Consider the following 72089-nt stretch of genomic DNA (forward strand, 5'->3'; position numbering starts at 1 on the left):
GGTTGCCCTGACAGGTACTAATTTCTCTGATTGAATAACCCTCTGGATTAAATACTTTTTCGTACCTCTACAATTCTTAATATTAATGTCCTTTGATTAAGGGACAGCTAATTCGTGTATCCTCTGGGAAAGGCGCTATATAAATCAAGTTATTATTTTCAATATTATCATTATTATTGTTATTATTGTTATTATTATTATTATTATTATTATTATCATCACTATTCTTATTGATTATATTATCAATTCCTCCAACAATCATCTTTATATTTTGTGCATATTTGCTATCATCTTATGTATCTCACCTTTGTATCTTTCAGGAATCTTACTTGTAATGACTACAGTGGTATGCTGGGCGCCATACACTATCCTCCACTCCTGCTTCATACCAATCGACTCCAACCATTGGATGGGCGTGGTGACGATGTGGCTGAGCTATGCCAACTCCCTGCTCGACCCTCTGATCTACACGTTCATGAACAGACAAGTCCGGGCAAGATACAGGGCCCTGTTTAGCTGGTGTCCAGGAATCAGTTGCAGATCTGTGCGAACTTAATTAAAGGAAATACAAAGTTTGGGGAAATTTGAAAAATTGGCTGGAAAGTGATTCTCTACAATTTAAAAAAAAATATTTAGATGCCCCTGTGGATTTATTATAAGCACTGGAAAATTTAGCCCCTAAAACACTTCTGCTTTTGGGAAAATTGAATATAAACATTTACCGGTGCTCCAGGTAAATTTTGATAAATTTCAAATAGCGCCTACGGCCATACAATGTTAGATAGCTGCGAGCATGAAAATCTCAGAATATGTAGTTGTGATATATAATTTCCGAACGGAAGTAGCCAATTGGTCGACTTAAGTCAAGATTGTTTTATAGCAACATTAATATTTTGACCTTGGGAGGGAGCTATACAACATAAACAGTTTATTATTTACAATTTCATCAATTTAGACTCGATTTCACCGCGACAATGATCACTGAATATTGTCGGATCGCATGCTTCCAATATGTTCATTTGAACCAAATTCATGACCCAATACCAAAACTTTGAATTTTCTGTAAGGTCACGAAGTGATTTTGTGGCTCCTCTCCAAGCAGGATATCCTTATACATCTCTCTTGATAAGGTATTTGTTTTCATCGTGTGTTTCCTTGGTGAGGTAGACAACACCAATACAGAAAGCCTGACTACCGTCACTTTCAAATAAAGAGCGAATGTTCATCGATATTTTATAAAGACCGGAGCTGTTCTTTTATATCGCATATATCACATGGGCATTATGATATATGATTTTTATACACGCTTCTACAGGGCTTTGTATATGATAGTTTACTTATTTGACTTGACTTGTGCGCTGTTGTATGATATTTAATTTGATGTATATGTATTACATGTATATAATAATTATGTATGGTTTTTTGATGGCGCCCCATGGCCCTGTGCTTTCGGAGAATTTCGCTTCCTTCCTCAATTGTAAATATATATTTCATGATAATTTTTATCTTCATTTTGATTTTTTGAAGGAAATAAATGTATATTGAATCGAGTTAACATATTGACTTAATTGCCTAATAAAAAAAATAACAAAGTGTTGTTTTGATTTCTTACTTTCACTTTCACAAGTATCTCTAATTTTCTTTCACTTCCTGAAAATATAGAATAATGACAGTGCATGTGTTGCAGTTTCGACTGTGGTTAGTTATAATTTATAACGTATACAGTAGGCTTGCGGATGCACCATGTAAGAGAGAGGGAGGATTGAGGAGTCCTGAAAAGGACTCTCGGTAATCTTTCTTGAGGGTGTGTAGTCCTGAAAAGGACTCCTCAACCCTCCCTCTCTCTCACATGGTGCACCCGCAAGCCTACTGTATATCTACATCACCATGCAAGCCGATACTTTCATGCAGCATCTAAATTTATAACGTGTTGTCAAGCTGATTAAGAACCGGAGAAGATTCGAACGATTGAATTAATGAATAAGTGCAGTAATTCTGATAAAAAGATATGTCAATGATATATATCATCATATTGGTTTGCATATTTTGTCTATTGTTATAGGTTTTAAAGTCATTTAAATCGAGGAGTTCATGTAAGCGATATATTTCCACAATTATTATGTATGTTCACATCAATATCTTTAGTACTAGTCAATTTATAGCATTGACCATCATTATGACTATATAACTTTTTGATTGAATTTTATTTCTGCTTTCAAGAGCGAAATACAAAATATTTCATCATTACAGAAAATAGATATAAACAGACTTTGAGACATTCAAGGTGACCAATCTATTTATGCGTTGTTAATCATTTTGAGTTTGTCTAAATAGAAATATGACATACGTGTAGGACATGTGTGAGTGATGCTCTTTACATGACATTTTCAAATGAGGAAGATAGGGGGATATAAATCGTGTATCATTTCCTGGTCATGAGCAGATCAAGGAAGTTTCTAAGTACGTGATATATATTAAAAAATGTAAACAAAAAATCTCATAAAGTCAGTTGTGTCAGGCTACCAATTCATTTTGGGCGTTTTAGATTCAACGAGGCGCTGTACCTTTTCTTCTTTTGCTCGAATCGTAAGACCGAACTACTTGTTGACATCACAATGGTTGCTAATCTTTCAAATGACCATCATGCAACAACCGCATTACCCTCACCGACGTCGTATGGTCGTCATCGTGATCTCGTGATCAACCATGATCCGACATCGGTCGTGGCCGTTGTCGAGGGCGTCACCCTGATCGTCATCTTCCTCGGGGCGTTGGTCGCCAATGTGATCGCAATGACGGCGATCCTTCGAGACAAGTTGCTGCGGAAGAACCTCCATAACTGGTTGATCCTCAACCTCATCGTAAACGACCTCGGTATAACGATTACAAGTATGTCTTTCTCCATCGTATCCGTCTTCGACCACGGTCAGTTTCTGGTCAACAATGATGTCATCTGCTTGGTAAGAATGTACTCTTTTTTTGGAGGGGAAGATGACAGAGTTTATTATTAAAACTCTATCAACAGTAACACACCTTTGAGATAAGAGTTACTCACCCCAGATTAAGAGGGGCATCAATGCAAAAATCCTTTATTTTAAGATATGACCTACAATAATCAACGTCTGTTCATAGTATTTGTCTCATTTTTTTTTGAGGGAATTAATTCTATAAACCATCAGTCTATAGTTATTCAGTCCTCTGAAAATGTTGAATTATCAAGTAATCTATCTTATCTTATCTGTTTGGCTGCCAAGTAGTGATTTGTGGATTATGATTACATAGACGTTTTGCCTGTACAGTGAATGACTTTTATATATATTTGGGAAATATGATCTAAAAAATACATTCTGTTTATATGCCAGTATAAGATAGGGTTGGCAAATTATTGTATAAAACACATGCATGTTCTATCCATGTTTTAACAGATAAATGGAACGGGGGCTGTAGGCTTCTCTCTCGGTAACTTCGCTACGATCCTGGCCATCTCTGTAGACCGCTACCTGACCGTTGTCTGGTCCACCCGCTTTCCTCCCACCAAGTCTAGGACCATCGTCTTTATCGTCCTCTGTTATGTGATTTCGTTTATCAACGTCTTGCCACCTTTCTTCAAGTTCCTCTCCGACTTCAAGTATCACCCGGACACACACCACTGTTCACCCGTCTGGGAGGCCTGTCTCTACTACATCATCTGCTTCGTCATTGTCTTCTGTATCACCGTACCCGTCATGGTCTTATGCTACACCGGTGTTGTCTTGACCTTGAGGCGACAGGAACTGCAGCTTCGGTCGTTCTCCAAGGACAACCGGACAGCTTCTCCTGAAGTTGTGACTACTAAACCCGGGGGAAGGATGCAAATATCAGCTGACGTCACCAGTGACAGGTACACCCAGGCGGCATCTTCAACAGACGCAGTGACCAAGTCCGCAGAGAGCTGCCAGACCGAGGACTATTTTCCATCGGTAGACGCAGACACAGAGGAACCTTCCAACGACGGCGCACTTGAGATGCAGGACCAAAAGGACCATGCAGACGAGAGGGCTCGGCGGAAGAGAAAAATTAAGAAGAGAAATGTTCGCGTGATGCAAGGCAATCTCAGTATGGACAAGAGGGTTGCCCTGACAGGTACGAATTTCTCTGTTTGAATAACCCTCTGGATACCATGGGATAGTTGTTCGTACCTCTAAAATTCTTAGTTTGTCCTTTGATTAAAGGACATCTAAACTTTGTATCCTCTGGGAAAGGCGCTATATAAATGAAGTTATTAAAATTATTTGTAATATAGTTATCATTATCATTGTTATTATTATTATCGTTATTAATTTTATTATTTATTCCTCTAACAATCATGATTATAATAAATATTGTGTGTTTATATACCTCACATAAGAAATCCATCCAATTGATTGGTCGTAAATGGAGACGTACGTGATTTTAGCCATTCCCGTAAAGAAACGAAGAATGCCAATACCGGTTAATAGTTCAAGAGCGAGATCCCTCAAAATTCCGGTTACCATGAAAATAGTACAATTTTAGTTTACGTGTTAAAATGTTCTTTGCACGCGCGCGGACACCATACAGTGCTTGTCTGCGATTCCCAAATGATTGAAACTTTCGGCCTTGAGCATATAAAACAGCTAGGCCTCTCAAAGCATTCGATATCTCTATAATATTTGCTTTCATTCTTATGAATCTCACCTTTGAATCTTTCAGGAATCTTACTGGTCATGACTACAGTGGTATGCTGGGCGCCATACTTTATCGTCCACTCCTGCTTCATACCCATCGACTCCAATCATTGGATGGGCGTGGTGACGATGTGGCTGAGCTATGCCAACTCCCTGCTCGACCCTCTGATCTACTCGTTCATGAACCGACGAGTCCGGGCCAGGTACCGAACCCTGTTTAGCTGGTGCCCAGGGATCAATTGGAAGTCTTTTCGAAATCGACTCGTTAAAGCTCTTCGCATCGTTACTGTTTTCATGGAGATAACATCGACACATGACGTCATTGTTTTTAAACATACAGTAAAAAAGCGGTTGACTTTAATACAGAATACCGCTGATTTCTGGATTCCATTTATCATGAATATGATCATCGATCTTAAACAGTCACTCTCAGCTTTGAGGTCTACGACGCGGTTCGTGTAACCAGCGGGTTCTCGATACTCTTGTAAATGTACAAATTTCATTATTTTTTTTTACGAATACATGGACTCAAAGAGAGACGAAGCCGGCAATAAGCGGGGGTGGAATTCCATTATACTAATCTGCTAAATGAAAAAATCGACCTATTAATTGCCATTCGCCTTTTCGGGAGGTATTTCATGTAAGGCCCATCAGGAGAAATACTGATGGTATGTACCAAGAGTCATTAATTATTTTGTTTAAATAATATTTCTTCCGGGAAAAAACTGATTATCTTACAATGGTTTTCCCCCTCCTTCTCTCTCTTAAAGTTCATATTTAACAGGTAGACTAATTGATGGAAAGGCAGCAAGTTAACAATGTCCGCGATTATTAATGATGTGTTTTAAAGTAGGCATACTTTAATCTGTATTAGTTTCAGAAACTGAAAACAGTGTAAGCGAAACATATTTTGAGGCCTCTATCTCCCAGCTGTATTGTATTAGGTTTAAACATAGTTATTGATCAGCCTACTTCATTTCAACAGGAAAGTGACATCCTTGATTTCAAGTAGCTCCAATTAGTTGTGCGTGATATAATGGTCTCTGAGCTGTTAATGCGAAACCAAAACAAGTGTAATGCGAAACAAGTTTTGATGGCTCCGACCTCCAAAGTTTTATGAGATTTACAGAAAGTTCATTGAATACAATAAGTCAAAGTTTTTCCACTTATCGACAGATTCTGATTGATATAATATTTGCTAACATAAACGGTGTTGTATCCCTGGGCAACAATGATAATGCCGTCCCTCATGTCGCTACATTATAGTTGTACTTGTGTACACGAATGTATTCTAATCGCAAGAATGAACGTAGAGGTCGTTGTTCAGATAAATCCTGGCATTACGGCGTTTTCTTTTCGATGAATAAATCAAAAGTCTGTGACAGTTATGAATAGAAAAGTTTTCGATTTGAATTTATATTTATTCAAACTAGTTTTCAAATACGAAATTTTGCCGGACTTTCTTCTTGGCACGTTGGGAATCAATGCATTTAATTCTATGCGCCAAAAATCGGTTTCGATCAAGTTTTTTGGCCCTCTTTAAAAAAGAATGAATAAAATCCATTTTAGGTGATTACACAACCTAAAGGCTTCAAAGCAGTAGGCCGTTTATGTCTGTGTCTGCTTGTCTGTCTGCCTGTCTGTGTGTATGTGTGTTTGTAGAGGAGGGGTGCAGGTTATATAGTAGGCCTAAATGGCACCCCTACTTTTAGATTTGTGCTCCGGTCAATATCAATAATCGTCCCATTTTTCACGAAGTGACGGATAAAATTAAAAGAAAGTTATTTTCGAATAAATCGCTTTCAAACTTTCAAACCAAAATCTCAACCTCTTTAATGTATAAAGGGCAAATACATGTTATATCCTGGGATAGAACATATCTCAATGTTTAGTTCTATGTTTAATTATTTCCATAATTTCTTATATTTTGGGGGGAAATGAGCTGTAAACATAACCGTCACTTTGTGAAAACACGAAATGCAAGAACGCGCTGCGATTTTGTTTTCACGATGTGACGGCTCGTAGCCGCGCGCGTAAAACATACAGGGTTTTCCTCTTGTGGATGGAATTCCCGAAATGGACACTAAATACGGCAAAACGTTATGTTTAATTGATGGACAGATAAAATAACTCGAACTGCGAGATAGAGTACATTTTCCTCTTTCTGTAGCTGCTTTTTTATTCCTCTGATTGAACTTTTAACACAACCGTCATTTCGTGAAAACACAAATTACATAGAACGCTTTGATTTTGTTTTCACGAAGTGACGGCTCGTGGCCGCGCGCGTATAAAACATATGGGATTTTTATTGTGTGAAGCAATTTCATGATAATTAACAATGGCAGTAGTATAGTATAATACACGTATACGTAGGCCCAGTAGTAGAGGTATCATTCTGATCCTTATTATCCTGATTATCTATTTCAATACGTCTAGAGGATAAACTCATGACAATTAACCATTTATCATAAATCATTGTCTTTAAGCTTACCATTATATGCACCTGGCTCGAATTTTGCTTGGGTATTTGGTACTGAATGATTTAAATGGTAAAAATGAACTTGTGTCCTATCCATTCTAGTCTTATTCATTTGCATTATGTTTTATTCATTCAAGTTCTAGTGTTTCTGACTGTTTTCAAGACAATATCTTTTTTGTCGCTCATAGTTCTATGTAGCTTGATATCTCATGGTAATGTTGAGGGAAAAGCAATCCAAGCAACGATTTCTGAATTGTAGCGAACAACATAGGAACAACATATATTTGACATTCATAGGGCCCTGTCTTAGTAAACATTTGATAATAATGTACATAATCATGATGAATATACATTTAAATTCTCCTTCTTCTTCTTCTTCTTCTTCTTCTCTCTTTCTTCTTACATACCCTCCATTTTCTTTTATTCTTATATGCTCTAATCTGAAGTAGGTATCTTGTTTAAAAAACTATTTCTTGTTATGGTATAACAGTAGGGGTACAACAGTAAAGTAAGTATACTGAAACAATGTATATATTCGTGTAACATGTCAATAAGGGTATTTTGCATGGTTTTCACATTCTCTTCTCTTTACTGGGTTTCATTAACAACTCTTATGGAAAGTGGAATGAATGAATTAATGCGGCGACTAGTTCTTGCTTTAACAGATCTCAATCTTCGTCCGCTTCTCAGGTGTATGTACTAACTGGTCATTAAGGGGTGGGTTAGATCAGACATAATGGTTAGGGCCTTAGATACTACTCTTTCCTTACAGACTTCATCTAGGTCAACAGTATGGTTCATTATTTTGCTGGCTTGTTTTACAACCCTTCTCAGCTTTTGTTTGTCACTTTGCCTTGCACTATTAAACCAGATAATGGAATAACATGTAATAGTACTCTGAATTATCGACTGGTAAAAGAGAAACAGAATTCTATATATCGTTCACATGAAAGTACTTTAACTGTCTAAGAAAATACATACGCTGGTTGCATTTTGGTAAGGTGCGCTTCGACTTGTCTTCCCAAGACAGCTTATTGTCGATTTCTGTGCCTAGGTATCTATAACTTTCAACATTCTCCTCGGGAGGGCGATCCTCTCTTGTTGGCACCCACTTGGCAAGGTCCTGGGGTCGGATGATAGACGAAGGTCTATCGGCAAAGTAGAGCAAGAATTCTCGATCGTATTGTATATGAGTTGCAGGTAGTCCATTTTGGAAGTGGATTTCACAGACGAGACATGAACAAAACACAGTCAAACATAACCAGGTGAGGGTCACATTTCCAAAATACATCCTGGTTCGATACACAGTCCAATGTCATATTAGAAAAACATTAATTCTAGACAAAAACAAAACAAAAAAAACACAGCAAGAAGTCATGTCAATATCGGTCGCTACGGTGCAGCGCCCTCGACTCTTAATCCTTGTCTGAATTCAGTTTCCCCCTCTCGCGCGAAGCGTGAAAGCTTTGACGTTTCCTTAGAATATTAGAGAAAGCAGACTATTCATTCTACTGTTCTCGACTCTTAATCTTAATTATCTGAATTCAGTTTTCCCCTCCCGCGCAAAGCGCGGAAGCTTTGACGTTTCCTTTAAATTATTATAGATAGAAGACGATTCCTTGTACCGTTTTCGACTCTTAATCCTTGTCTGAATTTAATTTCCCCCTCTCGCGCGAAGCGCGGAAGGTTTGACGTTTCCTTAAATTATGGGAGAAAGCAGACGATTCGTTGTACTGTTTCGACTCTTAATCCTTATCTGAATTCAGTTTTCCCCCTCACGCGCAAAGCGCGGAAGCTTAGACGTTTCCTTAAATCATTATAGATAGAAGACGATTCGTTGAACCGTTCTCGACTCTTAATCCTTGTGTAAATGAAGTTGCCCCCTCCCGCGCGAAGCGCGGAAGCTTTGGCGTTTCATCAAAATATTAGAGAAAGGAAGCCGATTCGTTGTACCGTTGTTTACTCTAAATTCTTGTTTGAATTTAGTTTTCCCGAAAATTTTAAACCTCTGATTTCTTTAGCTGATATTATAGGAAAGTGAAACGTCGAGAAAATACACGTATTGTAGTTGTAGTCACTCTCGAAGTCGTCACAGCGGATAAAAAGTCACAGTTCGTAGGGGGAAAAAACTTGTCGGCCGACCGACATTATAGTTTATACATCTCACCGACTTCAAACTTCTGCGTTGATATAGTCATGGACCTATTACGAATGGACATTCATCGTTTTCTTAACGAATTCATTGTGATTGTCTCCGTCAATGTCGTCTCAATAACATTCCGTACATGTTTCTTCACTTTGATCTCATGATGGTCACCGCAAATAAGCCGGGACAGAATCAAGATAGTGATTTTAAACATGTTAATCTACATGTGCAGAAGATAATAAATCGCTTAGATCATGGGAACTCGATGTGCAGTTCTGGTTAATAATTGGAAATTTTGTTCCGTGTACTGTGTTCTATTTTTGAAAAACATGTTGATATTACCAGATAGGTTTTGTTTGGATTGTTTGTTATTGAAAATCCCGTTTTCCCCCATTTCCTCATAATATTCCAGAATTACAACGCACAGGGCTTATAAAGATCATGGCCTTCTAATTGCTTTTTAAGGCCATTGGTGTGTGCAAAAGTGTGCAAATCAGTAATAATAAATTTCATATCACCAAAATCGTCTGCTTTTCAACTTTGCTGCTCCCCATTGGGGATGTTTTTATTGAAGACATACTCTTACAGAGCGCACCATCCAAACAAAACCCAAGAGAGTGAAACTGCTCCTTTGTCAATGCCCAAAAAATGCTTACGCAGTCGTTATTGTTAAAACAGCTGAATGTTCTCATTAAAGGGAAAGTCCACCCCCAAAATAAGTTTGTTTCGATAGAGGCAGAATAATAAGAAAATCAGGTGAGTGAAAGTTTGAGAAAATTCTGAATGAAAATAAGAAAGTTATGAATTATTGAAGTTGTGATCAATCAAATACAAATTGGCAACTCTGTGACTTATTATACGAGCTCTCCTTCATTTGCTCTGTGCATAATATTCCATAAAATCATGTTTTCTTCGTTATTGAAGACGGAATATATATTTGTTCCTTGCAGGGGGAGTATAGAAACATATTTGCAATTATTATATTTAGGGTGCATGTATGGTTGAAATTTTTCTTGAGGGAAAATGAAAATTTTAGATTTTTTTAGTACTGAGCAAATGGAAGTTGAGCTCGCATGATACGTCATAGAGTTGCCAATTTGTGTTTGATTGATCACAACTTAAAAAATCCTAACTTCCTTATTTTTAATCGGAATTTGCTCAAACTTTCACTGACTTGTTTCTCTCATTTTTCTACTCCTATTAACACTAACTTAATTTCAGGGTGGACTTTCCCTTTAAGATGCACATAATCAGAAGGCAGTGGCTATCATTGGATCAGAGAAAGAATCACGTTGAATGTCCATCCGTAATAGGTCCATGCAACGTTGTCGATTTGTATCCGTGGTTAGGGGGGGGGGGGGGGGGGGGATGATCGGTGCCAAAATATTTTCGGCAATTGATCAAAACAACAAAGAGGTAGAAGCGTGTGGCAGGTTGCACCCCTCCCTTCCAAGTTATTAACTTTTTCAAGTCACCCTCAATAAAGCACATTTCAGAGAAAATGGGACTCATGTGGGTCCCACACGGGCTTGCTACCTGGGTTATTATTCTCTCAAGCGCGTAGCGAGGATTTTATTATAGGGGGCGGTAGTGAGCACGCGAATCACTTACAGAACGCGCGAAGCGCGCTCCCAAGGGGGATGGGTGCAGGGAGGGGGTGTCCCGCCCGAAGCGCGGAAGCTCTGACGTTTCATTAAATTATTAACGAAAGAAGACGATTCGTTGTACCGTTCTTGACTCTTATTCCTTGTCTAAATTCAGTTTCTTTTGACGTTTCATTAAATTATTAGAGAAAGAAGCCAATTCGTTGTACCGTTCTCGACTCTTAATCCTTGTTTGAATCAAGTTCCCCTTCCTCCGCGCGTAGCGAGAAAGCTCTGACGTTTCATTAATTTATTAAAGAAAGAAGACGATTCGTTGTACCATTTTCGACTCTTAATCCTCGTCTGAATTCAGTTCCCCCCCCCCCTTCTCGCGCGAAGCGCGGAAGCTTTGACATTTTATTAATTTATTAGAGAAAGAAGACAATTCGTTGTACCGTTCTCGACTCTTAATCCTTGTTTGAATCAAGTTCCCCTAATTCCTCCGCGCTACACGTGTAAGCTCTGACGTTTCATTAAATTATTAAAGGAAGAAGACGATTCGTTGTACCATTTTCGACTCTTAATTCTTGTCTGAATTCAGTTTTCCCCCTCCTTCCCGCGCGAAGCGCGGAAGCTTTGACGTTTCATTAAATTATTAGAGAAAGAAGACGATTCGTTGTACCGTTCTCGACTCTTAATCCTTGTCTAAATTCTGAATCCAGTCCCCCCCCCCCCTCTCTTCCGCGCGAAGCGCGGAAGCTTTGAGGTTTCATTACATTATCTATATAGAGAGAGAAGACGATTCGTTGTACCGTTCTCGACTCTTAATCCTTTTTCTTCCTACATCCTCTTCCTTTCTTCTTTCTCTCTCTCTCTCTCTCTTTTTTTTTGGCCGGCGGTTTATTTTTTTTTTTGGGGGGGGGGGAGCGACCGCCCCAACCGCCCCCCTGGCTTCACGCCTGTATCCTCTCTGTCTCTCATTATCTCTCTCTCCCACTCTCTACTTCTTTTTTTTGCACTTTTGCGCTTTGCGCTTAATATTTAGCTCTTTGCTTTTTAACGCTGCGGCTTTGCATTTGGCGCACTGCATTTTTATGTTGCTGTTGATTGAATAAATTGAATACATTCATCAATTCCTGATGAAGCCGTATGAGCGAGAATTCAATTTAATCTTGTCTCATATACAGTTGTCTCATTTACGTATGTATTATGAAAATGATATAGCAAATTAAAATGCGTATATTGATGGTCATCTTGCAAGTAATAACCATTAACTACTCTCGTCGGGCTCTCATTAATTTTTCTCTTCATTTTTTAATTTTTTTTTTTATTGGGGGGGGGGGGATGATTGTACAGGCCATCCCCCCACCTGAAATATGGGGGGGGGGGGGATATATCCCCCCATCCCCCCCTCCCCCCGGGATCGACACCCATGGGTCCATGTTATAGAACACGAGGATCGAGCAAGAATACCGACACAGCTGACCCGACACAGCAACATTATTTACATGTATGCGAGTCTTTCTTTCTCCCTTGACGAAACGACTCCACCCCCCAAAAAACCCTCTCTCTTTTACTCCCCCTCTTTCCGATCCCCCGTTTCTTTGGTTTCCCCTTTTTCCCCCTTTATTTCTTCTTCTCCCTCCTTTTTTTTTTTTTCTTTCTTTCTTCTCTTTTCTTTCCTTTCTTTCCTTTCTTTTCCTGTTCTTTTTTCTTTTCCTCCCCTTCTCTCTCTTTTTCCGCTCCCCCTTCTCTCTTTTTTCCCGACGGGGCAATTTTACCGACAATATCATATATACAATATACAGGTGGGGGTGTCGCACCCCATACCCCCCCCCCCTCCTTTGGAGACGCCCCTGCTTACCTCCCCCTTTTTATTCGCCGGCTGGCTTTTCCACCGCTAAATATTTCCTCACGAATTGGTTAAAAAAACACCCCCCCCCCCCCCCCCGAGAAATTCCTGGATACGCCCTTGCTTAACATCATTATTAGTATTAGTATTACACCTTTTAACAAACTCACGGCGACGCCTATAGTCCGCAAGCTCTAATGATAACTGGATACTTTCATCAGTATTCGCATGTTTAGTTTTGTTGATGCATCCTTTGATCCACCGTATGTCTTATTAACCTCTTTGTCTCCGAGTCATGCCCTCGATCGTGAGGTCACGATTACGGGGATGACAGGGAAGCTTTGATTACTGAAAGGTCATGGATTTATTGAGAGAGAGCATCGAACTTTACGAGACACACCTCCAACACACCGGTATCTGCACAGCGTAGTCTGCGAGACCGTGATTGACGACAAAGGTGAGACCAAAAAAGAATTAGCGATTTTGTGAGTCTAGACCGGCCGGATGTTAAACATCTGCTATTTGAAATATTAATTGTTATGTATTCTAGTCGTTCGACTCAGCTCAAAGCATACTGTTCCATGTTTGTGCTGTCTTTGAGCTACATAGACTTCTGAGAGTTTTTCTTCTCCAATTTGAGCCTTGGGATGGAGACTGCGAGGTAAACAAATATTGCCCTGGCGGGGCGGGACCGGTTTAAATGAACATGGACCCTATTAATACCTCGAGTGTTTTAGAGTATTAGTAAACTTCAATTATTGTTTGCGATGTCGATGTGTGAACCGCGCGGTAATAGTGCCGAGTCTAGAGCTCAATAAGAGGACCCCGCGATGTAGGCCTAGATCTAGTACTAGTCTACGCCTAATCTAGTCTAACCGTCTCCTTTTTATACTTACAAACATGTAGTCTTAGCGTTCCTTTTCTGCAATTATTAATTTCTTCACGATGTAATACAAATTCTGCATCAACGAAATGGCCACTGTATCCCGCTTGATAGTTTTAAAAACGAAATACATCCAGCCGATAACGATTTTTGCCAGGAAGAACCCTCTGCTAGCCAACACGATAACGTACGCCGGGCTGGGAGGACTGGCGGAGTTCACGCAACAGGCTATCAACAGGAAATCCGGAGAACCTTTTGAGACTCGAAGAATCTTCAATTTTCTTGTTATTGGTGTGTGCTTTAATGGACCTGCGGGCCACTTTTGGTACAGATGGCTGGACCGATTCATACGGCCGACTGCCAAGATGGCAGTGGCCAAGAAATTATGCATGGATCAGATACTTTGTGGATCGGCTTTCGTTGCTGCCTTTTATACAGGTAAGTCGACCTAAAAAATATCGAAAATCTTCGTCCTATTGTACTTTATAAAAGCAAAAACAAACAACCAGAACCATGTCATAACAAAAGAAAAAAAAAATATTCAATTGAGTACAAAAATACCCCTAACAAAAAATCTAAATGAATTTTGCTCATTTTCGAAGAATGTCAAAATTGAAAACGGTTTTTATTTCTTCCAATATAAATGTTTCAACGTTATTGTCTTTTGTTTTCATTTTCTATTTTTCTCTCTACAAATCAATAGGACCCTATAGCCTAAGTAAAATCCTTGACATTTGAGAAAAACCGAGCGAGGAACAGGCACGTAGCCACGGGGGGGGGGGGGGGGGGGGGGGGGGTGGAGGCACGTGCCCCCCAAAAAATTTCAAGATCGGTTGAACTTTTTTAGACCCCCCTTTTTTTTTTACCTCGATCGATTAGATGTGCCCCCGGCCCCCCCCCCCCCCCCCCCCCCCACAACATCAAACTCTGGCGGCTACGGGCCTGGCGAGGAAGGGTCTCTCGAAGCAAGGGTTATTAGCCTAATAATAACTCATTGATGGTGATAATAATTATGGTTGCAGTGCCCTCTGAACGGTATTGATGAGGCTACCCTGGCCCCGGGTCACAAAGACACACACACACTGTCCATATACATCATTACATGTAATTATTTATTATCATGAATATCTGAGGTTAACACCCTACTTTAGATCAGTCTGTATTAACAAAAATATTTCACAGTTTACGGGATATTTGATAATAAAGACTTGCGTAGTAGCTATGCCCTTGGTGAATTATCGGTATCAATAATACATTTTCGAAATGTAACCAAATTTATGCATACATGCCTTTGTAAAGCACCTCGATACGAATTATTTCATTCGCCTGTTACGAATAAATGCATCTCACTAGTCAGAATTCAAATTGCATACAACAAAATGTGTTGTTAGGTAGGGCAAGCCATATTGTGTTTGTCCTACCACGGCCTAGGGGTCTTAAACACCTTGATGTGACTATATAGCCCTATATAGTAGAGGAAGGAAAAGAACTGCACCCCTTTTATTTTCAATATATGTTAATAGTCTACCTGAATGTACTCCTGAAGGTATCATAGATATGTATGCTGACGATACGACACTTACCGTCAGTGCAAATGATGCAACTGTTGTGGAAGAAAAATTAACTGTTGCGTTAAACAGAGTCATGGCATGGATTAAGGAAAATCGTCTTGTTCTTAACACTGAAAAAACTTGTGTCATGTTAATAGGCTCTCCTGCTAATCTCAAGAAAATTGAATCTTTCACCATTTCATTAAACGGCAATTTGATCAAAAGAGTTCAATTCACCAAATGCCTAGGACTTTTGATAGATGAAGAATTGAAATGGTCTAAACAAATCGAAAACGTAAGTAAACTTACCCAGAAAAACATTAGCATGATAAAGAGAGCAAAGAGTTTTTTGCCTCAAAAATCCTTAAAGTTACTTTATAACAGTCTAGTGTTGCCACGATTAGATTACTGCTCTGTTGTATGGTCGAACCGATTTCATTCTCATACAACTAAGCTGCAAAAAATTCAAAAGAGGGCCGCAAGAATAATATTGAACAAGACATATGACACACCGTCGGCTGATTTGTTCACAAGTCTTAAATGGATGACACTAGACAAGCGGTTTGAGTTAAGTCGCGTTATGATGATATATAAATGCGTTCATAACTTAGCACCCTCTTACCTTCAGGTAGGCTTAATCAATCCTAATGATGTACATGAGCATCATACAAGGCAAATAGACAGGGGATGTTTACGTGTGCCTAGATTTCACACTGATTGTTATAAGTGTAGCCCAATTGTTTCTTCCATATTTGAATGGAATAAGCTAGATAATTCGTTGAGAACGGCTTCCTCTGTCAATTCATTTAAGAGATTGTTTAAACAAAGTTGTAATTTGTGAATGGCTCAGCCGTACATACACTACGTGCATGTTCTGTAATATTTACATGTCTTATTCACATAATTGCGACTTAATTAATATTTTCCTATTGACATTACTGCTTACTAGGTTAATGATATATGTTAATTTTGCAAACGAGTATTATTTTTGTAACTGTTCTGTATAAATGTTATAAACGATGTAAATATGTTCATTCAGGGCCCCATGGAAGACCACTACTTGCTGGTGAATGGGCTACCCTGTCAAAAGATCAGAAATAAATAAATAAATAAATAAATAAAAAATAAAATTACGCAATATTAGAGGTGGAATTTTATAAAGGCGCGTATATAATCGCAAGTTTTGAATGGAGAGAAACATGTACATAAAATTCATGCGCGTTCTTTCATATTCCTGGATATGGCTAGATCCTTTGAATGAAAAGCGAAAACAAATTATTCAAGACGTCAACATAAAGAAAGAAAGAAAGGAATAACTAATTAAATTTCACATTTTACATGAACAGCATGTTTTGTTTGTTATTGTTGCTGTTGGTGCAATTTCAAATACGAGAATGATCCAAGAGGCACTTAATGGATTCGTTCTATAACTTAAAACATAAGAACAATGACAAAATAAAGCTGGAACATTTTATTTCGCTATGAACAGAAAAAGATCATGTTCGCGATTTGTTATTGCAGAGACAGAGACCAACAGTGATCCTGTTTAAAATAATGTTCCAGGCAGTCAGTCCAAACAAGTATAGTTCATCAACACGCTAGTTCATCGCAATTTCCGCATGTTTCCGCAATGTACTTATTGTGACTTTAGAATCAAAACATCAATTCATAAAAAAAGAATGTTAAGTCCGGACCTATAATATCATGAACCCTGGATCGACCATATTCGGTTCGTAAATATCAGGGTTCGTTCAGGCTTGACTGGTTCGTTCGACGTGAAAACTAGAAGAAGAAGATTTTGGGTACAATTCTCCTGCAAATGATCACAACTGAGAATATAAAATACATGTACCCGCTGATTTTCAAACATAATTATGTAAGGCCTTAATTAATAATTTAGGCAAGTGAATATAATTATTATCCTAAAATACAAGGTCAGATTTCCTCGTATATAATTATTTATGATTCTACGTCGGACACGGGGCTATTTGTCATTATTCCATCTTCATTTTCTCAGTCATCTTTCTTTATGTTATTTTAATCTCTCTCGTTAATCATTCTTATTCTGTTCCTCTGACTATTAATACAGGACCCAATATGGCCTGAGTATATTTAGGACATTGAATATGCATGTACATGTTTCATTCTGAAAAAAGGGCTCGATTTTTTGGCGTAATTTTATAGATTTATGAATATTCTATTTCAGATTAATTTTTTTTTTAGAGTTTATTATGAGTCGCTCTCCTTTATCTTCACTCCCTCCCCCCTCTCTCTCTCTCTCTCTCTCTCTCTCTCTTCTCCCCCCTCTGACCTAACCCCTGCCTGTCTGTCTGTCTCTGTCTCTGTCTGTCTCTGTCTCTCTGTCTCTCTGTCTCTCTCTGTCTCTGTCTCTCTCGTCATCCATTCTCGTTTTGTTTCTCTTTATAATACAGGAATGGGTATGCACGAGTGCCGCGAGGAAGAGCACCGAATCATCCTGAACAAATTGTTTTCGGATCAGGAGCTAGCTATTCTCTCATTATTCTGTCTTCTTTTCTTTTCCTCTCTCTCTTCACAGCTTATACATCATTTTAATCACTTGTTATTCACTCTCTTCCATTCATACATCAGGGATGGGTATGCAAAAGAGTCGGGATGATAATGTTCAGGGATATAAATATATTATCGTGTCATAACGTTAGATGTTTGCGTATCATATGAACATTCTACCTGAGATCAGGGCCTTTCCTGTTATTCGGTCTTCATTTTCTCTCACTCTTTTCACTTTTTAATATTTTTTGAGAACTTCGTTTAACTATTCTAATTTTGTCCACCTTCCCATGCATACAGGGATGAGTATCTTAGAGGGTCAAGAGGATATCTTCGAGGAGCTTCGAGCCAAGTTTCTACCTACCTTCAAAGCTAGCTGCTGCTTCTGGAGCGTGGCACAGGTATTTGATACTTCACACGAGACCGACAGCAGACCGACAACAGGCCAAAAGCACGCTGATTGAAGACCGACAGCAGATCTACAACATACCGACAGCAGACCGACGACAAGACGACAGCACACCAATGACAGATCTACAGCATACCGACAGCAGAACGACAATAGACCGAAGACAAGTTGACAACACACCAACGACAGATCTACAACATACCGACAGCAGACAGACGACAAGTCGACAGACACCAACGACAGATCAACAACATACCGACAGCAGACCGACAGCAGACCGACGATAAATTGACAGCACACCAACGACAGATCAACAACAAACCGACAGCAGACAGACGACAAGACGACAGCACACCAACGACAGATCAACAACATACCGACAGCAGACTGACAATAGACCGACGACAAGTTGACAATACACCAACGACAGATCTACAATATACCGACAGCAGACAGACGACAAGTTGACAACACACCAACGACAGATCTACAACATACCGACAGCAGACAGACGACAAGTTGACAATACACCAACGACAGATCTACAATATACCGACAGCAGACAGACGACAAGTTGACAACACACCAACGACAGATCTACAACATACCGACAGCAGACAGACGACAAGTTGACAGCACATCAGCGACAGATCAACAACATACCGACAGCACACCAATGACAGATCTATAAACATACTGACAGCAGACAGACAGCAGACCGACAACATACCTACTACAGACAGACAACAGACCAACAGCAGACCAACAGCAGACCAACATCAGACCAACAGCAGACCAACAGCAGACCAACAGCAGACCAACAGCAGACCAACAGCAGGCCAAGAATGATAATAATAATAATATTGGCATTTATATAGCGCTCTTACAGACATACATGTGTATCACAGCGCTTTACAACATATTATTATTACCCCGGTCATCGGATTCAGGCTTACCCGCACACAAGGTATGCACATTCTCCACTCCCTGGGGAGCATTCCAGCCAGTCGCCATTTTACAAGCGCCACTTGCTAATCAAACCACATTAGCTTTCGCATCCTACCGGGTACCCATTTTAACACCTGGGTGGAGAGTGGCAAATGTAGATCAATGTCTTGCCAAAGGACATTAGTGCCGCGGCGGGACTTGAACCGCGGACCTTGTGATCCACAGTCCGGTGACTTATCCACTCGACCACGACACCAAAAGCAGACCGACGACATATCGAAAGCAGACTGACAACAACACCACCTACCAACCCTCCCCCTTTTATCAATATATGGATATGCCACTTATAATAAATGGTTTATTCAAATACTTTTGACCATCCTTCCACCCCTCCCCCGTTTATCAACATGATTATGGACACGCTCCTTGAATAAATGGTCCTCATTTATGATTTGACAAATGCTTTATTGAGCCTGTTTCAGAGGCCATGGTTAGTTTCTTTTCGCTCCTGATGTTTGCTCCCCTTGATAATGAGAGCCTAAACGATCATTTTGGCTTAAATCAAACAGTCTTGAGTCTACATCGACTTGTATACTTTGTCCTCCCACCTCCCTGATCCACTCAATCTCGAACTGCATAAAACTAGAACATAACCGCGCCTTTGTTGTTTACCAAAAATGAACAACGTAAGTTTGACATTCGTGTTTTTTGTCCCTTTAATAATATACAAACATCTTTATTTTGTATTTCTCATGATTTTAGAATATTCGAAATACATGTGCTTTAACATTTTGATTTAGATTTTGAATGTGATTCTTATTTTGATATTTGTTGTCTTACTGGGGAGTGCAATATTATTCCTATAAATAAGCAAATAATTATTTTTTTAAATAACAATTTTTCTCTCATCTAACCTAAGCAAATAAATAATCTGTAGTGTATTTTATTACAAAAATGACGTTTGCCAAAAGGGACAAGTCATGAATTACAAAAATTAAATGTCTACTAAATTTCTTGCACTAACTTTAAAATTCACCACCGATAATTCATCGAGTCGATGAAGTCTTCGTCTCCATAGAGATAAAGCACTCATTCGAGTGTCATGATCATTTTGCAGAATAATTGCTAAGAGACCCGAGTACGTGTACAGTTTAACAGGGGCCAATGCGGGGTTTTGTAAAAGAGGGGTACAACATTTCTAACGTTGCTGACAACCAAATACCCCCCCCCCCAAAAAAAAAAAAAAAAAACAAAAAAAAAACAACAACAAACAAAAAAAAAAAAAAACAAAAAACAAAAACAAAAACACAACAACAGTCGCCTCAAAAGGAGGAGGAGCACATTTTGGGACTTGTGTATTTAAGATATATCACTTGGGGCTCAAGTGATTTTCGAGTTTTAGTGTAAATCTTGTGTGATGTCATAAACTGCTACCTAAGCAATAATATTCCGCGTTTCAGTGAGCTTTGCCCGGGCAGAGTTCATTTGTTTATGTGCTGAAGCGACAAGCATCAATGCTTTTCGATAACACTTTTCATAATCACTGACTAAAATCCGGGAAACATACATGTAGGTATTTTCATAATGCAACTCCCTGAGGGAGTGGGTATTAATGAACACATCAACTTTCTGTCGACAGTTTGCAGCATTCCTTTTGTTTACATTACTGCAAAAAACTAGTATACTTAATAGTTCAATGAAATTTATGTGAACGAACATGACGCACGTACACGAATTCCCTGGCCCATAACTTCTGTTTCAGTATAATGGCATGTGTCCCTTAATTTTGTGTGTGTTACAACTTTGCAACTTACTTGCTATTTTTACCCAGAATATTGCAGTTTTCATAACCAGAGGCGGCCCTCCCGGAGGGCAGGGGGGGGGGGGGCACAGTGCCCCTCCACTTTTTCAGATACCCCCAAAATGCCCCTTTTTACATAGGAAAAGTGCCCCTTTTATTTTGTAAGAAGTGCCCCTTTTACATAGGAAAGGTGCCCCTTTTACTTTGACAAGTGCCCCTATTACTTAGTAAAAGTGCCCCTTTCCCCTTTTCACCTCTGACGAGTGCCCTTTTTGTTTTTGACACGTGCCCCTTTTCCTTCGACATGTTCCCCTTTTCCTTTGCAATAAATGTTCATTTTCCATTCTCATGAATCTTGAAATTATCTTGAATAAGTGCCCTTTTTAATCTCTAGTAAGTGCCTCTTTTCAGGTACGAGAAGTGCCCCTTTTCATTTTTAATAAGTGCCCCCTTCACCTCTGATGATTGCCCTATTCAAAACTGAGAGGTGCTCTTTTTACTTTGACAACTTCCCCTTTTTTCCTTTGTAAGAAGTGCCCCTTCTCCTTTTAATAACTACCCCTTTTTTAAACTCGGATGAGCGCACCTTTCATTTTAACATGTGCCCCTCTTATTTTCTAATAAGTGCCCCTTTTCCTTATGATAAGTGCCCCCATTAAAAAGAGAGAGCTCCTTCCCCTTCTCATAACTTCCCTTCTCCCTTTCTAATAAGTGCCCCTTTTCCTTATGATAAGTGCCCCCATTAAAAAGAGAGAGCTCCTTCCCCTTCTCATAACTTCCCCTTCCCCTTCTGCGCTCGCTCGCGTTTAAAGATTATATAATTATGTTACTAATCAAAGGTCTTTTCAGTCTTCCGTTATGAGAATGTGCTTATAACCCCATCACGATTGGCTTTTTTCCTCTTTATAAGATGTAATTTTTCGCACTGCGACCTCACAGATCTTTAAAAATTTTCTCGCTCGCTTAGCTCGCTCGTAAATGCATATTTAGACATCACACCCAACTGTAAAGTTTGATGCTTAAGCGATATCTTGTATGATGTATGAAGAGAAACAAATATTGAAATCATCCCTGATAATGTAATCACAATGTAGGGATATATACCAATGTCTAAAAATTGTATATTTTCGCTTTGAGATTTCCCACTGTAGGTGCCCTTTTTTCCAGAAAGTGCCCTTTTTTTGTTGGTGCCCCCCCCACTTTGAAAGTCGCTCGGCCGCCCCTGTTCATAACAGTTTCAAAGTCAATTTTTATCTTTCCAATGATATACATATCATATTGATTATTATTTTGAATTTTGCCTTCTGACAAAAATGAATATTCAACTTGTCTTTATATTGATATTTTCCGTTAATAGTTTGATTCATCATTTAAACATTCTTTCTCCTTTTAGGTATTCAACTTCTTATTCCTCCCAACGTCTCTACGCATCGCCTATATAGCATCACTCAGCTTTGTGTGGACAAATTTCTTAGCCATCATGAAGAGAAAAGTAAGGATTTTTAATTTACTTGATGTATGATTGCACTGAGCTTGACCACGGGCGTATAGCTTTGTTATATGTCATGATTGTTTTACGAAAATGAAGAAGGAAATTCGTTTCTTCTTTCCTCCTCCTTCTTCTTCTTCTTCTTCTTCTTCTTCTCCTCTTTTCCTTACTGATTCGGAAAAGATTTCACACGCAGGCTTTGATTTTTACTCGTTCAAGACGTCTTAAGGTTTGGCTTTTAAGGATAAAAGTAATTGTTTTCAGTAATATGTAACCTTGATGAAGATTTTCACCTTCAAACAATAAATATGCCCAAGCCTTTGTGAAACCTGTTGCTTTCCATATGACCGATATTCCAATTATACACCAGGGACTTTTAGATTCGCACGAAGACAATGTGGATTGCTACGGTCGACGTCATTTTAATGCACTGCCTTGAATGGACGTCACACTTATCAGTCCACGCAAATCTAAAAGTCCCTATTACCTCAATTACGACGCCTAACCGACCCCAAACCGACTGATTCCTGGCTATTTGGGGGTAATGTAAATTTGTCTCGGTCGGTTGTCGGACTCAAGTTCGACGACATCTCATTGAAACACTGACTGAGGAAGTTTAAGAAACAAAGGAGATAATAAAGCTGTATACTGTTGACCGTATTGACAATGGTGCATCGGCTATTGTGTATTCTTTGTATTAACTAGAAAATGTTCCGACAAATGTTTAAACAAAAGCTTTCGGTGGTAGTATAGGCAAACATTCTTACGTATAATTTGCTATCGAGGTTTTAAAGGAGCGAGTGGAATACCGGTTTACTAACATTTGCAAATTGTATGAATACATTTTAAAACAAGGGTTGTTCCTGACATCATAACGGCTTGTCCGAGGCTTGCCCGACAACAAAAACAACAACAAGTAATATATGCAGACTGGATTACAAGTATAGTCCATTCAATTATAACAGGTTAATTGAATAACTCGTCGCTAGGTCCCCAGGAAAGAAATCATTCATAAATGTTAATAAACCGGTCAATCGGGTTGTATCACAGACCTCTTTCGTATATATGATTGTATATAATGTCCATTATTGTATCGTTGCGGGGAATTTTCAAATCATTGTTAAAAGGAGTTCATCAAGTCATGCCAGGGATCGCTTCATTTGGAGGGGAAATCCCGACGGTAAAATAATGGAATCTACATGTGTACTCTCAAAAGGGTAGGTCAAACCGCTAACCTTGGAGTTGTTCTCCTTATATTTCGCAGTGGATTCCACTAGCCTCAACACGTAGCAATCCCTAATATGCATGACTCCCCCAAAAAGTAAATTTACACTACTCTGCATGAAAAAAAATACTGTGATAAAATATCGTGATCAATCAAATCAAATTTAAAATAAATCGAAGTAATGTTGACGATTTTTACAATCTTTACGTCCATAAAAATTGTTATCGTTTAAATTGGTGCTCCAAGTTCGATACGAGCAACCTAAATAAACAAAGATCTGTCATAAAGTAGGCGAGCTAAGGTCCATTACTCAAGTGCAAAAAGCATTACAAGGAGTATGAAAAAGAGCAAATTGGCCGTTGTAAATCAAATAAAAGCTTATTAGTAATCCGAGAGATATAAATTTGGCACCCCTCAAAATTATTGTTTCTATATAAAAGGTAACAATGCACGTTTACCCTCGGGCTTTATACCCAATAAAGATACGCATCTAAAGTTTGTAAACAATCTGTTGTCTATATTTAGAGTTTTCGGTTAATGGGGTGATCTTTCACACAGATACATTTCACACAGATACATTAAAAATGTTATTATCAGGACCGTTTACACCGCAGAAATAGCAATTTGAAAAATTAAAGAATATAGATTTACAAAAAATCAGTCGGTGGCATCGTATTGAGCTTTAAATCTTACTTAGGAATCCGCATTTACATGAGGATGAACATCATTTTCCTCTCTCTATGTCACTGTCTCTCTCTCTCTCTGTCTCTCTGTCTTTCTCTCTCTCTGATGTATGAGGAGGAGAGTTACCGTGCAAGAAATAAACTGTTGTATATGACTTGCTGACCGGGCGGGGCTGATTGTTTGCTCATTTCACTTTTTTAAAATATTTAAAAAAAAATATTTTCTTATCTTGAATGATGTCTTTTTTTTTTCTCTATTCACATTTATTTAATTTTCTTTTATCTCAACAGGATATCCGATGACGCTGATCACTGTACTCTGTGGTTTAACACAGTCTTACGCAACTTGCAGGCGACGGTACACATGCTATTCTAGCTTAAGCCTCGGTCACAAATGCCATTACGAACTGCTACGAACGCCGTACGAACGATTTTCAGACAATGGAAATTCGGGAAGACAATGGAAAAACAGGGAGATTCGTACGAAATTTTCGTTCGTACGAACCTTTGTGACCGTAGCTTTAGTTCTGCTCCAATTCAAGTTCGGCATTCTCAGGGCATGGACACGAGTATAGTGGGAGATGTACCGGATATTTTGGAACACATTGTTCCTAAAGTTCTGAATTTGGCCATGTGTTGACCATACCATATAAATTATGAGTTCTGGCTCTATAAAAGAAGGACACTGGTGAGAGCTAGAAGAAAAATCACCTCTGTATTTTAGTTGGTTTGAATAATAGTAATGCCCTTCTGAATCTTAGCAGGGAAGATAGGTCACTCTCCTTCTTTGTCGAATTCTGGTGCCGAGTTGGATCCGAGCTAGTTCGGCACGATTCGTAGAGAGCTCGGGTTACAAGACAAGTAAGTTCGGTATTAACTCTCGTATCGCTGCATGAACATGTGAAACGTGAGCGTCCCTTGCCAGGAATCTACCGCCCGAAAGCTTTAATTTGGAGTTCGTCAAAAGACGGTGAAGTTCGTGTCTGAAAGGCAAGATGTTTTGATCGCACAAAATAAATAACATTTAGCGGCGGAAACATATTTTGTGACGTTAGACCACTAGTTGAGTTGTGATTAAACTACTATTGTGGACACTATATTTATAAATACTTTTATATTGGGGCCATGGTGCATACTTCATTTAGATACAATACATTTTTACTACGCAATGTTCGAGATCTCGACTACTTATCATGATTTCGTTGAGTGAATTTAAAATGCTCTGCACATAAATTATGTTTGAGGCAATATTTTGTGGATTATCGGCAACCAATTTCGTCTGTTATCATAGAAATATTTATGTACATATTACGAATCTCTCAAAATTACGTTTACACTGCATTTATGTCACGTGTATGCTTCTAATACAACAGTTATCACAGCATGCCAGATTCGTTGCCTGACATAGCAACACATAATGTCTGTAACCTATATTTTTCAGTGAATATCGAAAGACTTGTACGGGTGAATGTAATATACATGTGTAATAGTAGTCCGTCACTATCTATATATCTATATAGTCTTAATCTGAACATATTTGATAGCGCTTGGTTATTGTAGAAAAATGAAGAAACATAAGAACATTGGGGAACAAAATTCAGAGACTTCGACGTCGGGACAGTCACGTGACTTGAATACATGTACATGTCTCGAATGTGTCATAATGCTATCAGTGTTCGATCAACAGCGCTTTTTCAACTCTTTGTTCAAACTATATATAAACGTGCTGTTGACGCTTAATCAGATTGTTTGAAAAGATATGTTTACCTACGTCCTTGAAAATGACGTTAATTCTGCGTTGCGTGGTTGTTATTTAGCCTCAACATAGAAGAAAAGTCAGTCATGCAAAATTAAGACGAAAGTGCATGTCGGTATAATTCATGCGCAACACACATAAACAAATAAGTGTCGTGTAATCATTCAGTGTATTGCTGATAATGTTTTTTTCCTTCTATTTTCGGTGCCTTAAAAACAAATCCTTTTCAGATCTGTTGACATACTTTGTGACTTTAACGTATTATGCTGGTAATCTTGATCACACAGGCTTAATTGGTATGTGTTTTGGGCCGAATACGCCCCTCTCATGTGACCTAAGCCAACTGTGGGTTAAAGCCCCACTGTACTACTTGTAGCTACTTGCTCCTTCTATATAGAAAACAATGCCTAATTGGTGACCATTGGTCCCCCATGATCCTCTTTTCTTATGTTAATATTGAGACCTAAGTTGATGAGATAACCACCTGTCCAGTGACCTTGTAGGGTGGTCAAATCCCTCCTATAAACTAGTACAGATGGGCTTTAAGTGTTGTGTTAAAAGTAGAATACCTGGTTGTATTTGATGAATTTTACAAAAAACATACAAAGACCATGGCTTTGTTTGGGCCGCTTGTTCTTACAGTGTTATATCGAATGAAAGCAAAGAGATCGATTTATAGATCTTCCCGACAACCAACTATCCTTTTTTGTGTTGCTTTTATAGATGTTTATTACGATACCGAAAGCTGATGGCTAAGCCCGCTATAATTTACGCATAGATTATTGAATACAGAGGCTTGTGTAGATATGGTGTGTACGCGGGGATGTGTACTAACCAAGCCCATGGATGTTTTGATTTCCTTGTCTTATTTGAGATTTATTATTTTTCGATATTATCTTAAAAGATAGATAAATATAAAACCAAAAAAAAAAATAACTAAATAATAATAATGCAAAAATGAGAGATATAATCACGTGACAAAAAGTATTTTGGCGACAATAGTCACAGCTGACTAATCGCGATTGAACCAAAACAGAAGAAGAAGAAGAAGCTAGTTCATTAATTTTGTGTTGAACGGAACCGTAATAGGTTTTCAATGTTGTGTTTTTTCTTTCTCGTTAATTATTGTCAAACTTTATTGTATTCATAATGTTATTAGCAAAGTTGTGAATTTGACTTGGCATACCTTTAAGGTTAACAAGCATTTTGTCTATATCCTTATGTAAGAAGGCAATGTGTATATAACTTGAAGGCGCGGATCCAGGGGGGGGCCGAGCGGGCCTTGGCCCCCCCCCCCCCCGCAAAAAAAAAAAAAAAAAAAAAAAAAAAGAGAGAAGAAGGAAAAGAAGGGAGAAAGGGAAAAAGGAGAAAAAGGGAAAGAAAGAAGAGGAAGAAGAAAAGTAAAGGGGGAAGAAGGAGATCGGGGGGGGGGCCGAAAGGGCCTTGCCTCCCAGGCTGTTAACCCCCCCCCCCCCCATCAAAAAAAAAATAAGAGAGAAGGAAGGAAAGGGAAAGAAAAAAAAGGAAAAGAGGAGATACTGGCTTACTGATAGAGGGGGGGGGGGGCTTGGGGGAAATCAAATTCAAACGTGGTTTATTTCTGATTCCACAACGGTGTATTACAAATAATGCTGAAATGACATAATTTCCGAAATTTTTCCTCACTTTTTAGTAAATTATACGTTTGTATGTGTTTGTTGGAAAATAAAAAAATTCCTAAATTTACAACCAGGCAAAAAATATGATTCTTGAGATTCCTACATGTCAGGGCCCGAGGTACGGCGGGGATCGAGAGCCTCGAGGCATCAAAATATGCTCATCTTTAGGTTAGCTACTTTTAATTGTCGGGGTATACAAGATCATGTCAAAAGAAGAAAATTTTTTCATTACTTAAGATCAATTAATAGTGACATAATATTTTTACAAGAAACTCACTCTTCTAAATCAGATGAACAATTTTGGAAACAACAATGGGGTGAAAAAGCATGGTTTTCTAGCCACGCTTCAAATAGTAGAGGTGTAGCCATTTTGATTCGAAATCGGGTGTCATTGGTCCTTAACTCTTCTTTTATTGACCCCGATGGGAGATACCTGATTTTATCTGTTACCATTAATGAGGTACCTGTGATTTTAGTTAATCTCTATGGTCCAAATAATGATGACCCCAATTTTTTTCTTGAAGTTTTCAGTAAAGTGGATAAACTCGATTACACCTCCATTCTATGCGCTGGGGATTTTAATGCTGTTTTGGGGCCCATGGATTATCAAGGGGGTAGGGACACCCACTCAAATTTCAAATCAAAGGAAATGTTAATAACACTTATGGATGAATTTAATCTTTGTGACATTTGGCGCAGTTTTCATCCAAACCTGAAGCAATATACGAGACATCAAAAAAAACCTAGAGTGTTATCCAGGATTGATTTCATTCTTGTTTCTGATAATTTTGTTACCAATTGTTTGCAATCTAAAATAATCCCAGGAATCCAATCCGACCATTCCCTTGTTACATTAAATTTTAAAGGTGCTCAACCACTAAGGGGCCGAGGATTTTGGAAACTGAATTGCAAATATTTACATAATGATGCAGACTTTAGTAGAATTATCATTGACAAAATAGAAGATTTTAAATTAATTCATTCCAAAAGCGATTGCAATCCAAATATTTTATGGGACTCTTTAAAGTGCACCATTACTGGCATTTGTATAGAATATTGTACACGTAAAAAGAAGGAAAAGGATTTTGCAAAAAAATACCTTTTGGCGGAAATAGAAGATATAGAGAAAAAATTAAGTGCTGATTTAAATAACAATGAGCTTATTAATGAAAAGGATTTTTTAACCCAGGCTTTAAATGATATTTTAGATGTGGAAACCAAAGGTTTAATTATTCGCTCACGACTTCGATGGGCTGAAGAAGGAGAAAAAAGCTCCAAATATTTTTGTAATTTAGAAAAAAGAACTGGAGAGAAGAAAAGTATTTTCAAATTAAAGAATGAAGATGATGATATTATTGTTAATCAACACGCTATACTGGAGGAAATTAATTCATTTTATCAAACCCTTTACACAAAACACTGTGGTGACAATAATTCAGATAATGAAATGGAGGACTTTTTAGACTCTATTGAATTCCCTCAATTAAATGAAGTTGATAAGGTTCTTCTTGATAAACCCATCTCTAAAAAGGAATTATTTGATACAATTGCTTCAATGAAACATAACAAGTCACCAGGTTTGGATGGATTACCTGTAGAATTTTATATTGTGTTTTGGAAAGATATTTCTGATATGCCTATAGACTCATTTAATTTCTCCTTACAGAATGGACTAATGTCTAGCTCACAAAGAAACGGAGTTATTACCTTGATTCCAAAAAAAGACAGGGATGCCTCCTACTTAAAAAATTTCAGACCTATATCCCTGTTAACAGTAGATTACAAAATTTTAGCCAAAACTTTAGCAAACCGTGTAAAAAAAATCCTTTCAGATTTGATTCATCCAGACCAATCTGGTTTTTTAAAAGGAAGGAATATTGGAAACAATGTGAGATTAATTATTGATATAATTGAATATACAGAATCAGAACAAATTCCTGGTGCAATCCTTCTCCTTGATATTCAAAAAGCTTTTGATAGTGTTTCCCATGATTTCCTATGTTGTGTACTAAGAAAATTCAATTTCAGTAATGAATTCATTGATTGGATAAAAGTATTTTACTCCGGTAGGAAAAGTTATGTATCTAACTATGGTAATTTGACCAGACCACTTAATATGGAAAGAGGTATTTTCCAAGGGTGTCCCATATCCCCATATTTATTTTTGCTAGTTATTGAATCTATGGCTCTTGCTATTCGACAAAATCCTAATATTCAAGGTATCCCAGTTGCAGAAAATGAACTGAAAATTTCTTTGTTAGCAGATGATTCTACGTGCTTTATTGATGGCTCAGATAACTCTTTTAAATCATTATTCGATACTATTGGGTTTTTTTCTGAGAGCTCTGGCTGTAAACTTAATATTTCAAAATCAGAGGCAATATGGATTGGTTCTTTGAAGGGTTGTCAAAGGTATCCATTTTGTGAGAAAGGTCTGAAGTGGAATAAATTTACTTTTAAGACTTTAGGCATTCACTTTTCTTTGACCACAGATCATTTATATGACCTTAACCATAAGATAAAACTCAAATCCATTGAAAACACCCTAAATTGTTGGCGCGCAAGAAATTTATCTCTGGTCGGGAAGATCTGTGTCGTAAAGACCCTATTGCTGCCACAAGTTCTTTATTTTTTTTCTGTGTTGTGTATTAAAATACCTAAGAAATTTTTTAGACAGTTAAATACAATACTGTATAAATTTATATGGAATGGTGGCAGTGATAGGGTCAAAAGAAGGCTCATGTGTAATGATTACTCTTTGGGTGGTTTAAAAATGATAGATCCATACACATTCTCTATTGCTCAAAAAATGTCATGGGTCAAAATGCTTCTTGATGATAAATATCAAAGCGTGTGGAAGTCCATTGAAATGTCTATTTTAAATAATTTCAGTAGCAGAGAGGATATACTATGGAAAGCATATGCTCCTCAAAGTATATTAAACAAATTAGGTTCATGTCAATTAGCTGAATCCCTTCAAACATGGTATATATTTAGAGAAAATTTTGCTAAAACTGAGTTCGGTACAGTCTTTTCCGCAATTGGCTCTTGTCAGTGTATTTGGTTTAACAGAAATATCTGTTCAAAATCAAAACATTATTTTTTATATGAAGATTGGTTGGACAAAGGAATTGTCTATATCAGTGATTTACTCAACCCTCCCCACCCAGGTAATAAACTTTTTGAAGAGCTTATTCTGGATTATGATATTGGTAAAAAAGACAGGCGGAAATACAATTTTTTATTGAGAAATATACCAAATGACTTGCTAGTCACTTCTGACTTAACCCCTGACAAAATATTTGATGACGTTAAAACTAAGCTCTTGAAAACTCTAAAAATTCCAAAATATGCATACAGTACAATGCTAGAGTCATGTTCTCCAGAACGTCAAATCTTATTTTGGAATGACCTCCAAGAACCTGACGAAGTTGATTGGGAAAAGACTCATGTGAATAACTTTAAATGCACTATAAGTACTCGTATTCGCTCTTTCTACTTTAAGTTATTTCATAGAGCTATAGGTTTGAATGAGTTTTTGTATAAAATTAAAAGGAAGGTCTCCCCCAATTGTTCATTTTGTAATACTGACCCTGAGACATATAGTCACATTTTTGTTGAATGTCCTAATGTTAAGCCTATTTGGGATGAAACTGTTAAAGCTATTATTCAGAAAACTAATAAACCTCTAAATGTCTCAACATTTGAAAAAATGTTCGGTTGCGAATCTGATAGGTTCCTTACATATTTGTTTCTTTTACTTAAATATTATATTTATATATGCAAATTCCAAAGCAAACCACCAAACTTCGAAGGTTATAAATGCTATATTACGGCCAATAAAGAACTCGAGTATTGTATTGCCAAAAAAAATAACAAACTCCCTATTCATTTTCGGAAATGGAGATTTAACATTTGAATATGTTACCTTTGAGCTCCTTTGCAAATTGTATTTTTGCTTTTAACATGCTTTAAAAAAAAAAAAATACCCTGTACAATGTACTATGTACCATGTTTGTTATATAAGTAACGCGGAAAACACCTAACATGTCTTTTTTTATGAATGAAAATCATTTTGTCTTATTCTTCTGGCGACAATTCTATGTTAACATTTTTGTATTGCTGCTTTTTTTTTTTTTTTTTTTTTTTTTTCAAATTGATTTCTTTGATTCATGTGTTGATTTGTATTTTGAAAACCAATAAAACACATAAAAAAAAAAAAAAAAAAAAAAAAAAAAAAAAAAAAAAAAAAAAAAAAAAATATGCTCATCTGACCGTGATTAAATGCCTAAAACCCCTAAGCTTCCGGGGGCTTTGCCCCCTGGATTCCATCTAGGGCCCTACGGCGGGCCCTTAGATGATCATCTGACGGTAATTTAATGCCTAAAACCCCTGATTTTTTGGGGCTCCGCCCCCTGAACCCCACGCCAAATAGTGACTTGCCAGTGTCACAAAATAATAAGGTATACACAAAAATATGCTCATCTGACCTTAATTAAACGCCTAAAACCCCTGAGCTTCCGGGGCCGGCTCCGCCGCCTCGACCCCACCTCTTTGAAATTCAGACAAGGATTAAAGAGTATAGAGAACGGTACAACGCATCGTTTTCTTTCTCTAATAATAAAACGTCAAAGCCTCGCGCAGGAGGGGAGGAGGGGGGGGGGGGGGGGGGGACTGAATTGAGACGAGGATTCAGAGGCGAGAACGGTAATACGAATCGTTAATTATTTGATGAAACGTAAAAGCTTATGCGCTTTGCGCGGGATGGAGGGGGAACTAAATTCCGATGAAGATTATTTTCGAGAACGGTACAATGAATCGTCTTCTTCTCTAATGATTAAATGAAACGTAAAAGCTTCCGCGCTTCCCGCAGGAGGGGGAGGGGGAGGAACTGAATTTAGACAAGGATTAAGAGTCGAGAACGGTACAACGAATCGTCTTCTTTCTTTAATAGTTTAATAAAACGTCAAAGCTTCCGCGCTTCGCGCAGGAGGGGGAGGGGAAGGAACTGAATTTAGACAAGGATTAAGAGTCGAGAACTGTACAATAAATCGTCTTCTTCTCTAATGATTAAATGAAACGTAAAAGCTTCCGCGCTTCGCACGGGAGGGGGGGGGGGGGGAACTGAATTCAGACGAGGATTTAGAGTCGAGAACTGTACAACAAATCGTCTTCTTTCTCTAATGATTTAATGAAACGTAGAAGCTTCCGCGCTTCGCGCAGGAGGGGGAGGGGGAGGAACTGAATTTAGACAAGGATTAAGAGTCGAGAACTGTACAACGAATCGTCTTCTTCTCAATTGATTAAATGAAGATTAAAAGCTTTCGCGCTTCGGGCGGGAGGGGGGGGGAAAACTGAAATCAGACGAGGATAAAGGGTCGAGAACGGTACAACGAATCGTCTTCTTTCTCTAATGATTTAATGAAACGTAGAAGCTTCCGCGCTTCGCGCAGGAGGGGGAGGGGGAGGAACTGAATTTAGACAAGGATTAAGAGTCGAGAACTGTACAACGAATCGTCTTCTTCTCTAATGATTAAATGAAGATTAAAAGCTTCCGCGCTTCGCGCGGGAGGGGGGGGGGGGGAACTGAAATCAGACGAGGATAAAGGGTCGAGAACGGTACAACGAATCGTCTTCTTTCTTTAATAGTTTAATAAAACGTCAAAGCTTCCGCGCTTCGCGCAGGAGGGGAGGGGGGGGGGGGGCTGAATTTAGACAAGGATTAGGAGTCGAGAACAGTACAACGAATCGTCTTCTTTATCTAATGATTTAATGAAACGTAAAAGCTTCCGCGCTTCGCACGGGAAGGGGGGAACTGAAATCAGACGAGGATAAAGGGTCGAGAACGGTACAACGAATCGTCTTCTTTCTTTAATAGTTTAATAAAACGTCAAAGCTTCCGCGCTTCGCGCAGGAGGGGAGGGGGGGGGGGGCTGAATTAAGACAAGGATTAGGAGTCGAGAACAGTACAACGAATCGTCTTCTTTATCTAATGATTTAATGAAACGTAAAAGCTTCCGCGCTTCGCACGGGAAGGGGGGAACTGAAATCAGACGAGGATAAAGGGTCGAGAACGGTACAACGAATCGTCTTCTTTCTTTAATAGTTTAATAAAACGTCAAAGCTTCCGCGCTTCGCGCAGGAGGAGGAGGGGGGGGGGACTGAATTTAGACAAAGATTAAGAGTCGAGAACTGTACAACGAATATCGTCTTCTTTCTCTAATAATTTAATAAATCGTAAAATTTTACGCGCTTCGCGCGGGAGGGAAAAACTAAATTCAAACGAGAATTATTTTCGAGAACGGTACAACGAATCGTCTTCTTTCTTTAATAATTTAATAAAACGTCAAAGCTTCCGCGCTTCGCGCAGGAGGGGGGGAGGGGGGCTGAATTTAGACAAGGATTAAGAGTCGAGAACTGTACAACGAATCGTCTTCTTTCTCTAATGATTTAATAAATCGTAAAATTTTCCGCGCTTCGCGCGGGAGGAGAAAAACTAAATTCAGACGAGAATTATTTTCGAGAACGGTACAACGAATCGTCTTCTTTCTCTAATAATATAATGAAACGTCAAAGCCTGGAAGGGGGAAACTCGCCCCCCCCCCCACATTACGTCACTGTTGGTCACCATAACGTACCAATATTTGGCTCGCATAATTTCAAATTTGGGCCCCCCCCCCCTAAGAAATCCTGGATCCGCGCCTGATAACTTGTGTATATTCCTGCACTCATAGTGTTTTCGTGAAGTAATATGGATGATTATATTAATCAGAATGTTGAATCTTTGTAAGACTGCAATCTAACAAACGACGATGCCAATGTGTGTCTTTGTCTTATAATTTCTCCTCGTTGTAAGGGAGCCTTATGTATAATAATGTCTTTGCTGCATAATAAGTTAGTAATGTGTATGTATTTATTAATATAGTTTTTTGTTGATCTCCCATGCCCCTCTTAGTCTGCCTATCTTTCCCCTGCCACTGAATTTTCTTCTCTCATCTTCTCTTCTCCCCTTCTCTCTCTCTCTCTCTCTCTCTCTCTCTCTCTCTCTCCCCACTCCTGTTTAATAGATATCTCCATCCAATGTCGAACTCTGTCTCTCTCCATTTTGTTTATTGTCTCTCTCCCCTCCCTATCTCTCTCTCTCTCTCTCTCTCTCTCTCTCTCTTTATTTCTCTTCTCCCATCTTTCTCACACTTTGATCTCCCTCCTCTCTACATTACTTTTAATTGTGTCGAGATTTTAAGTGGCATAAATATTTGTTTGCCTTGATCACTATGCAAGATTGATCGTTTTCCCTTCTGTTTACGTGGTGGTTACAACGAAGTAAAGAATGATGATATATTTTATCTAATCTAATGGCTAGATTGGAGTCTTTCTTGTGCAGTTGTTCGATTTCAGAATTTATAATAAATTAATTATGTTCTGCTTGTAGAATGCAATTAGATATACATTGTTTAAAGGAGCTAGGAATCAATTGTGCAAACATTTGTTTTTGTTTCTAGAGGGGTGGGGGAGGGGGCTTATGGCTCAAGCCTCCCCTCCCTTTGTGTGTGTGTGTGTGTGTGTGTTAAATTATAAATGAATTTAAGCTAAGCACATGTAGAGAAATGAAAGGGTGAGAGGTGGGGTTCTGTGTCTGCGTTGTCTCCTAGAAATATTATTCCGATTCTTCCTCTGCGGTATATTATGCAAGGAGAACTTGATACGTCCTTAATCAAAATGATTTTCGGGTCATTTGCTGTTAAATTTTCCTCCCAATGCATTGCATTTTCAGAACGTAGTGGTCGCTGTTCAACGATTACTAAATCTTGGGTGAAGTATAGCTTTTTGTGGAGCAGTGCAGCGCAGTGCTCATTTTACATATTTTAAGGATGAGAAAGTAAACGAATTATGATTGATAACCACCTTTAATCAGACGTATATGCAGCGCAAGTATTTTGCTTAAGCTATTGTTGTCGCTTTGCTTAGGAATAAAATAGAAAGTGGCCTGGTTACCCCCCCTCCCCCCCTTAGTTTTTTTTTGTAATGCAGCCACTATAGATTGACAACCCACTTTTAGCGATCCAAGTTTTTTACAACATTCCATGATAACAACCAAAAGGGTAAAGAGTGTAGGCAAAAGTTTATTATGTGTATAGAGGATGAAGAAGAAATGGTCTGAAATTAAATTTTTCGTCTCCCTCATCATCTTAACTCTTCATTGTCATCATCTAAATCCTGATCACCATCACCACCATCACCACCACCACCACCATCATAGAAAGTCATAGTCGTTATCTTGATTTTCATCATCTTAATCCTCCTCATCACCATCACCATCACTACCATCGCCAACACTACCACCACCATCATCTTAATCCTCCTCATCACCATCAATACCACCGCCAAAACCACCACCACCACCATCATCTTAATCCTCATCGTCACCATCATCAATCATCTCCATAAATGTCATCACTTTTGTCCTTGATTTAAACAAGTTATTCAAACGCAATAGTTGATATTCTGATTAATGAATTTCTTTCATATGTGACAGAAGAACCATTATTGCGAGTCCTCTTCCCATGCAGACACATCCCTTCCAAATAAAAATATTAATGTATGCACAATGCAGGCGGCTTAAAATAATTGGATGCGGAGGGAGGGTGTTGAAACAACACTTAAATCGATCTAGATCCTACTGCCATTACAATGCAGGTAAAGCTAACGTCGCACTTTGAAAATAAATTAATCTAAAAATGCATGGCACTAAAACTCATCTATTTTCTCCTTGCACTACTGCACACAACCTTCGACAGAAATCCAATTTTTCAATAACTCATCAATAATTAATACAATTCATTCAAATGAATAAATGTGAATAAGGCAGACGAAATATACACAAAGGGTCACACATCTTTAATGGCAGAATTTCTCAAGCTGCTTTAATAATTCTATTGCAAACATAAATATACACCGAATATAAATCATAACAATGAACACAATTTCTACACATTGGTGTAGTACAAATCAACAGCAGCAAATATATCTGAAAGTATGCACAATTTTAACGATATTATTTCGAAAATACAGTGTTTTTTTTTTTTCCTCTGCTTCACAGGATTTTACCAGAATTATGTTAAGAAAGTCATGGAAATATGAGTTCACTTTTGAATAAATCAAATTAGGTAAGACACACTGAATATTATATCAGATGCTGCTTATAAGTATCGGCTTGCATGGTGACGTAGATATACAGTAGGCTTACGGTTTCACCATGTGAGGGTGGGGGGGAGGACATTGGAGTCATTGCACAATTTGTGATATTTTTGCAAATGACAACATTCCTGAAATGATTGTGAAAATATGATTTATTCTTGAAAGATAAAGTTTATGTCTTCTCATGACTTTACAGTTCAATCTGTATTGATCACTCTTTATTGATAAGTAAATTTCTGAGAAGATACAAAATTGTATCTATCAAGAATAAATCATATTGTAATACAATCATCTCATGAAAAGAGGTGAGAAAATTTATTCCAAATTTAAGGTCAACACTGTACAGTAGCTTGTGAACAATGTATGAACAAATATTGTTATATTTTTCCTCCATAACATTATATAATAGTTCAAAGATTGCTTTTATATTACACAGCAAGGTGCTTCTATATGGATAGCCATAAATACATTCTATCTGCAAATGATGCATTCATATATATATATATACATATATATTTCAAACTCAAAGAGAATATTCTGGCATAAATGGACATAAGATACAAGCTCTTACTCTTACTGTAGTACTTTCTTAAGAAGTAGAATGTAAGTAATGGAATGAATTAGCCTAGAATGAATACAAGTTCAAAATAGTAAATAATCACTCTTTTTCTTCTCTCCCTTTGCAATTTTTAGAAGAGGGAGCTAGAAGGGCATTAATTCATGTACTTTAAATCAAAGTTAACACCCTTTTGGCTGTGAACAGACAAATAAACACATTAACGATTATGGATTGAAGAGATTATGTTGATTACATCACCGGAGGTCGTACAATTAATACAATATAAAATATTAAAACATTTCCTCTCAATAATCATTCTGAGATCAGATATTTCCAATTCTCTATCATGACTAACATTTATTTTTTTCCAAAAGCAAGAGCACAAGTAGGTATTACATCAGACTACTAGCAATCTTTTTCATTTTGTGATCCCCCAATTTTCTCCAGCAACACAGGCTCAAGGGTTTATTCATCAAAGAAAAGGAACACAGTGCTTGGTTTTAATTGAATTTTCTTGAAAATGATTAAAGATGTCTTGCAAGTGTTTTCGATGATGTTTTATGAAAACTTTCAAAATGCACTCAATGCCCTATACACCTACTATTGCTGTAAATTTCTATCATGAAAGCATTAATAATAACAACATTAATAATAATAATCAGATCAATTTATATAGTGCAGCTATTACTCTAGTGCACTGTGATGAATAAAGAAATCGCTAGTTCAAGTGTTACTTGACAGACACACAACCCCCAAATATGTGTATAACTGAAAAATCATTCATCTTTTCGGCAAACAAAATTATGAAAAAAGGGATAATCTTACTGTTTATTACAAATTCTATAAAATGAAAGACTATATCTTGCTATAAATCATAATAACCAGTGGGAAAATATAACAAAATGGACAAAAAATACAAAATAGCACAAATGACATCAAATGAAAATGACAATAACAAAAATTGCATAACCTCATTCGTACATGTTGTGAGATACAAAAAAACAGACATGTTATTCATATTTTCCTCTTAAGCATAGAGCACTCCAAAAAACATTTTGCATAATTGGGTACCGTAGGTCATTTTAAGGTATTATGAACCTTGTCTTTTTAAAATTCCCCGTATCTATTCCATTCTTTATATTATATTATATGACTGATTTGATGACTCTTATGATTAAATTCTATGTACTGCAATTTAAGTACATGTACTGTACAGTACACACATGCTAGTTATTGTTTTGTTTCACTTTCACTATTGTGTAGGGAAAGGAGTTACCAATTCTAAAAGTCAAATGAAAGCATTGTAATAAAGTACTGCACAACATGTTTAAACAAAATACAAAGTACATGTAATACATAAACCTTCAACAACCTACATGTACAGTACATGTACATTCAATGAAACATTAAAACTATCATATTTCCATCAACCAAAAGTTCATACCAAGGTCTAGTTTCATTAATAATTTTCATAAGTACTGTGAAAAATCTTTAAACTCATTTTAACTTGGGATATATAACGCATGAAAGTGCCAAGAAATAATATAAATGACCAAAACAATGTCCTGATTTCTGATATAAAGTTATGTACAGTATAGGTACTACATATGAAGTATCTACATTTCTGGATTTTTAGACTGAATTAACTTTAAACAAAAATTTGAACCATGGCCAGCAATACACTGTACATAGGTTAGAGACTGTCTCAAGCCCATCAGAATTGTTTATCGTATGACTCGTCCCAGAAACAAATAAATAACCAAACGAACAAAACATGTAATTGATAATGACTATTGACTAAAGAGCACAAAAATCAAATACCAACATTTATAGCAACATCGTACAGCAATAATCTACAATATATGTGTTATTTCAGTTAACGTAAAGACTACTATTAAGTACTATTATCATTTGGAATGCATAAATGTGCTGAATAAAACACTGAGTTTGGGGATTCAAGCAAGGGTTACAATCATCATTTTCACTTTTGTCAAAATTATTAAGTATCTTTCAGATTCTAACAAGGAAAGCTACTCATTTTTGATAATGTACAAATGTACAAATATGTACACTGATAATTGAAGCAATGAAGAGTGTACATTAGACTGTGTACAATTTACTGCACACATATTTACTTTCAGTACAACTGATTATCAAGCAATCCTAAGAATAAGAAGATCTCTCAAAACTTCTTCTGTTTTCTGTGGTCCTTTATTGTGTTTGTGACCAAACAGAACTCGCTATGAATTATCAAGCACACTTAACCATTACCTGATTTTTTCCCCTCTCGTACACTCTTTTCACTATTCCTGAATATTTAAATGATATATATACATGTAAGAACAGAGTAACAGATATTAACAATCAATACTGCATGTTCTTCTTGCCCCAAACAGACAATTCATCCAACTAATACAGTCAATGCCATTGTACATTAGAATATTAAATGTATATGTACATTTGTACTTTGAAATTGCATTTCATCAGCTACCAAAAATATAAAGTAACTCATGGCAATGTTTCTTGAGTTGTTTTTTATCAAGTTTCAGATAGATTGCACTGTTGTAATAGTTGATTATACATTTGGCCTACATCTCTGTCGCTCTATAGGTACAAAGTCTTTATATAGTATACGTAGTTACGTACAGTAGCCAGGCCTACAATGTACATCAGAATACAAGAATCATTTTCATTTTCTATAACCTGCCAATAAAATTTATAGTACTACATGTATGGTGTTCATGACAAGCAAGGTGAGATTAAAGTATATGCACCTACAGAATTAGAATACAGTTAACAGCTTCATTATTAATACTCCTTGTAAAATTGATGATTTTGTGTTTTTCATAACTCAAGAATGAAAGGTGAACTGGTTGAATTAGGGCCTTTGTTGAATACATTTAGATGTGAACCTTAATACAGGTATGTCACACTTACATGTAGGTAGCCAGTTCTCAAGAAACATGTTATAGAAAACTACTTGGAAAATTACAAAACTTGGTAAGGGTACCGTACATGTATATAACTTGGTTGTTTACTGTATTACCACACTCTGAAATAAGATATTTACACATATAACTACATGTATAATTCATTTTGTAATCAGATCATATTGCACAAGTTATATTCTTTTTCTTTATACTCTGTAGTCAATGAAATAGTTTCATGAAGACTCATCCTGTTCATAAATATGCCTGAACAGTTTTAGTTATATCTGCATGGACCTACAATGAAAGAGATTTTCAGTACTTGCCCAAGTATTGTGATAAAACTATGCAATAAGCATACATCCCAAAATTGTCATCTCCAGCACTGAATGGTGTACAATTTATACATTTAGGAAAATTTCACGAAAATATGAGAACCTTCCTCATTTTCATCAGTCACACATACTGTATATATCTCAGCAAAAGAAAGCTCTTAATTTTCAAGCTGGTTTTCTTTTCTGATGCTAATAACTGTTGAAAACTTATAAAGTTCAAAACTTCAAATCAAGGTATAATTAAGATTAAATCATTGAACACATTTGAATCATAGCTGAATTGCTTCCAACAAGATTTCTTTAAATTATCTGTTTGTATTTGCCATCAATATTATTTCCATATAAACTTTCACAATTTCTTCAGTATAAATATCATTTAAGAGGCAAGGAAAGATATTACATGTATATGAGGCCCAGCATTTTTTTTTAAAATTCAAGGTTCAATTGACTTTCAAATCTAGCACTGTTAGTTTAATAATAACGTCAATTTCTTTTGTGTGAAGTAGTAATGCATCATGGTGATTAAGTACTTTAGTAAATAAAAATAAAAAAATCATCCAACCCATATTAACTTGTTTACTTGCCTTTCTTGGTCAACAACACTCAATTCTTCCTTGAAAATGGCATAAAATAAGAACAACCTTGCTTTTAAAATAAATTTGGAATAGACAGTCAATATATCACTCATGTTACAATAACTTTACTGCTACTTGATAATTTGAATTATAAGTACACACTGTAGTCAAAATTCACTGCATTAGTACTCTTGTGTTTCTAGTCAAAACACAGCTGCACAAGACTATATAAAGTACATAATATATATCTTTCTGAATGGATGTCTGTTTCAGAGCATTGATGTACAAGTATGCTTGAAATTCAATACAGTATGCCTCTCTTTTTTAAATTCTATTTTTGATGAAGGAAAATGCTAATTGTCTGCAATTTTGACTACCGACAACTAAGAGATCTTTTGATTAATGAACATTTTCCAACTTCAATCTACTTACAGTACATCAAGATTTGGGCACAACGCAAAATTAGATCTGTTTTAGAAATGGTTACTTATCTCTATCAGCCACAATTTCAGTCAACAATGCACAAGGATTTAAACATTTGGAATGGATGTCTATAGATATAGGAATCATTGATGTGTGGAATTCTTACTTACTCTCCATCATCTTCATCCCTGATGGCATCATGCAACCATTGCTTCTCCTCATTGTCCTCTGAGTCACTACCAAAAGCTCCTCCCTTCATATCCATCTCCATGTCCGACTGCAACAGCTTGGCGTACATGAATCGCTTCTTCGTTGGCAGCCTGCAAGCACAGATGATGAGGACTACAGTCCATACCAGGGCCATGATGGCCGCCGCTACAAAGATCAGTTTCACGGTGAGGATTCCGTAGAGGACACCCCACAAGATGCTACCCAGGGCCATTCCCACCCCCTGCTCCAGAGCAAGAACTGTCACCTGGATGGCCTTTCCCATCCCTGGTGGAGATGCTTCATTGAGGAAGGCCAAGATGCACCCTCTGATGGCCGACCTGCCAAGAGCATGAAGAAGCTGGATGGGAACAACTGCCCATGGTGTCCAAAGGACAGAGTAGTAAAGATTCTGGAGTCCCAGGCAGGCGGTACCCAAGGCCAGCAGCCAGACATTCCCCAACTTCTGGACGAGCCAAGGCGTGAAGATCATTGACATAGGTAGCTCAGTCATGAAGGCCACTGCCAAGCTGACACCCATGGTAGTTTCTAATCCATGCAGATCCTGGATCAGCCAGAACAAGAAGCCGTCGCTGCAAGAGGATATCATGGCTGTCACGACCAGGGTGACGCACATCACTGCTGTGTGACCGTCACTGTACAGGAACTTGATGCTTTTGATGTACTTGCCTTCTTGTTGATTCTTGATCTTGTGGCTGAGGGGAACGATTATCCCAACCAGAAATACGACACCAATGAAAGCAGCACTCAAGTAGAAGTGGATAGCCATGTGACTCGCGTTGCCATAAAGGAAACATGCAGTGCTATCCACCACGAGAGCTGACACGAGCGCCATGGCAGCAAACACAGGCATGGTGAGTAGAGATGGCCTCTTGTATTTGTCCAGTTCATCAATGTTATCTAGTTGGTGGTACAGGGCTGTATCACACATGTGCTCAATGGGTCCGGCAAAAGTACCTGTTATGACAACTACAAGCAGAGCCAACCAGAATGTGCTTGAAATTCCATTTGAAGTGGCATCATCAATTTCCTTGGTGGTTACTGCTGTAGACGGTCCTGTAGCATCTTCCTCTTTGGAGGGAGTAATGCTTGTTGTCTCATTGGCAATAATATCACTCCTCTTAACTCGATTCCTCAAATATTGTTGACCATGAGATGAAGTTCGACCCGCTCCGTTTCTTAGAAGCCAGTCCAGGACATCCTCATTATATCCATCATGATCATCTTTGTTGTCTTGCAACCCTTGGTGATCCTGATCCCGGTCCCATGCAGGGTACCTCTCCGTATCAAAGTCCGTCTGAGATTCAGTTTGCCAATTCCAATCTGGAAGAGGATCCAGCGACTCACCCATGTACCTTCCAGGGTTCTGGTCATTATGCAACTGCTGACCCCGATACCGTTTTCGTGGTACGTAAGGATCACCTTCCATTTTGGGGTATTGTCTGTTGTTGTTACCTGGTCGGTGACGACTTCTCGGAAAGCTACCAGCAGTAGGGGATGATGCCTGGCTATCAAAGTCCTGGGTATCAAATTCCTCTGCTTTATGGCTCTGCATATTTTCATATTGAGGTTCAGCAACACTTTCAGGGTCTACATGTACCTCATCCATTGTATTTACTGTCTGTACCAGACTGTCCTTTGATTCTGTCAAAGTGTCTTGAATCTTCTCGACCGTTGCAACTGTGCCAGGGAGATTCTCAATTACTGGAGCAAGATGCGTGGTGGTTTTCAAGCTAATATCCTGTACTTCAGGCAAATTCTTCACCTTTGCAGTTGTCACTGGGTTCTCTGGAGACATGGGAGAGGGTACTTTGGTTGCTACAGTCGATACAACTTCTCGATGACTGTCATTTTGTTGAAGCAAAACTACGGCATTCGAGACACCAGATGATGCCGTGTTGTTTGTGTTGTTGCTAAAACCAACGCAGTATACTTGAAACAGAGCCGTGCTAGAAGTTGGGATGAGGGTGAAACCCAACACTCCTCCTAGGTAGAGGACGATAGCAAGAAGCAAGAACAACCTGGCATACCGGAATCTTATCAGGAACCTCCCGATGCAGGATGCTGTACAGGCTACGAGCAAACCTTGACAACCCAATATGACTCCTACTTGCATGGCTGACAGACCTAACTGTCTCAGGTAGATAGAGACATATGGAACAAAGCAGGCCTTTGCAGCTGATAGAGCTGTGAAGAATACCCCAGTCAGGAGCAGAAGCACCTGGAGGTTGATTTGCTTTTGCTTTGCCATTGTGAATTGCTGGTAGGGTTTGGTTGGCTAAAATTGACACAAGGTTCACTTCAGGTGTAGATGTAGACTCATTCTCAATCAAATGTCAACAGATTGTCATCAACACTTGTATTGCCGTCCTGAATTATTCAGCCTATTGCTTGGCCAAACTACTCCATGGGTTTTTACAGCTAGCGACTCTATGAAGTTTCCCTTTTAATAATCAGGTGTAGATGTAGACTCATTCTCAATGTCAATAGATTGTCATCAACACTTGTATTGCAGTCCTGAATTCTTCAACCAATTGCTTGGCCAAACTGCTCCATGGGTTTTCATCAAAGCTGACAAAGTTCTCTATGAAGCTTCCCTTCAGATAATCAGGTGTAGATGTAGACTCATTCTCAAATGTCAACAGATTGTCATCAACACTTGTATTGCAGTCCTGAAATATTCAGCCTATTGCTTAACTGGCCAAACTGCTCCATCGGTTTTCACAGCTGACGACTCTATGAAGCTTCCCTTTGGGTAATCAGGTGTAGATGTAGACTCATTCCCTGTTCATCTGTTTGTCATATCAAGGACCTCACAAGTTCACTTAATCATGGTTACACCAGCTGATGATGTTGATGCATTATTAAGCACTGCAGTGTAGTCTCCATGCCAGCTGGACATTGAAAATGAGAGAATAAAAATATTCCTAAGTATTTTAAAATCAAATCTAAGTAAAAGCACATATTTTCATTTCAATGAGATTTGTTAGTTGTAGTATTTTAAGCGAATCAAGAGCTATTATGCAGCACAGTCTAATATATCTGCATAATTTGTACTACAACAAATATTATAATACAATTGAATTTGGAAAAATATAAGAATACCAAAGGCAGTATTAGTTAGACCGAAAACTTCAGTCTCTCTAGTCGTCGGTTGTTCCACTGAGACTACGTCTGGCTCCACTAGACCTCGGATTATAGAGACTGAAGTATGGCCTATCGGGACTGTACGGGACTGTACGGAACAAATGGTTCGGTTCGACCGGACCGCGATGAATGAGATATGCAACGAGATTTTCACTCTTTACATCCTCATAACTGCTGCAATTATAATAAAATTAAAAATAACATATATATAGCTTATTTGACTTACGATAGCTTGCTTATTTAGATCCTAAATTAATGATTAATCCGAGAAAGTCTTATAGCCCTATGTTCGAGTACATGAACGTACTGTTTCACAGTTCTGAGATGCAAATTGGATAATTCATACAAGTAAGTCCGTAAATTATACATTTAATATTAAGTTATCAAATTTTGATAACTGCAATTAGGACAAATGACATACCGACCTAATTTACATCTGATTTAGAAATCAGAAAATTAGATCTAAATAAAGAAAATCGGGGAGAAAATGTTTTGAACGAAAAGATGTACATTGTTGGCTCTAGCTACCCCCACGGTACGAGATCTCTGGGTTACCATCTGTATTGGGGAATGTCAACAAATGTCAGTTTTATTAAAGAAATGACCCAAATCAGATGGTTATTTCTGTCTAGTATTAGATCTAGGTCTAGTATACTTTATTCAAGATAAAATTCCAAATGTTTGTATGAAAATCGATTAAGACTGATTAATGCTATTATCATGCTAGGTACTTTGTATTCTGAAAGGGTAACTTTGAAGAAACCATCAAGACTACACATATCCAGACATTATCCCAGCACTGCAAATTCAGTGTTATAATTAAAATTGCACAAATTCATCATCTATTGATATGAAACTAATCGAGAAACTGGACAGAAACTGCAAGGCTCTGTGAGTCGCGTGGTTATTTTGCTCTTCTTCTGGGGCTCACCATGTGCTGACTTTCGCACTTTTCATCTTTTGCATGCTGTATCTATGGTCATGCTGCAGAAATTCCATTATCATTCATGACATGCCAGGGTGCTGAAAGTAGATCTTTAATTTAGGCAGTGACTGAGTAGATTCTAGCCTCTAGGTGTTGCAAAAATGTATTTCAGTTTCAATGTTGATTCTTTTTTTTGGTCATTTAACAAGGAGCTCCAAAATGCTTTAGTTTACAAATCATATTTGCATGTCTCCCTAACTCTAGACTCTTGTCAAACTCAAAAACCAAATCTTTAGAATGGTGAATCCAAAACGGATGCACTGCGTTCCTAGGGACCAGGCGGATGCACGCATCTATGTAGGCCTACATGCAGTTGATCTGTTGACTTTTAAATTTAGGTTTATCTTTACGATAGTCAAGACAGAGAACAAACGAGATCTCGGAATGCGTTCAATCAAACAATATCCATACAATAAGCATACTAACTCACACAGAGATCAATTGCATTTTGTTAAAGCCAGAAACAACCAAGCTACACCTAAAACTACCTTATAAAGTTGAATCCTGTGTCCTTTTCTCCATATTGATTTCCTCTGCGTGCGGCCGCTTCAGTTTATATCGGCGCATATCCGTATCCCAAATCACGTCTGAAATACTATTCATACGAGGTCGAATAGCGCACGAATATGTAACTAGCTGCAGTGATCGCCGTTTTTGTGTGAATAATACGCAGAGAATTCCTCTTCAGCACCTTTTTGTAATATCTGCGCATATATATCGTAATTTTGCTGTCCATGTACTCAAGGTTTGAAACATACGCTAGCTATAGCTAGTTGAGCTGAGCTAGAGGAGCAGCTAAATATATTGCATATGTATGCATATTCATGTATGTTGTTTACATCAATGCTTTGAGAAGAGGTGAGTTGAGTGGGAATATTTTGTGAAAAACATTGACACTGGCCATGCTTTCGTTATTCATATTAAGCCTAACAATTGGTTTATTCCGGATCCGCTCATACTAGACCATGTAGCTACGTAGTCATAGGCATTGCGCTTCCTTATTTTCGTCAGAAACATGCCTGGCCTGGCGGCTGGGGATTGGTCATTGATTGGGGGTGTGTGTGTATTGTACTGTGTGTGCCTAACCATGGCCATGCTGACTAACGTTAACCAGGCCAGCCAGAGCCAGAGCCCCGGCGGCGCGGGGCGGCCCGTCCCGCCATATAAAATTAAAAAGTTGCGGTTGATAAAATAAAGCACAAGTCCTCTCTAATCAATTGCAAATTTGCAGTCCCTAAGTTATGGTCGCTTGTTAGCTGCGATGAATATCAATCAATAAATCGCAAACGTTTTTTGGCCAATCAATGAATATGGTTATGAATTATGATTAAGAATGAGAATGATCAATGAGAGTTGAGACAGCTACATATGTAGTCTGTAGCTAGGGTTAGGGCCAGGCTAGGCCTAGGACCCTGTACAAATCCAGCAGGCCAGAGAGATTGTACACGTAGTAGTAGCATTTCCAACCTGGCTGCATGTATTAAACTTAAAGAGGGGCAGCAACACTGTATCTACTGTTATACATTCAAGCAATATTTTTTAAAACCTGCTGAGGTCATTTTCAAATGATATGATAAACATTTTAATGAATCAATAGATCTATATGGCAATGCTGATGTCTGATGACAAATAGACTAGATCCAGGGTGCTACAAGAATTTTTTTCACCACTTGCCCTGTCGGGCAAGTGGGTTTTCAATTTACTTGCCCAAACAATATTTCCACTTGCCCAAACTTTAAAGCGAAAAAGGACTCTGATCTTGAGACCGCAGTAATAAATTGAAAACGAGACAAAAACATTCATCTGATTTATATGAGCAGCGAGTTTTAAATAATATGTTCACAATCATTAACAGTCATTATGAATAAATATCAAACATTTGACTTTTTGTACTTACTAGAAAATCCCTGTTGTTTATTCCATTCCGATTCGCACGTGTTCATTTCCCTAGAATAATGACGTCATATTTGGCGTGATTCAACCAATCGGCAATCAGAGAATAGCAAAGGCCTGTCGGTGCGGCCTGCAGAGCTAGAGAGAGAGAGCGCGAATAAGCTCGCAGCTGGTACGATCGCGCTAGCTGTCTCTAGCTAGCTCACGGCCGGCCGTGCGTGGAGGCGGAGCGGCATTCATGGCTTGAACTTGAGTGTCACTGTTGCATGCGCGCTGAGCTAGCTGAGCTGGCTAGCTGTCTGTGAAGTTTTTTCGAAATCGGAACGATCGCTTTTTTGCTTCTGGATTTTGACGACGGGTAAGAAGTTGACGGGTGAATGGTAGAGTTCTTGGACACTAGGAAATTACTGTAAAAGTATCACTTGCCCAAATCGGGCAAGTGATAATTTGATTTACTTGCCCGACGGCTCAATTTGGTTGCCCCGGGACGTCGGGCAAGCGGGTTTGTCGCGCCCTGAGATCTAAGTATTAAACGAAAGAAACATACAAGTTTCGTTGGTGTAAATTTCCTTGGTTTTCCGTACATTTGAGCCTATTTTTTACAGATTGTGTTTCGCCATTTTCTAATTTTATGACATTTTTAAAAATAAATGGAGACCCATTTAAAGAAATATAGGTGTCTCCTTTCCAATATTATTCAACCTCCCATAGACCAGGGCAGCATTTGTTTTAACTTCCTTTTTTTAATCATGATGATGCTGGGTAACTTAACATTTGTTTGACAAATTGAAGAGTTTTTAAAATCTAGAGTAATATGATAAGTCAAAAAGTGTTTAAGTGAATGCAATTTATTTGGTAAAATTATATTCATTTTTGTTTTGCAGTTTATCTTTTTATTTATTCATTTACAATTTGTATTTACTTTCATTTATTCTCCTTTAGTTAATTTTTTGTTCATCAAAATTACCCAAGAGGAAGAACAGCATTTGAAAATCATCAGTTATCATCATGTCAGAAGCACAAGCATCTTCATCACCTCAGGGTTCTCCAGAGAAGAGCTCACTGCCCAAGCACCATGCCAAACATCACTTCTTGATTCCAAGTCCCGTTGTTACCAGACGGACCAGGACAACCTCGGTGTAAGTATACTTTTCCAAGTCTTTGTTTCCAAATATTCAGAATAATATCAAAAATAATATCACTAGTGATATTTGTTTGTCTCGCAATGTATGGCCAACAAGGGATCTAAAAGATCATGACAACATTAGATTTTATCACCTGACGAAGTGTTGCAGCGGGGCAAGAAGCTTCATGATCTTTTAGATCCCTTGTTGACCATACATTGCGAGACAAACCACTATCACTAGTGATATTATTTTTGATACTATATCCGCAATGAGTAATATATTTAGCATTCAGAATAATCTTGGTGAGTTTTACAGACTATGTCTTACGATGGGTGGGTGTTTAGAGGTGATTGTTGCAGAGTTCAGCGTTAAAAAGACGTACAAGATTAGAGGATGGGGAGGGGGGGGGGGTAATTCTTGGCTTTTTTGTCATTCCTTTTAAGTGTCAAGTATCCCCCCCCCCCTCCCCTCTCCTTGTGTAGTTTTATGTCAGTATTTAGATGGGCGTGTCTCACTGACGATCTATTCATCAACTCTAATGAGCTCTGCAAAAAAACTTCCAGGTTGCGTAGCTTTGCGAAAAGTAATGGCAAGGAAATACGTGTCCGGAAGTAATACATGTAATTAGTGATTTTTGTTTATTAAAACAAAAAGTTCCCTTTTTGACAAAAATGTGAATGAAATATGAAGCCTCATTAAGATGGTATGTATACTTACCAGCTCCATAGCCTAACCACCAGGTTCTACCTCTGAGTAATAAATCTCATATTTTCAACAATTAACATTTCAGTTTTGCGTTCCCGACGCACATTTCCGTGCCAGTAAATTCCGCTTTATTACTGTTACACCTCTTCTCTGTACCTCATCTGGCCCTTTATTTGTTGTTGTAAATTTGATATCATATCTTTTTTTAGCAATTCCTTTGGACGTAATCTTTCTTTCCTATACTCTTGATTAAAAAAATCAAATTTTCTTATGTCATGTCCAATTTCATTAAAACTTTCACCAGTCTTCTTCTCTGATTTTTCTTCTTCCTTTCAAGTTGTTGACCATTACAAATAGATTTTCCTTAAAGTTTCCACAACATAAGGCCTAAAAAAAAGATGTTTTATTGCCCTTGAGGTGCCAAAACATGGATCGGTCAGTCAGAAATCATTTTCTTTTTTTTAACTTTATTTTTTTTCCCCCTCCCTCTTTAGGCTTATATTTCTCAGTTTTTAATGCTTTAATATTTTTTTCCTCAAAAAACGGTTAGACAAAAAGCTGATTGTAGATTTCAAGATTTTTAGGTCGGTCGCAAAGGGCAATACAACATCTTTCTTTTTTAGGCTTAAGGTGAATTCATTGATTTTTTTCTTTTTTGGCCTTTCGTTTTTATTGAATTTTAACATTCTTATTGTACCACAAGTAATTCTTTTCTCTGATCATTATGCTTACTCAGGTCCAGGGTAGCATCTGAAGGCCCCCTCAAGAAAGGTACGATTGCTGAATTTGAGCGGAGCAAAGGACACGGGTTCATCTCCTCAGACGATGATGGATCAAGAATATTTCTTCACATCTCAGAGTAAGTAAAGACTGTTTTTGCAAATCGTGAAATGAGTGCCCAAACTTGTGTTATTAAAGCCCATCTGCACTAGTTTGGTCAGGGGGATTAGACCTCCCTGCAAGGTCACTGACAGGTGGTTATCTCATCAAATCAGCTGTCAATCAACATAGGAAAAAGAGGATCATGGGGGACCAACAGGCACCGATTAGGCACTGTAAATGGATGGTGCAAGTAGCTATAAGTAGTGCGGTGGGGCTTTAAAGGGATCTTGGTGTAACCTGCACAAAGTCTAGGGGAATGTGAGAATTCAGTCGTGTACAGGTTAACGTTGCTTGTGTTGTAATTGAAGGAAAAAAAACAGTAATGGAATAGTCTTTTTTTGTGCAAACAAGTAAAAAGTACTATAAAGCCAGAAACATTACAAGGATATAGACAGTCACATTCTGTTTTTAAGAATACGCTTTATTCTACAAATTACGAATTTAAACAACATGCATTCTGAGCAAGTTATACACTACAAGGATTACAGATAAAAGTGCTTTTACTTCACAATGACTTTGCTATGTACCACACGTATACTTTTTCAACCATGGAACCTCTCCTTGCCACCTCCTAGCTAGTTCATACCCTACAGAAAATGGTGGAAATCAAAACCACAGCCAAAGGTCAAGATAATATGGGATACAATGTATTTCAATTTGTGACAAATCCTAAGATATTTTTAATAACATTAGGGAGATTCCTTTCCTTGCATACATTTTCAGTTAACGGATAACGATTTCTGTCTTGTTATCATTTATGCCTTCCCACTATACCATTTACACACATACATGTATGATAAAGGTTCCATGACTACTTCATTATATGTTGTGTCCATGAATAATAATTTACTTTTACAGGAAACCAGTAATAATGTTTTTCATAAAACAGGACCAAGATTGTAAACAATTCTTACCACACCTACCGTGCAAAAAAAGTTCCCATCTAAAAAATTAAAACGCACAGCTAAAGCTATGGTCACAAATCAGAGCAGCGACCGAGCGATCAGTAGCCTGCTCGGTCGCTGCTGGAGTTTAGGCATCGCCCAGCAATTGGGTCGGTGCCCGGGCGGCGTTCGCCCAGGCACCGAGCGTATTTTGGGCGGCGAGTGAAAAGTGAGCAGGCGCCGCCCAAATTTCAACTTTGCGCTAAAACTTCAGCGGCGACCGAGCGATGCCCTAAAAACTAGCGGTGCCTGGGCGGCCGCCGCTCGGTAGCCGGGCAGCCGCCGGGCAGAATTGGTTAAAAACTCGCCGCTCGGCCGCGGAGCAGGCTACTTTTGGGTAATGTGACCATAGCATTAGTTGCCCATATGCATGTCTCTGGCATGTACAAAATTAAAACATGATGAAAGGCAGGTACTGTATAGTTTCATACGACAAGGACATCGATGCCTGTATTGAGACACACATTATACTGTTTGACAATAATTGTATCTCAATAAGACAATAGGAATGTGAATTGCATACAGTATTAGACGCTACATGTAGTTAGGACAAACAATGTGGCTTGCCTTACCAAACAACACATGGTGCAGTTTGCATTCTGACTATTAAAATACAATTATTCTAAACAGGTGAATGAAATAATTTGTATTTACATGTAGGCACTTAACAAAGACGCATGCATTACATTTGGTTACATTACGAATAAGGCCAATTGTGAAAGACTGTATTCAAAAGAAGATGACAAGTATTGGCCTGAGCATTCCCAATGTGAGAACTCACCCACTTAATGAATCTTTGGTTATATGGTATCTAAAGTACTTGGACAGGAAATATGGAATGATAAGATCATAGGTAAAGGCTCGAGCATTCCCAGTGTAGGTTACAGGAAAGAGTCTTTGGTAATTGAAATCCTCAACAGGAAATAGTTACTGGTAAGACTAAGATCCCAGGTTACCGGTATACATTACCTGTAGGCTAGAGTATCCATGGTGTAGTAGACTGAATGGAACAGGAAAAATGTGGTAATTCTAAGTCTAACAAGCAGTGGGGAATGATATTAGTTGAGGCAAAGGGTATCCTTTTATTCAAGGACGGGAGAATGATAGAATCTGAGGTAATCAAGAACCTCATAACTAAAGAGATCTTTGTCTATTCTACATGTACATGTAAGTCTACTTTTGACTAGAAATGGTGATGCTCAGCAAAAACCTAATACTTAGGACTGAATGGGTCTTTGATATATTATAAATCTACTTTGACAATGAATGGAGAATGATAAGATCCAAGGTAGAGAGCATCTCCAGTGTCGAGGACCTCGCTGACGGAAGGCACAACCTTTCCTGAGGGATCGTGGAGACTTTGGACGATCTCTCCCTTCTGATTCAGCTCTATGATGAGACCGTACTGGGGCATGTAGGACACCAGCGAAGTAGGATCAACAAGCTGCAAGAGATATTAACATTCTTGTCAATGTCATTGATGCATTTGGCATGTTCATAAAACATAACAGGTGGAGATGGTGCACACTTTTGTGCAGGCTTGAACTCCAGTGACCAGTGGTAATAATGATAATAACTTTCCATGAAGTATTCATGTTATGTGCTAGATAATGTAAAACAATATATGATTTTGAATTCTTGTTGGCATGAACAAATTTATACAATGATTCACAAAATGATATACTGTATAGTCTCAATTTATTGCATTGGTTAGGCCTACTGCCCTCAGGCATTCAACTTTAGTGAGATTCTAAAAATGGAAGTAAAGATTTTATATATGGCTCCTCTTTATTGAGGTCCCTTCAAATATTATAGGAGTTGCCTTTCATCTTTTTTGTAATTTCTTTTTCTGGGTGGGGTCAAGAAATATATTGTCTATTCTAAGCCAGAAGGGCATTAACCTCTGTGTTTTAAAGTACTGGCATATGAGTTAATGTCCTTCTGGTTCCAAACAGATGATATCAGAACTATTTAAGGAAATAATTGACAATTTTAAGGTAAGTTTTGAAACAATATCATTACCTTGGCCACAATTTTCCTAAGCCAGGGCAAAGGGGCGACCACGTCCATCTTCATGGGTCCCATCCTGGAGTTGGCCAGTGCGAAGCCCACCCAGTAGCCCCCGTTGCGACTCGGGCTGATGTTGTCTGGCATGCCCGGCAGGTTGTCAGAAAATATCTCGGTTTTGCCCGCCTTTGGACCTTTCACATAATATCTAAGAAAGAGGCATAGTATAGGACGGAAAGAATACTGGATGAAAAAAGCTATTATTTATATTAATTCCAAATACAGAAAAGCCCAATCGCACACTCAAATACTTTGCATTTCAATTTCTGCCCAACCTACCTTGATTTTTAAACATGCATTTAGAATTCATTCCAATCCACAATTCTGTTTGTTTTAACTAATATATAGGCCTACAGAGTATTCCGTTTATAACTTAATTCTGTCAAAGGTTATATAATTATATTTATAGGTTGACACATCTGAGTCAAGCGATGAATTCCTCTTTTTCTTGGTGGTATCTATAATCTAGGCAGTGTTTTACGTGCAAAAGTACATATTATTACCCCGCTCATCGGATTCAGGCTTACCCGCACACAATGTATGCACAATCTCCACTCCCTGGGGAGCTTTCCAGCCAGTCCCTCTTTTACAAGCGCCACTTGCTCATCCAACCACATTAACTTTCGCATCCTACCAGGTACCCATTTAAAACCTGGGTGGAAAGTGGCAAATGTGGATTAACGTCTTGCCAAAGGACATTAGTGCCGTGGTGGGACTTGAACCGCGGACCTCGTGATCCACAGTCTGGTGACATATCCACTCGTCCACGACACCTCTTCTCTTTAGTGCTTACTTTGAGATACGATATCTGGTTGATTCTGCTATGAGGAGGAAGTCTTTCTTGGGTGAGAGCTGAATGCCGTTGGGAGAGTAGAGTCCGTCCTTCACTACCCCACTGGTCTTGGTCTCGGGGTCATACCAGAGCAATCTGCATGAGAAAGGGCGAATATGAAGGAAACTTGAAAACACTTCCATCTTTCAAGAAATTGATACTCAAGCTATTTCTTTACCTACATTAAGCGTCTAGTGTGCCCCATTGGCTCTGTACCTGAATATTTAAGTTGCTCGTGACAAGACTCACTGAGCTAGACTCCGCTTAAAAGTTTAATAATGAAATTGTGTTTAAGTTTCAAATAAGATTCTGTGCCAGCAGAACAGATGACTGAAGCCATTATTGCGTATAAGTGTGCCTCGGCCCTTTACTATTATTATTTAAAGCTCGTCTGTACTAATTTGGCCAGGAGGGATTAGACCACCCCGCGTGGTCACTGACAGGTGGCTATCTCATCAACTCAGCTCTCAACTAAAGTAAGAAAAAGAGGATCATGGGGGACCAACAGGCACCACTTAAAAGGCTTTGTTTTCTATATAGAGGGAGCAAGTACATGTATACCAGTAGTACAGTGGGGCTTTAAATCTAAAAGGGTATAAATTTTTTTGTTTTTTACAAATGGCAATGGTCCTACCTGCCACAGGCCTTATTCTCCAGGACCAGTAGCCCATTCTGTGTCATGTGCCACTTGTGGCTTGTATCGGAGAAGAGGAACGTTCCATTGTCTAGCTGCTCAAAGTCATTAGCGAACTTCATCGTGTGACCTCCATGGCTAGTTTTTGTGGAAACCAGTTGTTTAGGCAAATTTCCTGGAAAAAGAAAGGAGAACAAATTAGCCACCCTTTTCATACCATGTGTGGATTTCTTGTATACTAGGAAGCTTAAAGGTAAAGACCAGTTATGGGATGCGATTGCATTGTGAAAGAAACGTTGTGGAATCGATCAGAAAAGGTTGATCATCTAGCATCTAAGTATTGGTGTGTACTGGAAGGTTCTGGAATCATCAAAATGATAAGAAATATAGCCCAGTCTTTGTAAAGTTACAAGCACTTTACACAGAAAGGTGTACATGGGACTTTACGCACACGTGCACAACTCGTGCGTTTATCTCTCACAGACCATGTAGATAAACTAATTTACCAAATATATCAATTAGTAGGCAGTTTCCCGGCCAAATTTTTATCATCATGTATTAGTCAAAACATATTCTTTCACATGATTGGTAATAAGAGCTTCCATTTCATTTTTTGAAATTGGGGCGTTTCCAATACTGGTCTTTACCTTTAAGTTTGTCATGCCTTTAATAGTGGCTAAAGGATTTTACAGTATGGGAGATGGGTAGGTAATAGGTAGACCATTACTTCTACATTTAACTATCAATCATGTACATTTATATGTCCTACTCCAGAAATTGAAAAGAACAAAACTTTTTTGTGTACAGCAGGGAGTTTTACGTGTTGGACCATACTGTTAAGGCTGACCTGAGATGGTGATAGAGGGAATTCTGCATTGGTGCTTCTTGTGCAGTATTGCTTTAACCTTTGATACATACCTCCTGTGATATCCAGCTGGTACAATCCAAAGAAAGCATCCATGACATACAGCTTCTCATCTATGAAGCGCACTGCTAGAGGCCTTCCACATCTCTCTTCTTCACCCATTGTATCTAGTGCAAATGTTACAAAAAAATAGCAATCGTCCGTGAGATACGTATCCATACATGCCAACTGTTCAGATTAAAGAGGAACATTCCTCTTTTTGGGAGAAGATAATTATCATTTTAATGCTGGTGTTCCTCTTCCTGTACAAATTTGTCTGTAGTATTGAATAGGAGAGTTAGGATTGTTCCTCTTTTTTTTGAAAATAGCATAATTTGTACAGATTTCTGATTTTCAAATGTTGGCATGTATGCGTATCTCTAATGCCAGCATAACAGGATTAGGAGATGGTACTTATATACTGTGATCAGTTTGGGAATTTACTCTTCTTCCGCTGGATTGGTTGCAGGATTGGAAGATACTAATATCCTGTATTAGTAATTAATAAAGATTAGTTGTGAAATGCTAGTAGAAATTTTCTGCTCACTTGTAAACCGATACAGTCAGCCAACCCACCGACCCAACCCCCATTCAAACTAGTCCAGCCATGCTCCTGGAATGAACGCATGAACGCATGAACTCAACAAATTCAACATTCATGATTTCACTGATGGATGGGCTTAAAAGTAAGACTTACATTGAGTTACACATGAATATACGGGACGTAAAATATAAATTTCTCTTGGTATCTACTTTCATGGACTTTTTTCAAGCTTGGTAAGGATAAAAAGTGGTTGGCGACTATGAAAGAGTAAACTTACCACCACACGTAGAGCCTCCTAGTCGAGCTACTACCTTGACATCTTTCTCATTGCTGATCTCAACTACTTTACCATCTACAGTGCCAGTGTAGAGTCTCCCTACAAGTTAATCACCATAATACATGCTGTAATTATTATTACCCCGGCTAATGAAATCAATGCGCTGATCCACCCATGATAGTGCACATAGGCTCCACTACCTGGGGAATATTCCGGCCAGGCGCCATTTTACAAGTGCACACCCCGGCCCCCCCACTCAGTGTTATTTAGGGTACGCATATGCTCGTTCCCTCTTTTTGAAAGCACCCCCTATCTGAGGACTGCCAACATTTCCGAACCCCCCTTTCACGGGCTTTTCGCGGGCTTTTCCTGCCTTGGAGACCCCCCTAAATCAGGAAAAATGCTCAATGTACCCCCCTAAATTCGGAATAATTTCTCAGCAGTCCAAAGAGATGAGAGAAAAAAAGAAAAAAACACCCCCTTTTTAAAGAAATCTCCGGGTGAAAAGTCAAATACACCCCTTTTTTTACAATTCTCGGGCCGGACTTTGTCGCACGAAAAGTACCCCTTTACCGGACATTTTGGCAACACGCATGTGGTCATTTCGAAACCTGAGTGGGGGGGGGGGGGGGCGGGGTGCACACATCCCCATCCCAACATATTAACGTTGGTGTCCTACGGGGTACCCGTTTATGAACACCTGGGTGGAGAGTGGCAAATGTAGATTAATGTCTTGCCGAAGGTAGTTAGTGCCACGGTGGGTTTTGAGCCATGCATCATGTGATCCACGGTCCGATGACTTATTCATTAGACCATGACACCTCTAAATGTAAATAATACACTGAAGGCTGCTTTTTAATAGCAACAACCTGTCTATAAAGACCATAATTTCTGTCCCCTTGAATAGTGTTCATCACTGAAACATGTTCAGTACTTAATGTACCTGTAAATAAAGACCACCTGTCTATAAAGACCACTTTCCTTGTGTGTTTGTTTCTTTTTAATATAAATGAGACAAACAACATACAAATTCCTATTTTCTCATGGCCTAGACAGCAGATACCATAGTTGTCAGAGTGTTTGGCTTATTGAGACTCTTAAGAAATGTAGTTTAAGTTGACCCCCCCCCCCCCAAAAAAAAAAAAAAAAAAAAGAGAAAAAAAGATGAATCTTGTACCATTCTTGAGAGCAAGTGACTCTGGTCCAAAGACTTTATTCTCCACCAATCTTTTGCCTTGTTGAAGCTTGTTATTCTCCGCCAAGGGACCAGTCCAAGGTCTTGGAGGGGGCAAGCTGGTTTAAAAGAAAAAGATATTACAAATTAAAATTGATAACCTCTGCAGAATGTGAAAAACCTGACCAGCTGTTGATAATACACCAATGTGTTATCTTTAATACTCTTCAAATAATTATAGCCCAAGTTTGTCTCATACGTACTCAACATAAGCTGCATTTACAATGCAAGCAAAAACCGTTTTTTAAAAAAAATATTTCAGAGTTTTTAAGGAAGTTGCCAGGCAACTATCCATAAACATAAAAAATCCCCCCTTTTTTGTGCAGTGATATTGCTAGGACAAAATTATTTGCAATTTTTGTTCTGGGGTTAAAATTGACGCAATAGCATTTTTATGTATAAGAAAAATTTCAAATGTCAAGCAACATGCAACTCCCCAGCTTATTTTTGAAAAATAACAAGGAATTAAAATGATTGGGTAACTTTGTCTCAGATTCTGAAAGAAAATCCTGGATTAAGCTCATGCTGCAATGATAATTATTTAGGTCTGTCAGGAAGCCTATGACTTTTACAAGCCGATTGCCTGTCTGATTATCAAGATATTTATGATTGGAAATCGAAATCAAATTTTGCGTTTTCCTAACGTTTTCATAACACTACAGTCTATTGGGGAAAACGGGTATGGTAAAACCGGTCACTCAAAGATTTTTACTTTTTTGAGGAACTTCCTTATGATTTTGAGGCGCAATTTTTTTAGGGCTTCCATTTTACACCATATCACAGACACTGATAACACGTAGAGCCGTGCATCTTAGATTTAACATTATTAAACGATGCCTTTATTTTGATATGGTCTAAAATAAATAAAAGCTACATGTAGGTCTACCGATATGCTTCAGGATCTACTGGCGTTGACTTGAGCATGAGGTAGATAACCAACATCAGGAACAATACACCATCGATGTATAATATCTGTTTGCAGCAGTTGGATCTGCACAAAAAAAATCAGATATATTATGTGATTGGATGTTTGAATACCAGTATATCTTTTATTGTCCATTGTTTAAAAATATAGGTATACATATAGGTTAATTCCATAAATTAGGGACCCACTTTGAGACATTTTTAGTGTTCCACTTTATACATAAGGAACCTTTGTGGCTCTGAGTAAAGACTTAAATAGTTGAGTGAGATTGTAAAGTGATTTCCAAGCATAATATTGCATCCTCATACCTATAATAACTTAATAATCTCAATCTTTACTCAGAGCCACAAATATGTGTGGGTTTCTTATGTAAAGTGGGACACCAAAAATGTCATAAAGTGGGTCCCTAATCTATGGAATTACCCATAGGCAAGGTGGTATTGCTTTTTGTGTGAATTATGTAACTTCATGACAAATGTGCGTAAAACATGATTTATGAATTTTATGATTGCTACTCACAATTTGCAGACTAGATTTAAATTTCAAGAGATTTAGTGTTGAAATATTGTTATTAAAATCATAAAGATTACAATTTACAAATATTTGTGAAATAAAGGTCAACATGACAAAAATGCATTACAGTCAACATGTACAGTAGAAGTGAATGCTATGAAGTCATATCACAATGGGAAGCCAAATGATGTTCATTTAAATTCAAAGTACTTCATTTGTTGTTAATGTGAGAAATTTATGGATATTAAAACAAAGAGATTAATTTCTCACAGGAAACTTTTCTCCTGGGGATGGCTTTTCCTTGAAGTAGGTTGATCCTGAGATTGTCCTCTAAGAGGTCTGCGTTGACGAATTCGTTCGGTTTGAGCCATTGTGTTCTAAAATAAAATAGAATCATTGTTTGCTCATTCTACACACATTGAATGGCAGTAGGCGCTATTTGAAATTTATCGGGAGCACCAATACATTTGATATTTTAATTTCTTGAAATTCTTAGCGTTTTAGAGCCCAATTTTTTCAAAGTTGCTTATTCTAACAATAGGTTTCACAATGGTAATGCAAATTTTAAATTTTAGTATCCAATCCTGTTAAAATATTACCAAAACTTTGTATTACCTTTAAGAGTGACTTTCTAACTCATTAATATTCAAAGTATTGGTTTCACAGATATAGGGTCGAATGCCAAGTACAAAAACATGAATGCCTCCAAACTATCTGTTAATATCTTTGAATTAAGGTGAATTTTAAGAGTACATGTATGTTTCATCTATCTGATTTTGCACTTTATTTTCCAAAAGTGTTTATCAATTACATGCATGTATGCACAAGCACTTTCTGTGCATATACATAATAACATGGTCAATGACATGTTGGGTATGATAACATATGGTCTACAATAAAATAATCTACCTAAACGTAAAAAAGAAGAAAAAAAATGAAATGCATAATACAAACATACTCAAGTATGGAGTGATAGTAGAAGTACAATGACGAATAGTCACAATGTTCAGTTAATCAGGAAAGAAAATGTTGAATAGTACCTGCTTTGATGTACAATGTAGAGATCCTGGAGCAAGCTGCGACTCTGATGCAGTATAGAAAATACGATGATGGGAAAAAAAGCTCTGTCACACTATATCACAGCACCTGTATTGTACGCACACGTGCCTGAAAGATAGAGAGAGAGAAAAAAAATATCCAGGGTATATTAATATTAATTTAATACCAGTCATCCCCAGTAGATCATATTTGCATTATGATATCATATTTTTTTTTAAGCGAGTTGTAGACATTACAGTTCAAAGTTTGTTCTCCTTGGCATGGTGATGCCAATGGCTTTAGAGCAAGCAACGGATCTGTATTTACTCAGGCAAATTTTCTACTTCCATAAATTAGTCATGATCCTAAGTACTTTGTATAGTACAGTTTATAAGTCTTTAACAATATCAGATCTGAAGTGTGGAGAGAATGGGAAATCCTGGTTTAAGAAACAGAATTTAAAAGGGTCAGAGACTGCTTTTAGTTGATGTACACCATGTATTTGTGCAAAATAGGATTTTTTTTTTCTTCAATGAAATTTGTCTTTGAATTCAAAATATTTTAGTTCAAAGGTATGTTATTAAGAAGGTGTGATCAGCATATTTACTGTTTAGATGTATTACCGTATAAGAATACATTGCCTCAAAAGTGGCTTACATGTACTAAAGGTAAAATACTTTAAAAAATGTGCTCTGAGTACGACTTGAGCCATAATTTACTGAGCTATTAAAGCTGAATTCTATTAATTAAAGTATTGACTTGAATATGGCCGATAACATGTACAAGGTTTGCCCCTTCCCTCCTATGAGTCCTATAATGGGCCTGCAAAGGCTCTACATCATGTCAAACTAAATTTTTATTTTAACATATTTTCGGCTTACAATTGATCTTATTTACTGGGTGTAAGCCAAAAATATGTACTTTAAATAATTGAAATTTCTCCCAGGAAGCATTACATTTATAAAACTAAATCTTGTTGGGTCACACAACATACTCAAATGTTCTTATTTGTTCCTCTTTTATCTTTTCTCTATCTCGATCGTATCCTCACAGCATCGAAGGTGAATACGTTCCCGTCGCCGGTGACCGGGTCGAGTACAGGGAGTGTCCCATCCCTCCCAAGATGGATCAGAAGCAAGCCGTCGAAGTCGTTCTGACCCAGCTCGAGCCAGGATCAAAACACGAGAGCTGGGATATGGCGGGAAGATCGTAGGCACCCTCCGTTGTAGTGCAATGACCCCAGACATATTATATTATATACAGTACATGTACATTGTAGCTATAGTGCATCGAACCCTTCCTTCTTGCAGGTCCTAGTCTAGTTGTAGGTTCTAGTTTAGTATAGGACCTGCAAAGGGTTGACCACAACAGATCCGGTAGGCTGTGTCACAGAAAGAAAATTCTTTTTTTTTGTAAATAGTTAATTATTAATTCACTCCATTTGGGGGAGAAATTGAAGTTTGTTAATATCTTTAAATATTAAATTACTTCAAGAGTTGGAAAAAAGAGGGAGGGGGGAATGTTTCGGGGAAAAGATTGTAATTGAGTGTTACAGTGGCATTAGCCTCATTTTTTAATGCATGCATTTTTTGCATTCATTGTGGTCAGCTCATTATACATTACATAATAGTTGCAGGTTTTATATTTGTAGGTTTAGTTTAGGAATCTGATTTAGTTTAAGTAACTTTATCAAACAGTCTTGGTTAATAGTCCAAAGTGCTCAAGGGAATGTCAAACTCAAGGAGACAATTTTGTTGAATTTGTCTTCTTTCATCTTTAAGCATCTCACGTCTATTTTCATTTTGTCAGGGGGGAACTATAATATGACAGGTCGTAGTGCAAAGTATATAGTTAGCATAATAAATCATGTTTGTGTACTTAATTTGATAGTTGGAATTTCAAATCAATTTTAGGTGAAGTGTTTTGAGGCAGATAATTACTTCTGGACGATAGAATACTTCATGTTTATCTTTATTACTTTTTATTGCGCAGACGATTCTTCAAATGTACTGAATTTCTCCACCAATTAGAATTGCTTTTATTCCATAATAGTTGAAGGGTATTTTTATATTCTCCGTCTCTTATGTTTGTGTAAATTTTATCAATTTTCAGCAAATTGACGTGAAGAGTACTTTGTTTGTAATTGCCATGAGAACAAGAAAAATGTACAGGCATGCATGTATTACTGTAAAGAGGTAGAATGAGAGCAAGAGAGAGAGAGAGAGAGAGAGAGAGAGAGAGAGTCCAAGTTTTACCTGAATCACAATATAGTTTATCATTTTGTAAGAAATTGTACTCGTTATTGTACTAATTTTGTTAGCAATATTTGTAATGTAGTTGTTTTATTTGATCATGATTCATGTATAGTACCCAGCATCACACTTGTTTTTTAAATATTTGTTTTAAAAATTCAAATATTGCCTTTAGTGAACATTTAATAATGTTTGTGAAGATTTTTTTAATTTATCAGTTAAATTATATGCAATTTAATTGTAGAGAATGTTATCCAAGCTTGCCAACCATTCTGTTCTTGAAAAGAATATTTATTTTAATTTTGAGATATATGACATAAGAACAGATTATGATGAAATTATTCTCAATCATTTTGAATTCAATCCAAACTACAACAATGAAAGTACTCGCCCTATAAATAGAATCTGGAATAAGACCATACACGAGCTAAGCTTCTGTTTCAAGCTTAACTTTGTATCAATTTAGTCATAGTATTTTGAAATGTAGATTTTGAAATGAATGACCCAGAGAAGTTATGTGTGAAAGCTGCTACTATTGGTATGTGGGTCTATGCAGACATGGGGAGATAATCGCCTTGCCTTAGTGTTTATAGGCGTAAGACCCCGTTCTCATTACAAGAGATTATAGGATCCAGCTCTCTGAGCTGAAAACGTGGGAATGTTACCTCGTGGGGGGGGGGGGGGGGGGGGGGTAGGAGGTCCACGAAAGATACATTTCCTTTGTGTGTCTCTTGGACGAAGTCTAAAGTGAAAGGATTTTCATATATGCAATAGGTTTTGTATGAAGGTAATGTCTTTGTGTTTGTTTCACAAATTCGCGAGTGTAATAATGAAAAGAACAAATAGAAAATTCAATATACATGTAATTTCTTCACAAACATGGAGTTGTTGTGGTGTAGTGGTTCTTTTGCTTGACCCTCAATCCAAGGATCGAGGGTTCAAATTCCAGCCCGGCACCATATCCTTTGGCAAGACATTGTCACTTGTCACTCTTCACCCAGGTGTAAATTGGTATCTAGCAATTGCTGAGGTAATAATAATTGCAGGGCTCTCAGGGAGAACAGCATTGAAGCTGATGAGGCTTCTCTGGATAAACAAAATAATCATTCTTTTTATTACAAAGTAAACCTACGGTTGTTATCTTACATTCTCGTATCCAATCTATTTGCGTTCCATTTATTCCAGTCTTAGTGCTCATTTATTCCAGTCTTAGTGCTCATTTATTGGCAGACGTCAATCAATCATTTCCACTTTATTTCAGGGATATTCCTTCTACTTTGTATTATAATGATAATCTGGGAAATCAATTGTGCTCTGTTAGTGCAACAATAGCAGAGTTATTTAGTCTCAGGGAGGGACAAAAATTGAGAAGAAGGATATTATTTTTTTCAATATCTTTGGGGAAATCTTATGTGCAAATTTGATGCACAATATGAATTGCTTTTCATGATTACATACATTCATTATCTTTGCAGAGTAAGATTTTTGTTTCCTTCTCATATTTAAAACTTTTTTTTTGCAGACTGAATTGAAGCAATGTTTCACATTTTGAACACCGCTTGTTATATACATAGTATTAATAGTGTACCTGCCTATATAATTCTTTTATTTACTTGTAACTATATTCTTCTTTTTTTTTTTGATTGGTTATTTAATATTATGTAATAATGTTATGATGAAGATTATGTTTAAATAAATGTAAATGAAATGTGTAATTTGGAATTCCATGTTAATGCTTTTAATACAAGGGACTTGTATGCATGATTTAGACATCTTGGAATTTAGAATTTGGAATATATGAACTTATGGGGCCTGATGTATGTTATCATATACCAAAGACTTGCTTGGCCGATGTTTCGTATTATAGTAGATTTTACATTTTAATACAAAGGCTTTAGAATAAGATTCCATAGCATATTCGGGTAATGCATGGTATCCATGCTAAAACTCCTGCAACAATACTAAGGATATTTGCCATTGCCGGTACCGGGAATCACCTTATATTAAAATGTAGGTGCAGGCATACATTTATGTGTATTTTAACATCATGGGTACCCTATTTAAGTTTTAATTTGGTACTGTGATTGCTAATAAAATAGCCCTGCTTATTAATGTGCTATTATCACAAAAGAATCAATGTAATATTGTTGCTGTAAGTTTTAAACAACTCTTTTATTTAAATATGCATTGTACCATCATAATACCCTAATATTTTATAAATGCACTCATGCACAAACTCTTAACATTTTCAGCAGAAATATGCTTTTTTAATATAATTTCCAAGAGTTCATCCCCTTTCATTACATTCCACAGATATTACAGTTATTCATAATCTGTTTCTAAGTGTTTTTCTAGTAAATAAACCAATCTTACAATATGCAATTTCATGAACTTCCCATAATGTATCATGCACTTTGGTCATATACATTATACTGACCTATTACTGCAATGGTGGTATGTTGTTATTGTAGCACAGCTAATCTACCCGTACTTCTCCCAAATATGTATCATAATTATTTTCAATAGACCCGTTTACTAATGTATTTAAATTTATGCATGTTTCTCTCCAGATCCCTTAGTTACCGACTATTTGATTCACATACATTAGTTGTTGCTATGTCTGGCAAGCTTTTCAGTTGTCAAGAAAAACATATTTGTTAAAAAAGTATGCATAAAATTAGTAGACAGGCCTATATGAGGCTGGCCTATTCTAATTGGCAGATGGATGAACATTTGTTACAATAATTGCTCAGTGATTTGGTTGTGAAGTTCTATACTGCAGTATTTTGTGTATGTGATGAAACCTCTGCACTCTTGGGTTAAGAATTGATCGGTGGAGGCTAATTTCTATGGAAATGGAAGATGTGTATAAACTGAAGTTCACTATATTCATATATATGCAATACCTTTGTCCAATCTGTGCTTCTCGTGTATGTGAATATTTATTGAGGTTTGATTATTGGTATGTCTGTTCCTAAGTGCTGCCCTGGCCAGATATTGAGTTACTATAATGATGAGAAGGAGAGAGAGAGAGAGAGAGAGAGAGAGAGAGAGGGGGGGGGGGGGGGAGGGAAGAGAGAAGGAGAGAGAGAGAGGGGATCGAAGGTGAGAAATAGATATATGGGAGAGAGAGACCACCAGTAAACAAAATTTAGGAGAGTAAAAAAAATAATAAATAAAAGAAAGAAAGAATATATACTGGTACAGTAAATACAATTTTTAAAAACACAGAAAAAAAAACACGATACACATTACAGAGGGTTATAGTGAAGGATCAAGATAAAAATGAAATATATACCCGGTATTGAGTGAATTCAGAAAGTATTTGAAGTTTAGCAAAATTGCCCTACCAGCATATATTTCAATACTTCAATGATAACCAGACATTTGTGAGAAAAGTAAGGTTTGGCTTTTCGTTTTGAAATATTTTAGAGGGTTTTGTAAATAAAGAATGCTATTTTAAACATACAATTGCAATGTGAATCACTCTGTAAAATCTGAATTAAAAAATAATAGAATCCACAAACGGCACCTCATACATTAATGTTATCGTTTGCTATTTCTGTTCCCGAGGTGATTCAAACGGCAGAGCAAAATGTGCTTACTTCTCGGACCTTTAGGAGTCGGAAAAACAATGATTTTGAAGCGGCTACAAGATATCCTTTTCCGCCGTCTAGAGTAGTGAAATTCAGTGTGAAAAAGATTGCATATATATGTGTAGAGTAGTACCGAAGGCCGAATGAATGAGTGTTGTAGCCCCATTAGTAGTATTTTATGTTAGCTATTCAAAATAAACACCGCACCGCAGTTATGTTTTTAAATAATTCGCTTGTCAGGTTTTAGTTGTTCGCTGCCAACTCAATAAAGTTTAAGGTTATGCCTCATGCATTTTTGTAAGTTAATTAATATAGAAGTTAGAGTCCTTTATTAAATTAAAAGGAAGACGAAACAAAGTTATGAATGAATAATATTTGAGAATTGAAGAAAAAAAAAAGATTGATTTAAGTTTTAACTTTGTACAAAATCCATTCCTACATAGACCTCTAGGCTCTAGGCTAGATCTACTTTACCTGGCATTTTATGGGGTAACAAATACATGAGGTTTGAAGTAAAAATAGAGGATAACAGACTAGTCAATAAGTATCCCTCACAGAGAACCTACATGTCAGGATGTATGTGCCTCAGTCATGAGTTGACAATGTCAATGACATACGTCGATCAACTCTAGAACGGATCCATTCCATGCACGCACCATTTTTAGTACTTTCTTATGCCATTGCATTTATAAAATGGTTTGCATTGAACCAAAGTCAGACTTGATAACTCTGTGCATGTACAGGCTGCCGGCTGCAGGATTTTTAAATGCTCCTTTTTAAAAATAATTCTTTACAATTCATTTCACAGAATACAAAGATATTTTGAGTTGAAGTTCTTAAGTATTTGCCTTCTGATTTGACCCCTTTATGTCAACCTATCTACATTTTTTAGCATTGCAATCTTTGAACTAGAGAGAAAGGAACTTTTAAAGGATTTAGAATTATAACAAAGAGGTATGATGTTAACACAATGGTAGAAGTTACTTGTGCAAAAGTATCACATGAGAAACAATTTATACTTGTCATGTTCCTTGACGAAAGGATCACTATATTCTACGAAAGGTTCATTTGACAATCTGAATGATGCTCCGTCAACGATAGCAACGGTGAGTATGGTTACCATTTCATACCTTGTTGCCCATAAAGTTGGAATAATTTTCTGAAATCTGTTCATGAAATAACTGTGATAGCATGATTTATTATCGATAGATAAATTTTATATCTTCTCAGAACTGTACTGGTCAGTCTTCATTGATCAATCGCTGTTGGTCAGTAGAGTTCTGCGAAGATATAAACTTTCTCAATATTGAATCATATAAATCATGCCATATATAGTCAACTATAAATTCTTGCTTTGTATTTTTATGAATCAAATCTGTGGATATATGGAATGAAGCAATTATCTTATAGCATGAATTTTCCATCTCTTCTCTCTTTATACTTTACCAGGTTGGGACAAACCTAACCAATGTCCAACTCAACAAGAAAAACGAGGTCAGAGTGAGAGAGCTGGGAGGCATGATGGCCCCCATCTGGCCAAACTACTTTGCTGATTGTTCAATAGTTCTGGTAAGTAAATGTACATAACTATGTGTAGTCTGACTAGACAGCAGTTAGGGTTTGATGTTCAAATCCCTTCCTGATTCTGAGATTTTTAGAAAAAATATGCAGTTAGTGCAGTAAATTGCAAGTATTTGGAACATCCACTAAACTTTCTTCTTTTTCTTCTTCATCCTTAATGATTGTTTTCTTCTCAAATGGTTGTTTCTAATGGCTTTGTTTTTTGATCAGGAGTTGGATACGTGCCCTTAAACCTGCTTCATCTGTACAGGATATATACTACTGCAGGGACTAATTTTCCTGGTATCGCATAGCAATTTCCTATGCATTTTTTATATGACTGCTATACAAAATATCATGTGTGTGTAGCAATTTTATTACATAGAAGTGTACACAATTTTATTTGAAACATTGATCTATCGGCTTAAATTGCTTATCAAGTTTGAGGATGTAAAATTATTCTCTGCTACTGATATATATCACCATGACACATACAGATTCAATCATATTCAGCACAGGAATTAAAAAAAGATTCTTGTGGTTTACGCTGCTAAAGTTTGTTTAGATAATTACATAGTACATGTATGTGTAGATTGTTTTTTGTGTTATTTATTAAAATTTCAAACTGGGGAAACCATGCAATGTGTCTATGCATCAGCTATTTACCTTTTTCTAGAGCCTGAAATTCTGATAACCTGCAGGTGTTATCTTTTTATTAAAGCAATACATAATAATAACCCTTGTCGTTTTTCACATGTGAAATATTTATTGTTTAGCTATTTTCTCTATAATAGTATGGTATTTCTTGTGGGGGGGGGGGGGGGAAGTAAAATAGACAAAAAAGACATTTTGTTTATTTGGAACGAAAGGTAGATGAAAAATATATTCTCAGTTGAATTTTTAAAAAGTTTTTTAAACATATATATTCTGTACTGTTTTAGGCTATGATACTTTGACTAGGGAAATAATTGATTTATATCTACTTATACATTCTCCTGTTCTCTTTTATTTTTTCCTTGCAGTATGTAGTTGATGTATCCAACTTGTCCCAGGTATCCAGTGCATGTATCCAGCTTCTCCATGTACTCTCTGATCCCAGACTACAGACTGCTTCCATCTTGATCATTCTCAACAAAAGGTCAGTCATATAATTTCCCCTCCCCAGCTCCCCCCCCCCCCCTCCCCTTCCCCAAATCCAAAGTTTTCCTCGCAAATAAAAAGCGTGATAGTCTATCATTTAAGGATTGGATTATTTAATCATGAGAAATCATCCTGCCAATGACTTGATTCGTCTCACTGGATGGAAACAGCCGTCATTATGATGCACATGTTGAATAAATTCAGATACAGAACAGGGACCATTTGTCTCACTCTCAAGGAGGAAAATAAGATTTGCTTTATTAAACATTCAAAAGTTCAAATACACTATATCTGTCAAACCTACTTGGTGCATGTAGAAAGATATGTTAGAAGCTGAGTAGACCAACGTGCATTGAAAGATGAGGAGATTTAATATTTTAGTCTATCAGAATGCATAGTCCCATTGAAGATATTGATTTTGAATTTCACTGTACATGTTTGTGCATTGGAGTGATCTTTTTTTTTCCTACTGGTAAAACAAAAAATATTGCCCCATGATAAACAATTTAAAGTTATTTTCAGACAGTGTCACCTGGAAATACAGTTTCATTGCCTGAACTTGCTATTTGCCTGAAATAATTTGAAACTGTATTGAAGAAAAAGCCTGTTTTTTCAAAATCATTCTAATGTGCATTCTGCAAGTAGTTGCAATTTAGGGCATACATTTACTGCGCAATATTTGTGAGGACAAAGTTAAGAGTTCATCCTGATATGTTCTTTCCCTCACAGTGACCTCCCTCCTCCAATGAGCATCCAACAGATCAGGTCCCTGCTTCACCTGGAAGACCTGGCAGTCTCGGCCAATCAGAGGATAGATGTGCTAGAGGTCAGTGCACTCACAGGTCAAGGTTAGATGAGGTTGTGAGGTGGCTCAACTCCAATGTCAAGGGATGAGATACTAGTAGTAACATGTTCTGGTCGATAGTTACATGTCGTACTTCTATGATATATATCTTTCATTCTGTACACAAAGTTGGCTGTACTGTACGAACTTCTGGTAAGTCGTGAAAAGGGCTGTTCTAGAAGAGAGAGACCCCTGCACCATCCTGTTGTTGACATGATTCATCTCATTATGTTCATATCATCACAAATCAACAGCAAAAAGTAATCTGTATCTTTATGGCATGTATTATCTAAATATATATTGAAATGACATTTATTATTTACTGATTGCTGCATTCATGTTGGTTGCTTTAGTGTCAAAATTTCCCTTTTTGAAGGAGAACTCTAGTTTAACCTCTTGCTTTTAAAGATAATGTTGAGTACTAGTCAGACAATTGCTTTTGATTGAGGAGGCGCGATAGCTCAGTTGATAGAGCAGTGGCCTCGTAATCCGGCGACCCGGGTTCGAAACCAAGGCCATGCGCTAGTGCCCCTTGGTAAGGCATTCATCCTCATTACCAGGTCTTTCGGAGAGAACCGAAAGCCGTCAGTCCTCTGGTTTCTTACTAACGAGCATTTATGCTTCCTTAGCAGTCAGGTAAATTAACAACCACTACAAAATAATTGACTTAAAGATATTCTGATTTGTAGAAATGAAGACCAAATTCTGAAGAATTGTACATCTTGGTTTTCTCTGCATTCTAAAAACTGAAGGTGATGCTTTGTATCGTCACAAAAGTACAATGCTGCAAATTGCCCCTCAAAATCATTCTCGGTTCAGTGCACGCAAATCATTTGAGTTTGCGAATGACGGTAAATAAATCTTCACTGCAAGCCTCGGTCAATCCGCACTGCCTATTGACTGATATTCTGCATCATTAATCTTTAGTTTTGATACGCCATCTTGGCTTGAATAATGTGTTACTGTGTTTACTCATTATGTATTCTATTTTTCTTAATTAAAGAATTTATATCGACAACTTACTTTTCCTTGGCAAAAGGGAGAACTTGAATCGACAAATTTGACAGAATGCTACTGAAACTTGAAATGGAAAGGAGTTACTTATTGAATTGCTGCTTACTACAAAGTGTATTAATATCACAATGACAGAGGAATTGGGGGGGGGGGGGGGGGAGGTGTGCAGGCTTCAGCCAATACAGACAGGCCACAGCATTTATAGATTCAGGAACATAGTAATATTATAACTATTTACTTGTAAGAGAGTCAAGAGAATTTAGAAGCAAACTGCATTGGTCCAAAACAGACTTGATGATCATGTGTCAGTACAGCATCCATTGAGTTATAAGCAAGAAACTTTGGCGTTAAGAAAAATTATTTGACTTCCATTTTCATTTCAAAACTCCAATTATTTTTTAACTTCATCTTTCCTTACATCTATGTGGTACAGCTTAAATCTTTTCTGTGATGTGATCTTGTCTTGAAAATTACAAACGCTTCCTCGATCCTTCTGTGAATTTGTGAAAATATGGATCCATACTTCTATTTGTGTGTTGTAAGCAGTAGAACTATGTGCAATAGTAATAACAGTTTTTAAGTCGTATTTATTGAATATTGTGTATATTTGTTATAGACAGTCATTTTTAAGTAAATATTATTTTAGATAAGAAATATAATGTTTGTTAATGTTGTACAACATATTATATTGAATGTAATATAAATATACATGTACCACAGGTATGTATTATGTATATCTTGAGTGAAAGACTTTGGAAACATTTTATGTTGTTTATGTACTTTTTTGTCAAAAATTGCTGTCTCTCCTGATTGCATTTACAGTGGTACCTGAATTAAAATTAATCTTCTTCTTTAACATGGCGATGACAGTTGGCTAGGGTACAAGGAAAGTTACTGTTGTTCCCAATTAGAATCATATATAAATGGTAATGTCAAAATGTAACTTTGTGCTAATATTTAGAACCAACATGGTTAAAGAAGACCAGATGGAATGGCTTTATCCCTCAACCACAAACATGACCAGAGGCGATGCAGGATTTAAACAAAAAGAAATTTAAAAAAAATCCTTTTTTTTTTTCAGAGGGGATTTAGACTTTGGCTATGTTATCAG

General features: G+C 37.5%; 6 protein-coding genes across 6 annotated transcripts in view; 4 read left to right on the top strand and 2 right to left on the bottom strand.

The window, feature by feature from the left end:
• Window positions 1–556, top strand: part of LOC587024 (5-hydroxytryptamine receptor 1-like) — a 1897-nt gene extending 1341 nt beyond the window's left edge. The window contains exons 2-3 of the mRNA XM_030985092.1: window positions 1–14; window positions 321–556. The exon at window positions 1–14 is cut by the window's left edge and continues 683 nt beyond it. Coding sequence (XP_030840952.1) covers window positions 1–14; window positions 321–556 — 250 coding nt within the window. The remainder of the gene's footprint in view (window positions 15–320) is intronic.
• Window positions 557–2615: 2059 nt separating this feature from the next.
• Window positions 2616–5482, top strand: LOC587038 (5-hydroxytryptamine receptor 1B-like). Its single transcript, XM_011682458.2, has 3 exons — window positions 2616–2960; window positions 3426–4122; window positions 4711–5482. The coding sequence occupies exons 1-3, from the start codon at window positions 2616–2618 to the stop codon at window positions 5145–5147; spliced, it is 1479 nt and encodes a 492-aa protein (XP_011680760.2). The 3' UTR covers window positions 5148–5482.
• Window positions 5483–13471: 7989 nt separating this feature from the next.
• LOC583667 (mpv17-like protein) lies at window positions 13472–25891 on the top strand. Its single transcript, XM_783568.5, has 4 exons — window positions 13472–14066; window positions 18008–18108; window positions 22259–22357; window positions 24554–25891. Exons 1-4 carry the CDS (start codon window positions 13718–13720, stop codon window positions 24563–24565), a joined length of 561 nt encoding a protein of 186 aa, XP_788661.1. The 5' UTR covers window positions 13472–13717; the 3' UTR covers window positions 24566–25891.
• Window positions 25892–41124: 15233 nt separating this feature from the next.
• LOC583642 (major facilitator superfamily domain-containing protein 6-like protein B) lies at window positions 41125–46745 on the bottom strand. Its single transcript, XM_030984283.1, has 2 exons — window positions 46542–46745; window positions 41125–44815 (listed from the first exon to the last, which is right to left on the bottom strand). Exon 2 carries the CDS (start codon window positions 44170–44172, stop codon window positions 41860–41862), a length of 2313 nt encoding a protein of 770 aa, XP_030840143.1. The 5' UTR covers window positions 44173–44815; window positions 46542–46745; the 3' UTR covers window positions 41125–41859.
• Window positions 46746–52772: 6027 nt separating this feature from the next.
• Window positions 52773–60631, bottom strand: LOC100890367 (adipocyte plasma membrane-associated protein). The gene is made up of 10 exons (XM_030985093.1): window positions 60575–60631; window positions 59805–59911; window positions 58983–59087; window positions 58040–58155; window positions 56863–56961; window positions 56056–56169; window positions 55138–55312; window positions 54465–54599; window positions 53627–53819; window positions 52773–53048 (listed from the first exon to the last, which is right to left on the bottom strand). Exons 2-10 carry the CDS (start codon window positions 59903–59905, stop codon window positions 52848–52850), a joined length of 1239 nt encoding a protein of 412 aa, XP_030840953.1. The 5' UTR covers window positions 59906–59911; window positions 60575–60631; the 3' UTR covers window positions 52773–52847.
• A 5734-nt stretch (window positions 60632–66365) lies between these two features.
• Window positions 66366–72016, top strand: LOC583422 (ADP-ribosylation factor-like protein 16). The gene is made up of 5 exons (XM_030984284.1): window positions 66366–66480; window positions 67468–67526; window positions 67870–67989; window positions 69003–69118; window positions 69850–72016. Exons 1-5 carry the CDS (start codon window positions 66420–66422, stop codon window positions 69971–69973), a joined length of 480 nt encoding a protein of 159 aa, XP_030840144.1. The 5' UTR covers window positions 66366–66419; the 3' UTR covers window positions 69974–72016.
• Window positions 72017–72089: the final 73 nt, after the last annotated feature.

The sequence above is a fragment of the Strongylocentrotus purpuratus genome, unplaced genomic scaffold (genome assembly GCF_000002235.5).
Source record: "Strongylocentrotus purpuratus isolate Spur 01 unplaced genomic scaffold, Spur_5.0 spur5_scaffold_14, whole genome shotgun sequence".
Classification (NCBI taxonomy): domain Eukaryota; kingdom Metazoa; phylum Echinodermata; class Echinoidea; order Camarodonta; family Strongylocentrotidae; genus Strongylocentrotus; species Strongylocentrotus purpuratus.

Excerpts from the sequence above, each read along its gene's own strand:
- LOC587038 (XM_011682458.2), top strand. The coding sequence starts at position 2,616 with ATGGTTGCTAATCTTTCAAATGACCATCATGCAACAACCGCATTACCC. Across the intron at positions 2,961-3,425 it reads ACAATGATGTCATCTGCTTG|ATAAATGGAACGGGGGCTGT; the intron begins GTAAGAATGTAC and ends ATGTTTTAACAG. Across the intron at positions 4,123-4,710 it reads CAAGAGGGTTGCCCTGACAG|GAATCTTACTGGTCATGACT; the intron begins GTACGAATTTCT and ends TGAATCTTTCAG.
- LOC583667 (XM_783568.5), top strand. The coding sequence starts at position 13,718 with ATGGCCACTGTATCCCGCTTGATAGTTTTAAAAACGAAATACATCCAG. Across the intron at positions 14,067-18,007 it reads CGTTGCTGCCTTTTATACAG|GGATGAGTATCTTAGAGGGT; the intron begins GTAAGTCGACCT and ends CCATGCATACAG. Across the intron at positions 18,109-22,258 it reads GCTTCTGGAGCGTGGCACAG|GTATTCAACTTCTTATTCCT; the intron begins GTATTTGATACT and ends TTCTCCTTTTAG.
- LOC583642 (XM_030984283.1), bottom strand. The coding sequence starts at position 44,172 with ATGGCAAAGCAAAAGCAAATCAACCTCCAGGTGCTTCTGCTCCTGACT.
- LOC100890367 (XM_030985093.1), bottom strand. The coding sequence starts at position 59,905 with ATGGCTCAAACCGAACGAATTCGTCAACGCAGACCTCTTAGAGGACAA. Across the intron at positions 56,962-58,039 it reads GTCACTTGCTCTCAAGAATG|GGAGACTCTACACTGGCACT; the intron begins GTACAAGATTCA and ends ATTAACTTGTAG. Across the intron at positions 53,820-54,464 it reads ACCAGATATCGTATCTCAAA|ATATTATGTGAAAGGTCCAA; the intron begins GTAAGCACTAAA and ends CCTCTTTCTTAG.
- LOC583422 (XM_030984284.1), top strand. The coding sequence starts at position 66,420 with ATGTGCTTACTTCTCGGACCTTTAGGAGTCGGAAAAACAATGATTTTG. Across the intron at positions 66,481-67,467 it reads GATTTTGAAGCGGCTACAAG|TATATTCTACGAAAGGTTCA; the intron begins ATATCCTTTTCC and ends CGAAAGGATCAC. Across the intron at positions 69,119-69,849 it reads TTGATCATTCTCAACAAAAG|TGACCTCCCTCCTCCAATGA; the intron begins GTCAGTCATATA and ends TTTCCCTCACAG.